At 34.9% G+C, this 71,523-nt stretch overlaps 6 protein-coding genes and 1 pseudogene across 6 annotated transcripts; 5 read left to right on the forward strand and 2 right to left on the reverse strand.

Moving 5' to 3' along the window:
* Positions 1-3,067: 3,067 nt before the first annotated feature.
* Positions 3,068-4,545, reverse strand: HAT22 (Homeobox-leucine zipper protein family). The gene is made up of 3 exons (XM_059582152.2): positions 3,974-4,545; positions 3,782-3,861; positions 3,068-3,662 (listed from the first exon to the last, which is right to left on the reverse strand). The coding sequence occupies exons 1-3, from the start codon at positions 4,418-4,420 to the stop codon at positions 3,380-3,382; spliced, it is 810 nt and encodes a 269-aa protein (XP_059438135.2). The 5' UTR covers positions 4,421-4,545; the 3' UTR covers positions 3,068-3,379.
* Positions 4,546-21,727: 17,182 nt separating this feature from the next.
* Positions 21,728-26,104, forward strand: LOC132171315 (Serine carboxypeptidase S28 family protein). Its single transcript, XM_059582601.2, has 10 exons — positions 21,728-22,392; positions 22,468-22,654; positions 22,755-22,888; positions 22,981-23,093; positions 23,232-23,355; positions 23,597-23,746; positions 23,872-24,027; positions 24,412-24,491; positions 24,581-24,630; positions 25,744-26,104. The coding sequence occupies exons 1-10, from the start codon at positions 21,949-21,951 to the stop codon at positions 25,881-25,883; spliced, it is 1,578 nt and encodes a 525-aa protein (XP_059438584.1). The 5' UTR covers positions 21,728-21,948; the 3' UTR covers positions 25,884-26,104.
* Positions 26,105-27,406: 1,302 nt separating this feature from the next.
* On the reverse strand, positions 27,407-29,964 carry LOC132168502 (GDSL esterase/lipase 7-like). Its single transcript, XM_088512320.1, has 6 exons — positions 29,719-29,964; positions 28,875-29,118; positions 28,521-28,648; positions 28,157-28,399; positions 27,798-28,050; positions 27,407-27,444 (listed from the first exon to the last, which is right to left on the reverse strand). The coding sequence occupies exons 1-6, from the start codon at positions 29,962-29,964 to the stop codon at positions 27,407-27,409; spliced, it is 1,152 nt and encodes a 383-aa protein (XP_088368446.1).
* An 866-nt stretch (positions 29,965-30,830) lies between these two features.
* LOC132172891 (pathogenesis-related protein PRB1-3 pseudogene) lies at positions 30,831-31,356 on the forward strand (annotated as a pseudogene).
* Positions 31,357-32,616: 1,260 nt separating this feature from the next.
* On the forward strand, positions 32,617-40,391 carry LINC4 (crowded nuclei-like protein). Its single transcript, XM_059581346.2, has 8 exons — positions 32,617-32,956; positions 35,147-35,356; positions 35,469-35,722; positions 36,311-36,581; positions 36,680-36,763; positions 36,983-38,820; positions 38,974-39,325; positions 39,860-40,391. The coding sequence occupies exons 1-8, from the start codon at positions 32,750-32,752 to the stop codon at positions 39,866-39,868; spliced, it is 3,225 nt and encodes a 1,074-aa protein (XP_059437329.2). The 5' UTR covers positions 32,617-32,749; the 3' UTR covers positions 39,869-40,391.
* Positions 40,392-41,893: 1,502 nt separating this feature from the next.
* Positions 41,894-49,656, forward strand: LOC132171091 (branched-chain amino acid aminotransferase 2, chloroplastic). The gene is made up of 10 exons (XM_059582315.2): positions 41,894-42,084; positions 42,203-42,282; positions 42,755-42,929; positions 45,272-45,448; positions 45,540-45,671; positions 46,258-46,356; positions 46,989-47,105; positions 47,451-47,546; positions 48,465-48,577; positions 49,366-49,656. The coding sequence occupies exons 1-10, from the start codon at positions 41,953-41,955 to the stop codon at positions 49,481-49,483; spliced, it is 1,239 nt and encodes a 412-aa protein (XP_059438298.2). The 5' UTR covers positions 41,894-41,952; the 3' UTR covers positions 49,484-49,656.
* Positions 49,657-55,681: 6,025 nt separating this feature from the next.
* LOC132172282 (uncharacterized) lies at positions 55,682-56,962 on the forward strand. The gene is made up of 3 exons (XM_059583755.1): positions 55,682-55,871; positions 55,971-56,100; positions 56,176-56,962. The coding sequence occupies exons 1-3, from the start codon at positions 55,736-55,738 to the stop codon at positions 56,864-56,866; spliced, it is 957 nt and encodes a 318-aa protein (XP_059439738.1). The 5' UTR covers positions 55,682-55,735; the 3' UTR covers positions 56,867-56,962.
* The last annotated feature ends 14,561 nt before the right edge of the window (positions 56,963-71,523 follow it).

A 71,523-nucleotide genomic window follows, 5' to 3' on the forward strand; every position in this document is an offset into this window, starting at 1 on the left:
AAGGCTACAAATCAGGTGCTTGATTTTTGGTTTTGACCTCAAAGCATCAATAAAAGCGAAGTTGACCTTTTGAGTCGTTGTTTCTGACTTTTTGGGCTATGCTGTACGTGTATACTGTCTATGTTGGGCTGTGTATCGCTTTGCCCTCAATTATTTGAGCAATTTGGTAGTAGCCTAGCCTAGTAGCCTTAGGTCGGCTTCCCCGTCCAAAATAGCCCAATTTTGAATAGTCATCCATAAATGAAGCCGAACTTTATTAACTTAATTAGGATATTCTTGATCGGTGCAATCCCACGTGCAATAATTATTCTGAATTATTTGTTGGAGAAGGGGAGAAGGATGAGTTATCTTGCATCCAAACGATAGGAATGGCGATTAGAAGTGGCTGAATCATTATGCAATTAAGAAGAGTGGTTCGATCAGTCTTTAAAGAGTAGCTTAATCGGTTAAAAATCATGTATTATAAAGTAGAAATTACTAATTTGAATTCTTCCTCATCTTTTTGTGTGGACATGTCAAAAAGAAAAAAAAAAAAAAAAGGTTCAGTTACTCTCAATTAAAGCTTTCAGTCACATGGGTGATTCAGTCACCATCAATAATCGGATTGAGATGGTTAAATCTTTTTGGTTAAGAGAGTGGTCCAGCAACCTAATAATTAAGTCAGAGGTGATTAAGCCATTAAAAACCAAAATGAACCGTTAAATTACCCTTAAAGGTCCGATTAAAGTCGTTGAATTAACCATAATAATGATTAAAACGATGGATGAACAACTCTCAATGGTCCTCTTACTAGCTTTACCACCACCTATGTGTTCTAAAAGTCACATTTTCTTTATGCATATAGTTAAAACGGCCATAAAAGAGTTATTGCACCTCCATAAATTATACCACGTGAATTTTGGTCCTAAAGCTATTAATAAGACCTATACAGGTTTGACATTTGAGAAACGTTATAAACATTCTCGTTTGTACACTTCTAAGTATATATTTTTTGATGTGATATTTTTAATATTATTAAATTTTGAATGAATCACTTTTAAGTATTAGATATAATAATATTTTATTATAATGTTTACAAATATATATTTACAAGTTTTAGAGTGAAAACGTGTGTAGAATTTCGTATTTATATTTCTCAAATAAATCATCTTAAAAGCATGCCATCGTAGGCTATAGTGCATACCCGTATCGGTCCTGTACAAATCGGGCTACCTATAATTAGCACAAGTGCAGACATTTCTATCAATATATATTATCTCTTTTCTCCTTTAAAAAATAAAAGATTAAAATTATATTTGGATGGTTAAAAAATATATTATAATGTTTTTTTTTTTTAAATGATACCTAAGCTAAATCTAACCGTTTATACAACGATAAATGGCTAAAGTCTTGATCAACTAGGTCCTATTATGTGGCCTCGAAAACCAGCTGGGTTGCTTTCAAGCATGAGAGACATAAACAATATATATTAAACTAAATGATGAATAATCAATTGGAAATAATCATATATATCCAAATGTGTATGAAAGATCGACAGGCCGACAAAGTAGCCAACGTAAGACATGTGTCTTTTGTTTTCTTTTTTAAAACATAATTACGTGTGCGCCCACGTAAAGCGAATCTATAGTCATGAAAAGAGGAGATTAAAACAATCAAATCTTTTTTCTAAAGCAACTTTGATACTTCTTCTACACGTTCTTTAAAGGAAAAGGGTTGGCCAAAGACAAGAAACATTTTCTCTTTTATTAGCAAAAGAAGTAGGAAGAGAATTGGAAAACCACATAGCTTTCGCACTTTCTAGGGTTAAAAAAAATAAAATTATATATATATATATATATATATATATATATATATATTCCGGATTGGAATTCAAAAGAGTTGAAGAGTTCATATCATAATGATGGCGATGGAAAAATGATGATGAAAGTGATGATGAGCAAGGGTTTTCCAGGAAAGTGCCCTCTTTTCCAGGAAAGTCCCTCTCATTATTTCTTGGTCCACACCAGTATGAGTAATGTGTGGACTATTATAGCAGTTCCTCATCATTCATGCATAGGATATAGCCCGCACTAATCATGATGGCGTGCCTCCAACGAATACATGCCACTTTCCAAGCCCCCTTCATCTCGACCGTCCATTTGACTCATTTCATTTCTGCCATTATTATCTGATGGAATATCTAGCTTTTAGGATGGATATTACGAATTTTAATCAAAAGCCAGGGTGGGCCTTTGGGCCCCCATTATAGCATGGTCTGACCTTCATGAAAAATCCCATACTAAGATATTGTTGAGGAAATTTTTTTTTTTTTAAAAAAATAATAATAATATATATATATTTTTTTTAAAAAAAAGGAAAAGGTAAAGGGCCTAAGTGCCTAAGGGAGGGCCATTGGGACATCACGTGGGGTGTGACCCACCAGTCCCCTTAAAGGGAGAGCATCTCACGAGACCATAACACAAATCTTTTTTTTTTTCTTTTCTTTTAATCTAATTTTTATACCTCTCCCCAAGTGAATCAAATCATCCATTCCTTTCTTTCTCTACACGCCTCTGACCACTCATTTCATAGACCATGACTCTTTCTCTTTCTCTCTCTCTCTCTCTCTCTACACGTGAGCTAACCTCCCTCCCCACAACTATAACCTGCCCTTTAACTTAATCATAACCTCCGACTGATTTATCACACTATCATTTCTTTCATTTCATGACACTAAAAAAGCATCATGCATGGAAGTGGTGTGACTAATTAGCAATTACCATTAAAAAAAAAAAGAAGCTTAATTTATTAATAGATTTGGGGCATATGATGAGTTAAGACTTTTCAAATAATATTTAATTGGATTTGGGGCCAGATCAATTTAGGTTAAATATTGATTTCTTCAACATTAAGAAAAAGAAATTAGAGTAGTACTGCTCCATGTGCTAAACATTCATGCAAAATCCTTCATTTAAATCATCCTTATCTTTCCAAGGTTTAATTATATGCAAAATTATCCTTTTGAGTCCCAGAAGCAGAATAAGGATATCCCAAAAATAGAATTGAATAACGCAGGAAGTTGCACCTCATGTTCACCATATATCCATCGTATACAACAATCAAACTGACCAAAAACGTCAAGGAAAAAGAACAGAGCCATAAATAATAGCTATCCCTTCATAGACGTAAAAGTTTAACGATTTACAAGCATACATATATATAGAGAGAGAGATATGAAGTAAAAAAAAAAGAAAAAAAAAAAGGAAAAAAAGAAAGGTAAATTGATTAGTAATACTATTTTTTTTTTCTACAGCTTAATTACACTAATCTTTCACTGCAAGCCCTTGACCAAAAAAAATATAGGGGTTACGGAGATGTATATTTCTCTAATCCTAACACCCTAACAAGCTGCAGAAGGATGATTGGTGAAGGGGTTGTAGAAGTGAGGCTTGGGAGCCATCGAAAAGGGGCTCTTGGAAGCGCTTTCGCCGACACCGCCAATCCTTTCACACGACGGGCACATCGTGAGAGTCGCCGCCGGCATGTGCATGTACAAAGGTTGTGCTAGTTTCAGCGCCTTCAGCTCCTGTAGCTCTTTCTGTAGCCGCCGATTTTCATCTGTCAGTGTTTCGCAGCACTTCTTCAGGAACTCACAATCCACCTCGGTTTGCTTAAGCTTTGTCCTGCAAATTAAACAAACAAACAACATCTCATTAATTCATTGAACCTTAATTTTCTATCAAAAAACATATAATCATCTGGGTTTTTGTTTTTGACTAGAATTAAGGATGATGATATATACCTTGCTCTTCTGTTCTGGAACCAAACTTCAACCTGTCGAGGCCGTAGATTTAGCTGCCTTGCCAAAGCTTGCTTTTGCTTCTGTAAACAAAAAACAATTTCAGTTAGAAACAACACATCCATCAAACAATAATAATCCTCAAGAAAAAGTTATTATCAGAGAGAGAGAGAGAGAGAGAGCGAGATTAATTACAGGGTTGAGAGTGCTATGTTGTTTGAAGCTTTCCTCCAAAAGAGCAGACTGGTCCTTGGTGAGCCGGAGCTTCTTTCTTGCATTAGGACCATCTTCATCTTCATCGCTGACTCTTGAAGAGACTCTCTCAACCTCAACCTCAACCTCATCGCTGCTAAGGTCTCTCTCCCTCTTAACACGACCGCTGGAGAAGGATGAAACAGCGCTGTGAGGGGAAGCCTGCCGATAAAAGTCAACCGAATCCTCACACCCTTTGTTCACATCGATCTTTCTGCCGGGCGGGGCTTGTTGGTGGAAACTATCGCCGGCGGCAAGACCTAACGTTAGAGACGGCTCAAAATTGGAGCACGGCTTCTTTGCTGCCTTGGATGCTGCTGTACTTTCTTGCGCTGTCGTGAGACCTAAACCTAGAACAAGACCGGTGTTACAAACATCATCAAAACCCATTTGGGAGAGAAGACAATAATCCTGTGTGTTATGCGAAATGGGGAGGAGATAATATGGTTGAAAGTTATGGGAGCAAAAGGGTTATAAGAAGGGGAAAGAGAATGAAGGGGACTCTTTGTGGGGGCGTTGGGTGGGTGGGTGGGTGGCTATGATTATTAATCAAAGGTGAGAATGAGTATAGAAACGAATCTCGTCACTGCGAAATTATGAAAGTCCCCCCATCTCTCTTACATAGGTTGACCATTTGAACCCCACTACTGTTATCACCACTATAATAACAAATAACAAAAAGAAAATATAAAATTTCATCGACTCATATAATTTGTTTTATCATTCTAAAATAAATAATTAATTTCAACTTTCCTTAAAGACTTAACATCTATTAATGTTTTTTTTTTTTATAAATTACTTACTCTCTCTCTCTCTCTCTCTCTCTATATATATATATATATATGCACAAATAATTAGGATTTCTTACAATTTCTTATTTGAAATTTTAAAATTAATTATGTGAATTTTTATACTGTTTCTTACATCGAACGGCTTGAAAAATATTATCTATTAAAAAAGTAGCATGTTTTCAAGGCACTTAAAAAGAATTTTCCTATTGAAAGACAACCTTTGACTCACAATTTTTTTTACAACATAACACGATAAAAATATATTTAATTCTTATCGGTAACATATCACATTTTTTATTGGTAGCATTTTTCAAGTTATTTGAGGTAAGAAACGACATGAATTCACATAATTTAAGAATTTATAATATTTTTAAAATTAAAAAGAATCTATATATATATATATATGTGTGTGTGTGTGTGTGAGTGTGAGAGATACAAATCTTTCCAATATAATCATGTTACTTCCTCTTTTCTCTCCTCTCTCTCTCATAGGTAGAATCCAACAGTCCACAAATGGCAGTGGGAGACACATCAAGAGGATGATTCGCCCTTTCCTTCGCCACCCATTAGCGTACCACATTTAACTATTACTACCACTTTCTTTTCCTATGCTTCCTTGAGTATAAAGTTTCACTTTACATGTATCAATTATTAGCCCACTTTTGCCATGTTTTACTTACCTCCAAGCAGCAGCCTTGATGATCTTTTTTCTTTTTCTCTTTTTCTTTCGTTTCCAGCTCTTTCTTGAAAAATATACATATAACTGCGTGCACAAGTTTGTGGCCTCATCAAAAGATTACTTAAGAAAATACCAAAAAAGAAAAAGAGAAGATGTAGGCAGAAGCCATGATTGGATATTAATGACTTTCTTTTTATAACAGACCACATGAACTGTCTCCCACTCAATCCCTAATCCAACTAGCTAGAGATATGGGTACCATGTCACCTTGCTTACCAATATTGCATTCTTATATTAAAGAGGATGGGGGTGAGGGTGGGGGTGGGCCGTTTTTTCTTTGCTTATTATGAATGCTGAGATTAGACAGAAATGTGCACTATCCCAGAGTTTGTGTAATAGGATTGGTGGATTTTCTTGCTTCCTGTGTGTGGTGTGTGAAAAGCAAAGAAAGCTCAAAAAAGGCTGATAAAAAAGGAAAGTAGGTAGATAACACCATTGGAGTTTCAAAGAGCTATAATGGTGCCAGAATATGATTCATCAACAAGAATTCGGATCTTTGCTTAACTAGAAAGTTGATGTGGAGTGTTTGGGACCTACTCCTCTATCAATGAACAATAGGCACTTTCAATAATGCTTTGTCGGCGATGCTGATGAGAAGTTAGGTCACCCATAAAACATGATAAACTTTTAAATAATGCAAGGCAAAATAACACCACCTCCCATATGTCTTAATACCTTTAACTGCTAATTAAGCATTTGTAGTTGTAGGAAGATTTATTAATATGCAAGGAATTATACCTCACACGGCATATATTGTTGATACCTCCAGACCACTCGTCAATTTGAAAGGTGCTGTGTTGGTTTCTATCGGGTATAATTAATGGCCATATTTATAGCATTTTCTTTTATCTATCCAATTTGGAAATTTGATCATAATAAGAGTAATGCTATTATTTACACTTATTTATCACATTAATTTTACATTGGTTTTCGAATCAATCATTTAAATTATATTATGTAAACTGATGTGAAATGAATATGGTAAATTAGTGTAAATAATAGTAGAATTACTTCCAACTGCACATTTTCAAATGCGCACTCTCTGACATGGTATTGAAAATTACTATTAGATCTAACTTTCAATTTTTCGACGTCAAACCCTAGAAAAAGAGTAGCATAAAGAGACCATAGCAGAGTGGGAGGAGGGAGTTACGACTTCCTCCTCCCTGCCTCCTTTCTCTAATTCCCTACCGCACCTCCAATTTCCCGCATCCACCATACATCGATCAGGGTGCGTGTGTCAATGGTTCTTAGGGTGCTTTTTAGCAGCGCATGGCTAGCCAGTGGTGGAGCGTGGAACACTTGAGTGTGTTGGGTTTTTGTTATTTTATTTTCGTTGTTTTTAAATAAGAATGTGTTTATCTTTAGATTTGCTTTTAGTAGCGATCTATGGGATCGAAGTTTTATTTGTTTTCTTAGGTTTTGTTTTTACAAACCCTTACGAATAACAAAATTAGTTTTGAATCGGTCTTTTATTTTCTTATGGTTCATTTTTTGGAAGCAAACCATAAATCGATAACGGAAAAGATATCAAGCATAAAGAAGAATTGTCACTATGGTGAAGACAGCGAATGTGATTGCGATTAATTAAAAAAAAAAAAAAGGGTCAGGGAATCAAGGTCTGGCAACGGATCAGAATTTGTTGTAAATCTGAAACTGATTGAAATGGTAACTTTTTATACATATTGTCTTATAATAACCCGAGTGGCTATTGTATATATCATAGATAATATTTAAGTTGTGAAGATTTCAAATTATATCTTTAACATTGTACGGAGCATTTTGCCAAATTTGATTGTTATATCAATGAAGAGATAATTTGTTCCAAAAAAAAAAAAACAATCACTATTAGATCTGAAATTTAATGGTGGTCAGTCCAAAATTTAATAGTAACTTTCACTACCATGTCAAAAAGTGTGCACTTAAAATAAGAACTCATTCTATTCGAATGTAGTTTACCGTCTTCAATAAAAATTTGACACATTAGGTAAAACTACTAAATACAATGGTGATGAAAATACCGTAAATTTAATAGAAACCAATCCCATCGAATTTTCCGTTCGTTCTAATCCATTGACCACCACCCACCTTCCTCTGAGCCCTCAATATCAAAGTTTCCAAAACCAACCAAGACGGTGGCTCTAATGGTTTTTTCAATGGGTTTTTTGTTTATTAGATATTTTGTCAAAATAAGGAAAATTATTTGGTATAAATGGTTATATATTTTTTTTTTTGTATTTCAAGCTGAAATGTATGCTTCTTATTGGACAGTGCACAAAACCTTGTTTACATTACAACCAAATTGGAGTTTTTTTTTTTTTTTTTTTTTTTTTTTTTGGAGATATTCGTACAAGGGAGAATAGAGAGATTCAAGCTAGTAACCTCTACTTCATGAGGCGTAATTCTCAGCCGATTGAGCTACCCTTTAAATATCTTATTGTAATTATTCTCATAATTAAAGTAAATACAATAAATGAGTGTGAATAATAATGTTACTCAACATGTATAAATTAATGATGCTGAATTTCATGTTTAATATATTTTTTCTTAATCTAATTATTTTGACATGGACAAAAAAGACACAGGATAAGAGGCTATACATATTTGTTTGTAGCCTCTAGGTAGGGATGATGTTCCCGTAATCTTTAACAAATGAGCTCCATTTGTTTGAGTGCGGAAAAAGATTCATTAATAATTTTATTTTTTGGCCGATCGAGGATTCTAATTTCGGAAACTATACATGCCATTTTTCCTCCCGAGAATCATTGCATAATAAATTAGTATTTTTCCAATTAATACTCAATCACATCAACGGCACCGTTGCATTTCACGTTTTTGATTCTTTCTTTAAAGAATTTAAATAAGATTAATTATATATATACAATGAGGTCCCTCACTGCTTTGCCAATAAGTTAATTATTTTGTGTTTATTATTATAGAGCCATGGGAGACAAGCAATCCAAAAAGCAAGTAGATTGCTATTTGCTAACAGATATAAATGTATATATTTTTGGACTCAAGTAGATAGACATTGACTTTGACACAGTTGAGAATATGAAAATACTTTTGTGTGTATATATATATATATATATATATCATCACCATTCACCAAACTTTCAGTTTAAGGGATGATTGGATTTGGGCATAATCACGGAATTCATTAAACAAATCTCCTTTTATTTAAAAATAAAAAAATAAGTAAACTCCAAAATCTGATCCACAACCACACAGCAGAGTGGTGACATAAAACCAACTAAGTTAGTGGTGGTTCTCATGTCATCCCCTCCCCCTCACCCCTCACCCCCAGCCCCAGGTCCCCCAGCCTTATCTCCCTCAATTTCCTGCATAAAATTTGGCAGATATACGTGTCGGGCTCAGATGGGTGACACGTGGATGGGTAAGAGAGTGTGATAGACATCCGGCCCCCACCAATGATTTGGCATGATGGGCATTTGATTCCGTGGGGATCTGATGATTGTGGAGCGTAGAAGTTGGCAATGATGGAGGAGGAGAATATGGGATAAGGTTTTGTGATGTTTCTTTTTTCTTCTTGCCTTTTAACCCATGCCCAGCCGACCACGTTGCTTTATTTGTGTGTTTTGTTACAAAACTAATATTATTAGCCTGTTTTTTTTCTTTAGTCCCCCTCTATACCAACCGTCATAATCAAGGAAACCAATTGCTGTGTCACAATATATATCCCATGCTACCTTTGCAATTCACATCATGTCATTACACATAATCATGTGATTGGAGGCTAATGCATGCTCGATCAGAAAACTCAAATTACTTTCCTTAAACTAATTAAATTTTTTTAAAAAAATTAATTATTTAAATTAATATTTTAACATTTGAATGGTCAACTATGCCCACTGAGTTGAGCGATCTAAATGAAATTATTCCTTGTTCCTTTAGTGTGTCATTGATTCCAATAATTAGTTTGATTTGTGGTTGTGAATGTCAAAAGGTTTAAAGTTTGGATACGAGCCAGTAAATAAATTATAGCCAGACAATAAACTTTACAGAGGAAATTATAGTCTTTTTTCATTGTTTGAGGTAATATATATTCACCTTGCGATATTAATTTTGTACCTAATATGTCTATTCATGTATAGATTTTAATTAAGTATCGAAAAACACTTTATCCTTTTTTTTTAACTTACAAATCCTATATCAATAATAAAGCCCTTAGTCCCAATTTTTCTGGCTTTGTCACATTTTAATTAGTTTAATTTGTGTTAGTGGTCTAGATATGCTAAAGTTTGATATGTATTAGCGACTAATTAAGTTGTAGTGGAATGGGGTTATTGAAAATAATGATTAGCATGATATAGGAAATTTGAACTTCGGCCTTCGGGTCGTATTTCGCATCTAAAGCAGATAGAATTTGCCCATATATAACTGCACACGGGCTGGCAGCTGTGACATCTGCTTTGCATTTTAAGCTTTCTTTGGGCTTTTTTAATTAGTTTTTATTGTTTTAACTATGGACTTAAATCCCGAAATGACGTTTTTATTTCTTTTTATGAGCCTTTTTTGATGGGATTAAATCCCAAAATGACGTTTTATAAGACAATTTATATACTATACATTTTTAGCTTATAACTATTTTTTAATGTTGATGTGATGGTACCAATTAATAATTAATTTTTTTTTTGTTTTTTTAACAGACTTATTAAAGGATTAGTTAAGACCATAATGTTAATATTGTAAAATAGTTATAAAATAAAAATGTAATTTTTAACATTACTCTTCTCAATTTATTAGTAACCAAGTAGGTGATGTGAGCAATAAGATATTATCATGTAATTAAAAGGATAAACTGATAATTATTTTTTGAAATTTTCCCCCAGCAGTTTGACTATGATCAAAATTTCAATTCAGCCCCGTGGTGGAGTGTATTATATATATACACTGTGCCTGGTTTTGGTACAGAGATTCTCCTGAATGTTTATCACTTTACACCAGTAAGACACATACAAAACATAAAAATGAACTCATAAAGTAGAAAGTACCCCTTGTCAAGTAGAGTTTCTTTTAGCGTCTGAAAGGGGGGGCAATGCTGTCTTTTTGTGTCTGGGGACGTGTTACGTGTACGCCCTCGTTCTCCCAAGAGGGAGTGACAGTGTCTAGCTACCAAGAATTATACCTTAAGAAAAAGAAAAAGGAAATACAAATGGCCCCCCTACTTGAAAGAATAACCCTTAAAGATGAAGAGATTTGAATATAGAGAAGACAGAATGATTAGGGCATTGGATAACACGATCCTAGTCAGAGTTAAAACGCAAAATCTGGCTTTGATTTTCCATGGAGAGGCATCAACAAACGCACCGACTTTTGCATAAAGGAAAAGGCTTTATTATTAGGTTGCCCCCACTTGAACTCTCTTTTCCAAGACACTCGTTAAAGGAAGCTTTTTCATACACACCCATCATGCTTGCGTTTAAAAGTTGAGAAAGCAGAGACCCATGTCACCCCCACTATCGTGACTGCATGCCCTCCCAACACAGTGAGAGAGAGAGAGAGAGAGGAGACACTTGCGGTGGGGTTGTGATATTTGCCCAAAAATTGACCCGGTAGTTGGGGGGTAATCAGCAAACACAGTCAAGGCTTTGCCGGCTAAAATGTGGCACAAAGTTAAGGCATCGGGGCCCATGGTGAGCATCAAATATATAATAAAGGGTTCCTGTTTTAATGGCTTACTCTCATTGGTACGTACGTATAGGTTGTTGTTGTTGGTAGATTAACATTGTTGCCCACGTCCCGCGCGTTAGGGCTGATCATTTTTTACACGAATTCGACACGAAATTAATAAATTAGAGTTAAGTTTTTAAAACGGTACTTAACCTATATTGTGTTATATATAATCTAAACTCGACACGAAATTGATAAAGTAGAGTTAAAAAATTTGACTCGTTTAAAATAAATTATGTTGGAGTTAACTGATATAATTCTATATAAATATTTTGACAGAATTTAAATTTATCACGCAAACGCGAATGATTACTCCTACGTTCAATGGACGTAGTCATGGGCTTGACTTTACTATTCTAGATGAAACCTTCCACGAATACGAATACGAATTGAACTTATGCTTCGTGAAAGTTATCATTATTGTATACTTTAGAGCATGGTGGGGTCCGGATATCCGGAGTGATATTTGAGCAAAATCTTTATCATTTAATTTGAGTAGACGGCTTTATGATAAGTCAATACTTATATGATTTATTTAAATAAAAATATCTGAAGAGAAGAATTTTACTATAGATAAAGTGTCATCTTTGTTTTTTTGGACAAAGTATATGGATGGAGTCCTTAAGCTTTGTTAATATATATGTGGGTTTGAAATGATTAAATGTAAGGTATTATTTTAAATTTATAAGACAACTACTTTTGTTGTATCAAAAACTTCAAAACCCAAATATATAATTTGTTGTTAATATTCATATCAAATTATTCATACTAACTAGTAATATATTGTTCTTCAAATTTCTTGATTTACAAATCTAAATGCAACTGTATAGGGGGCAGAAAAATTCTTGCTGATATATATCCTTGATTTTTTTATTTTTTTTTTCAAGTTATATCTCTAGTATGAAATTGAGCAATTTTAACACCATTGGTTGGATTTTTCCTTTCTTTTTCACTTGAGTGATAATTGATAAAGGGAGACTTATGCGTTTTTAAAAAATTGTGATTTAAAAACATATAAAATCTGCGTTTTTCAAATTATACGTAATAAATTTTTTTTTTTTTTTTTTTTTTTGTGTAATACGCAAAGTTTTAAAAGCTAAACTGTAATTTTAAGGTCGAACTATAGTTTAATCAAACACTTAACTACATTTTTAAAAATCACATACTTTTTGAAATTGTAAATTTAAACAGATTCTTAATATAACAAAATTATAACTAATTGGGAGAAAGGTGTTATTGAATTAGGTTAAGTGATAACACAAGTACTATCTTTTAATTTCTTTTTTCTTTCCCTTTAATTTTGGTGTAATATTCATTTTACATTAGGTGAGATCTCACTCACGAGATTTGACTTGAGCAAAAGTTGAAAAGTCACAACAATGAAGTGGCGATAATAATAATAATAGAGAGAATAATATATATGCCCTAGCTAGTATGGGCTAGATTCCTCCCTCTCGCGGGAGATAGCTAGGGATATGGAATATGGCTTCCATCCATCATCTCCGCAAGCTGATCAGTTGCCACTTGGTACTTGCATGATAAAGCGGCTCATGAGTCATGGCTACTCTACAATGAGGAAATTGACGAATCTATATTACCTCTACGATTTAGAAACTAAACGACCATATAGGCTGGTGGTTGCCTTCACATATGGCAATTTTTATGTGCTTTAGTAAATAGAAAATATGGGTGCTGACTTTTATGATGTAAATTTTCTATGAATTTGAATTAATGGAACGCTTGTGATTTTTACTGTTTAAATTATTTTTGTTATTGATTCTCGGTAGACAGATGTTATTATAGGCAGGTTAAAGTAAAATAGTAAGTTTAGTCGCTCCTTCCTGTCTTTTATGAATTAAAAAAAAAAAAAAAAAACCCACTAAATGATAGTTTTCTTTATGAAAGCTTTTCCATATTTGAAAAATATATTTAGTTAAAACTATACTTCTAGCTTTGTGGAAAATAAGTACTGCAATAATTAAAACGATGTGACAGTAAAATTAATTTTTGGTTTTTTCATACAGCTAAAAAATAATAATTTAACAAATTACTTATATATATAAATATTAAATCTTCTTATGGTCAAAGAGAGGGATCGTTACATATATTGCTCGCATGCCACGTGCTCTTTATCCAACATCCCATACTTGCCGTGTGTCTGTAAAAGAACAAATAATTGCTTCGTAATTTTCATGTGCATGTCGCGTATTCCAAACTCAATGGCTACACTTCTTATCCTCAAGAACATGCAAGCATGCATGTAGATTAATCAGGAGGGGCCCCAAGGCCACCGTGCAAGCCATGCAAATATTTAACCTTGGCCTTTGCACCTTGCTGACATGAACTGATCTACCCCTAGTACTGTCGATGACATTTTCTGTCTTCTGTCTCCATACTCAAACTATTGCCACCAACACTTATTGGACTTTTACGTCCAAAATCTTCATATGTGAGGACAATTTGATCATTATTTTTATTCTCATTATCAACCCAAAAACAAAAACGTAAATATATAATTGCTTCTGATTCATTTCTAGTATTTGGGCATGCATTAGGGAGCCACCGTGCATTTCTTTAATTTTTTCTGAAGTTCAAGTTGTCGAATTTGGATTCCAATAAGACCCGTTGATTTAAAATGAATGACCAAGAGATAGTTCAGCCATCATCAAAAAAATTGAGGAAGTTGTCGCACCACTCCGAACAACTGTTTTGAAGTGGCTCGGATATCTCAACGGCCACTTAGAAACGTTACTTTTATTTTATTTTTAAAAAAATATATTGATGTAGAAAGTTACTGTCTTGATCTAGATAATTTCATTTTAAAATATATTGGATACATGCACCAAGTTGTCGGCAGTTGAAACAAAAATAAACCAGTTGGAGTTGTCGGCATATCTCATCCCCCACCTACCCTCATTGGTAAAATAATAGTTGTGTCGGGAAGGAAATTTGTATAATTAACAAATAACACGTTTCGTTTACTTAACGCCAATCTCATTCCCAAGGCCGTAATAAATGGGTTGAACACTAGCCACCACGCCCGACCACCTACTGTTTCCGTTATTAATTAGCACTAGTACTGCCACTATTATTATCATCTTTTGCCAAAACGTGTGGGGGTAGGGAATAAGTATCCTCTCTAGGAAGAAATTTAATCTTGAATTATTAAACAGTATATAATAAAAGTTTATTCTACAATTTATGTTTAATTAAATATTTTTTGGAAGCAGAATAATAGTATGATTAGTGTGATAATTACTAATTAATGCTGTGGCTACCTCTGCCTCCCTGCCGTTTTATAGCTAACAGTTATAAAGGCGACCATACAGTTGATAATTGACAAATTGCAAAGTGCATAAGAGAGATTCCATCAATTAGTATAGCCTTTCATCATTGGCTTCACAGAAAAAGAATCATAGATTAATTGGTTTAGGTTCTAACTGGCCAACCAATAAAAATGAAGAGTAGCTAGACAGTAGACCAAATCGTGTGGTGGTGCAGTTGAGTATCTCATGAATGATTGTGTTTGTAGATCTTGATCAATCACAATTCCCACTAGACCATCAGATTTTCAATTGATTGGCAAGAAAAAGAATGATTGTTGGTCAAACTCAATCATAACGATTTTGTTAGTTGGAAAGTGGCATTGCCCAAAACTAAAAGTCCTCCGCTCCTCCTTTTTTTTGTTGACTCTCTTTCCCGTAATTGGTTAGGGTCTTTAATTAGGTTGTTGAATTTCAAATGAACAAAGCTTTCGGGTTTGGTTTATATATATATATATATATATATATATATATTATAACAAGTATGTAAGTGATACACGTCTTAATTTTTTTTTTTTTTTAAAGTTAGTTTTCAAATATTGTGTCATAATTTCATAAAATTTATTATTTTTGAAAGTATATAATCAACTAATGGGATGGTGATACATCATTTGAAAATCAACTTTTTGAACAAAAATTTAGAATGTTCAATATTTATCATTTAGGTGTGCATTTGATGGGTCTAAAAGTACGGTTAACATTCAAAAAGTTCGTTTTAAAGACAAAAGTACCAATTTGGTAAAACAAATTGAAAGCACTTATAAGGGTCCAAAAAGGCCCTAAAATAGCCAAAACAGAATTTAATTTGGCAAAAGTTTAAAAATGAACTTTTTGCCAAAAAAATGTTTTTTTGCTTAAAAACTCTATTTTTCAAACATAATTCCAAACATACTCTAAGTGATATGATATTATTTACTTTGAGCCTGAGTCGGCATTGTTTTATTATTGGTTTGCCCTAAAAAGCCTCATATCATTAATTTAGAGAAAGCATGCTCTATATATGAGCATCCCCTTTATCACACCTAGACAATATGACATGTCACAATCACCCTCTCTTTAGAGGGGGCCTCATGGGCTTGTACACATTTCCCCATTTCAAGCTCCAAGTGGTATGATATTATTTACTTTGAGTCTCATTTCGCACAGTTTTATTGTTAGGTTTACCTCTAAATGACCTCATACCATTTAAAGAAAGCATACAGTATATAAACACATCTCATTTCTGATCACACCCAAACAATATGATATTAGATCCTATTGGAATCCCTAACAATTAGCTATTAAATATCAATCAACAATTAAAAATACAAATACTCACAAAACAATCAAAATTACTTCCATTTGTATGTTACATCAATTTTATTTTTTTAAAAAAACCCCTATAAAACCTTAAGATAAAGCCTTCAAATGAATGGATCAACGTCAAAACTCAAGTGTGTGAATTTGTGCTTGCTTTTGGATTGAGAATTTGGCTTTGATCATTATACAGAAAGGCTGTTTGGAGGTGGCCGGGGTTCTATGAATGATGACCATAAAAAAGGCAATGGGCGGCACGCAAGATGGGGAGAAGACAACTATGTCCGCGTGGGTTTGGACCCACCTTCAATCTCAGGCTTGCTTTATTATCCCTCTTGATTCGGTGGAATTTGTTACCATTTTTCCGAAATAAGACTTGAAATTCTTTTAAACTGTCTTCTCGGATTAATTACACCAATCCATTTCATTTGTCTTCTAGGGTTTGCCATTACCATCTGCTTTATGTTATTATCTCATGCTTACGTATGGGCTGATCTAATGATACTTATTATAGTCAAAAAGTAAATGTTCAAAAAGAAAAATGTGTTAAATCACTGTCTAACCTAAAAATTTATGTTTAAAAAAGTTGTGAAATTTATTCATTTAACTCATCTTCAACAAATACTTAATTTAAACGAGAGTAATTTGTAGAATCATAGTTCAACTTATGAGACCAAATACCATTATAAATTACTACTTATTTCTTCACTTGTGGGACTAAATAAAACGTTAACTACTTTTGTTCGAATATATTGTGAGATATTTGATATTATGAGAATGTATTAACATTGATTGTAATTGATAAAATCAAATCAGAAACATTCAAATCTAATTTGATTTGATATGTTCTACTATTAATTCTCTTAACCTCCTTATTTATGAAAACCAACTAAATAATGTTCGGCCAATAGAAGGCCAAAAGATAATTAAATTGTGGAAATAATAATGAAAGATACAAGACTTTTTATGTGGTTCCGTTTACATCAACAGATAAAGTCATAAAGGTTACAATATGCTTTTTATTCAATGGATAATTTAATAATACAAATGGTATCTATTTATAGGGATGTGGAGAGAATACAAAATGAAATGGTTGATAAAATCAAATTAATATTGAATGTTTCTTATTTGATTGTATTAATTACAATCAATGCTAATATATTCCCATAATATCAAATCTCACACAGTATATTATAACATACATTCAAAAATTCAAAATATAATAATAATTTTCACTGTCACGTCAAAAAATATACACTTAAAAGTGTAAAAATGAAGGTGTGTCTAGCATTTCCTGCCAGCAAAGAAGTAAGCGTGTGTAATGGCTCCTGTGTAAGTGTGGCAGTCTCACACCGACACTAAGAAAATGATAAATTGCGATTTCAAGCTTGTGTATAGGCAGTGTTGTTAAGGGTTTGGTTAGTAGCTTTGGTCCAATTAGAGGCTTAGGCCCAAGTAGCTAGGGTTTCGGCCTAAGCAGGTTCTCTTGTATTTTTTTATTTTATTTTTTTTGTTCAATAAAGGGAAAAGGGTACTTGTGCATGTTTGTGTTAATCGAAAGTTTGTTTATTACAACGTGCAAGCAACATTAGATGTATCATAATTTTGGGATTATGAGAGTTTCAAGTCTGTGAGCTGAGATCGATCGAGAGTTTAGGTTGAATATACCAAAAGATCTGGTTTGGGTTGTGAGAGTTTTATGAGTGTAGTTTTTAGAACCATTCATAATTCATTAATAATTATTAAGAGAGAAAATGTTGGGTCTAATGATATAATGTCACAAACAAAAGAACTAGCTTCCCTTTTCATATGGTTAATCTACTCACCTGTCTTGCAACATGTTCAAAACACCTTTTGTATTATTCACAAGCTTTCTTAATCTACTCAAATTTTCCGTCCTTTGTCTTTGTAGCATTTAGTATATATGCAGTGCATTTCTTCATAGTATGACTTTCTGTAGTCTCAAGTTACGACTGAATTCTGCCATGCATACAATACAACTAATGCTTTTCCGTCGCTATTGACTCAATTATTGCATGTTTGGTTGTACTTTTTGCTGCAAGTACATATCCGTCATGATCCTGCACAATGATACTAATGCCTATGCGTCCGCATCCATTTGGTTCATCAAGTGCAACATCCCTGTTAAGAATATTACTTGTTATTTACTTCTTTAGGTATTATTATTCTACTAGGTTTACCTTTCCTTAATTTTTTAGATTACTTGCCTCTCTCTAAATAGAGGTCTCTGTATTCATTATTATTATTAGAGTCAATACAATGTAGTCCATTGTGTGCTTTCGCTCTCTCTCTCTCTCTCTTCTCTTTTTTTCTTCCGCTTCTAATATATTATCCAATATATTTAACAATCCCAATTGAATTTTAGTGCTCCTGGTGGAGGACTCTTAAGCACCATTTGCACTATATTTTGAATGTCTTCAATTTTCTCATGTTTCATTGAATTTACTCTCCTAAATTCATCGAGAGAATTCACGGTCTCTCAGATAATTTGGTCGATGAGGATGAATAAAATATCCCCATATACTTACGTTTTCAAATTTTAAAATATATTTGTGTTCCATGAATGCAAGCATGGAGTTTGTTGAACTACGTCGAATATTGTTATATTTTGTGCTTTGATATTTATTTTTTATTATTTGAATGAATGTGCTTAGGCTAATCTCAAAATACAATATTTCCACTATCATAACTATTTGAATCTTAATTAAATAATAATTATTTTTAATTAACTTAAACCCTTATAATAATTGGTGATTTAACAATAACAACGTCGGTTGTTGCATATATATGTGAATTCTCACATTAACACATAATAGAACCCACGAAAATGCGAAGATGCAAACAAGTGTAAGCATCATATAATTTCTTAATTATCACAAATTGACGATCGGATAATCCACGAATCAGCATTGTCGAACCAATTCTATTTCCTTTTTGTCAAACCTCCATTGTCTTTATCATGAATTCAGAATGTTTGAAGCAGATGTACGGTCAAACCACAACCATGGTCTAACTTTCCTGGTCCAAGATTGGGTGGGAACGGAAAACTACTCATGTTATGTAAGTTCCAGTGGATTAATACTCATTCGAGAGAAGGTACATCCAAAGAGAACACAGAATATATATATATATATATATATATATATATGTGTGTGTGTGTGTGTGTGTGAAGATGCAAACAAATGTAAGCATCATATAATTTCTTAATTATCACAAATTGAGGATCGGATCGGATAATTCACGAATCAGCATTGTCGGACCAATTCTATTTCCTTTTTGTTAAACCTCCATTGTCTTTATCAGGAATTCATAATGTTTGAAGCAGATGTGTGGTCAAACCACAACGTTGGTCTGACTTTCCTGGTCCAAGATTGGGTGGGAAGGGAAAATTGCTCATGTTATGTAAGTTTCAGTGGATTTATATATATGCGAAGATGCAAACAAGTGTAAGCATCATATAATTTCTTAATTATCACAAATTGACGATCGGATAATCCACGAATCAGCATTGTCGAACCAATCCTATTTTGTTTTGTCAAACCTCCATTGTCTTTATCAGGAATTCAGAATGTTTAAAGCAGATGTACGGTCAAACCACAACCATGGTCTGACGTTCCTGGTCCAAGATTGGGTGGGAATGAAAAACTGCTCATGTTATGTAAGTTTCAGTGGATTAATACTCATTCGAGGGAAGGTACGTCTAAAGAGAATACAAAATATATATATATATTCTTCAAAATCTGGTGCGATGAATATCCTCACTCAAGTTGCCTCTTGGGCTGAGCACACTATTCCTCAATGATTTTACAAATGATCTCCATAGCCGCCAATACACTTGTTATATATTCTTTATTTTTTTAGTTTTTTTTAAAAAACACAGAATTAGTTCGTATATTTTACAATTGACCGCACCATGTATACGGACATACATGGTGAGCAGGCTAACGCTAACATATATAAATGCTCCACCTGTCCGATGAGCAGGCTAACCCATAAAAAAAGAATAGAAATATCACTCATCCACAAGGGCCCGCTAAGGCTTATTTGTCGTCGGGCCCTTGTTGATGAGTGATATTTCTTGTCACCTGTTTCATGCTTTAAATTTTGGAGAAATTTCATTAAGGATGTCTAAATTTTTACCCGTTTTAAAATACCTTTCATGAATTTCAAAATCTCTCAATTTAGTCTCCTAAACTTTCAATTGCTCTTAATTTGGACCATTCCGTTAATTTTAGCCGTTCAAAATTTAAAAAAAGACCAAAATATCCCTGATTTTTATTTTTTTTAAAATAAAAAAACATTTTAGAAGTTGAAATTTTATATAAAAGCCAGGGGTATAAATGTCATATGACATTTAAAATCTGACAAAGGAATCCAAATTGAAAGTTCAGGGGACTAAATTGAGAGATTTTGAAGTTCATAGAGGGTATTTCAAAACGGGTGGAAGTTTGAGGGTCCTTAGTGAAGTTTCTCCTTAAATTTTTGTACAATAGATTTTTATGATTTGCTTTTCAACTTTTGTAAAGAGGCATGCTATACATTATTTTTTTAACTATTTTTTATTTTATTTTTTTAAATTGAATGGATTCATCATTAAATTTGTGAAATCATGAGGATCTTACTAATTTTCAATGGTAGATTCATTAATTCATTATACAGAAAATGAATGAAAGATGAGATAAAGAATGATGTGTGTTGAGATAGTTGTCAACCTAGGTAGCGACTCGGATCTAAAGCATGCTAAAAATAAGAGAATGATAGGTGATGGAAGGTTGCAAAGGGGGGGGGGGGGGGGGGGGGGTGTGACAGCTGTTTCACCTTCCTTGCCTAAGCTAGAATTATGGAGATATTTAGAAAGAATAATAGAATAGAAAATAATACCAAGATAAGAGTAGAGAGAGTTCATTGTTTCTTTAGTGAGGTGGTGGGCGGTTCCTTTTATAAAATATCTGGGTGTGTGAGTAGTGGATGGACTCTCACTTGACTCCCAAAAATATGGAGTTTGTTGCTAGGTTGATTTATTCTATAACAACCTTGGAGGGGTTACATGGCGGTTTTGACTGTATTTAAACTTTGTTTGACAGGATTGAGTTTGTTAGACAGATTTTGCCTTTCTTTATTGTTGCACATGTATAGTTTGTTTGAACTGAATGATCTTAGTGGATTTGAGCTGCGTTAGCGCCCCCTTTTGATTCGTGGGCTTCTCGCTCCAAGGTGGGGTGTTTAGGCCGTCTAATGTCTGTATAGGTGGTGGGCTTTCTTTGGGCCTGTAAGGTGAAGCCCATTGTCACACCAATGTGTAACATGCCTCTTACTCTTAAAGAATGTTTGAGATTATGTGTGAGAAATATAATTTTTAATTTTTTGTCAAAAGTGCATTTTAGTTATTTTTAGAGTAAAAAAAGTAAAAAAAAACAAAAAATGCTTTTGAAATTTTTTACATTACAAGTTAGCTTTTGTTTGACAAAACATTTTAGATACTAAGAATTCCCTTCTCTCAAAACATAATCTCAAACAAGATCTTGGTAATGTTAACAGAAATTTACAAGATCAGTTCAACACCAAACAATATATCGACACGTATATATCTGTCCGTATCTAATTTTTGACCATTTTTTCTTTGGTAGACATTTGAACTGTATGGTAGATTTTTCTATTGCATTTGGTACACGATCCTTTGGACGTATGTGTAATAATTGGTCCATTTTTCTATTGCATTGATTGCGACCGACCCGATTCATGCTTCCTTTACTCTAATCCTGCTTTAGACTCTCCCCTCCCCTCCCCATCGACGCAGAGTAGAGTCGTACACCGTAGAGTAATCCCCACTTGCCAAACTACCCAAGTCGTCATACGCTGATGTCAACAATCACACCGCATCTAAAGGGAAAGTATTCAACCATTCCTTGCGTATCCCATTACTCGAGACCACGCTACCTATGATGCTCCCTCAACCACCGAGTCCCACCCCCCACCTTCCGGCCTCAACAGAACCGCCTCAACCGCGATTCAAAGCTCAAACACAGAATCCCTAAGGATAACAATCGCACCAAAATGGCAACAAAAACCAAACCATCAATTCTCGTCTTATCTCTTCTCATCATCATCATCAATATCTTTTCATCTCGGCCGTCGCTCGCATCAGAGCCGTCCAATTCTCCCTCCTCCTCCTCCTCTTCTTCCTCCAGATGGGCCCCACGCTTCTTGGGCAGATTCTCACAGCCACCGAATCACAGTCATCGTCATCAACAACAACAACAAAAATACCGGTACGAAACCCGATACTTTTCGCAGCGGCTCGACCACTTCAGCTTCTCGGAGCTCCCGAATTTCCCGCAGCGGTACCTCATCAGCACCGAGCACTGGGCGGGCCCTCAACGCCGTGGCCCCATCTTCTTCTATTGCGGCAATGAGGGCGACATCGCGTGGTTCGCCGCTAATACCGGCTTCGTCTGGGAAATCGCTCCTCGCTTCGGCGCCATGGTCGTTTTTCCTGAAGTAAGTCTTTCTTTTTTCTTTTGCTCCTGTTATTGGAAAACACGTGTAGCTTGAAACTATTTGATCGATGGGCAGCACCGATACTATGGCGAGTCTATGCCGTATGGAAGTAGAGACGAGGCGTACAAGAACGCCACTACGTTATCCTATCTCACGGCCGAACAAGCCCTCGCCGATTTCGCCGTGTTGATTAGGGAATTGAAGCGAAATTTGTCCGCCGAGGCTTGTCCTGTCGTGTTATTCGGTGGATCCTACGGTGGAAGTAAGTGTTCTCGCACATTGTAAGAAATGATGTTTGCATTTCTTTTTCTGTTAGCATTGGTTAATTGACTAATTATTGGCATTATATATATTCGAATTAGTGTTAGCGGCATGGATGAGACTCAAGTATCCTCACGTTGCCGTTGGTGCGCTTGCTTCTTCGGCACCGATTCTTCAGTTTGAAGATATTGTGCCTCCCGAAACATTTTATGACATTGTTTCCAATACTTTCAAGGTGTGCTTCTGTTTGTCGTTTGCTTTCATCTCCGTTATAGTATTCATTATATGTATATGGGCTGCATTATAACATGATCACTTTCTTCATAGCGTGAAAGTACCAGCTGTTTTAACACTATAAAGGAGTCATGGGATGTAATAACATCCGAGGGTCAGAAAAATGATGGCCTTCTGCAACTGACCAAAACGTTCCGCTTATGCGGGTAAGGAAAAAGAATGAAAGAAATGTATGCCCTGTTTCTGTATGAGCTAATGATGACTGAATACAAATAGTCTTGTTTATACTGAGTATTTTTCTAGTTTGGGTTATTGAGTCTTAACTAATCAGAGGAAGTTGACAGGACATTAAAAAGCACAGAAGATCTGAGAAATTGGTTGGATTCTGCTTATAGTTATTTGGCAATGGTGAACTACCCTTATAGTTCTGAGTTTATGATGCCGTTGCCTGGACATCCAATAAGAGAGGTTAGTTGAGTTTATGATACAATTTGAAAAATCTCTCACGGTTTGCACACATATGAAGAATCTCATAGTCTAAATTAAAGTCCTTTGATACCTGTTATTTGCCACCTATTTGTTCCATAACCAAAAGTATCTTATACCAACTGTTTAGCTCGCAGGACATCAATTTTGAGCAATATTGTTTAAATTTCTGGAGCACTTTCAATTTTGTTACAAATTAGATATAATTTGAATCTTCTTGTAGGTTTGCAGAAAGATGGATGGCTCTCCTACTGGTTCTAGCATTCTGGAGCGCATATTTGAAGGAGTAAGCATCTATTACAACTATTCTGGAAGCGTTGACTGCTTTCAATTGGATGATGATCCTCATGGCTTGGATGGTTGGAACTGGCAGGTCTAGAGCTCCTTAGTACTTTTTTATGTTATTGTATTTTTCTAAATGATGGTTGGTGATAAATAACTTATCAATTTTGTTGTTGTTTATTTACGTGCTTCCACTTTTTATTTTTCATAATATAGGCATGCACCGAGATGGTTATGCCAATGTCTAGTAGCCGGGATGTGAGCATGTTTCCAACATATGACTATAATTTCTCTTCCTTTCAAGATGAATGCTGGAAAGATTTCAGGGTGATTCCCAGGCCTAGATGGATAACAACGGTGTTTGGTGGACATGTAAGTGTCACGCATTTCAAATTTATTGATAACATCCATTTAAATCAGATTGCATAAGAATATTTTCTCTAAAGAGTGACAGCTTGCATTTTTTAGTTGCTGATTCTGTTCATAGTGGTCTTATTATCTCTTCCGTTCTACCTTTTTTTTTTGGTTGGTAGTAATTGGTTGTTGAGTTACATAACATATTTATCTTAGTGGATTGTATGGGCAATTTCAAGTGTTCAAATCAAACGCAGAAATTTTGGAAACCGGTAACTTTTTGCAACAGCATGGTCCATTCCGTGGATGATGCCTTTTAGCTCTCACATACATAATATCCAGAAGGGTTTTACTTCTCAAATGCTATATTATAAATCTGATCTTTTGTATTTCGTTGTGAAGGATATCAAGACCGCCCTGAAAAAGTTTGGAAGTAACATCATTTTCTCAAATGGCCTGTTGGATCCCTGGAGTGGTGGCGGGTACTTCTTCATTCTGCATATATTATTGCCTAGTGTTGTTAAAAATTTAAAATCTGAATTCTGATCATTGTACATGACATCTGTTGCAGTGTCCTGCAGAATGTATCTGAAACTATTGTTGCTCTTGTTACTAAAGAAGGTAATGTTTCTTGTGAGTACATCTTCTGTTCTTAGATCAACTATAATGTGCTTCACTTTTATTTGTGAGAAGGACTATTTGGTGGGTCAAAATTGATTTTTTATCAAATCGGTCATGATAACAGGACATGAGGGCTAAAGGCAGGCACCCATCTTATTTACTTGAAATCTACAATCTTGAATGGATACGAACTGATCTAATCCCTACTTGGCTTTTTCTTTTTCTTTTTTCCCCAAAAATATCGTGGTTGGTTGATCCTATTCAAGTAGTGGGTGTCAAAAGATATAATATTATAGATAATTTATGAGAATAAGAATCTACTGGCCTAGCCATCCCAATGTTATCGAGTTCCAACATGTGGCTCAATAGAAGCTGGTAGTTGGCCCAACCAACTCAAAGGGTCGTTTTGTCACTTCTAATGATATTGTGGTAAATCAATCAACAAAGCCAGATCCCTCGCTGATTGTATTTGACCACATTGATCCTTTTAGCTTGTGTAGGACTACTTCATGTCTTTTTAATTAACTCAAAATCTTCTTTTTCAAATTGCCTCCTCAATACAAGTGACATTAGTGTGAGTCGAGAGTCCCAAGTCTTTGTCTTGTGAAATTCATTCAAGACTTGTCTCATTTTGTCCTCATACACTGCTTCCTTGTGTATTTGTTTGTTGTTGGAAAATGATATTTCAAGACCAGTTTTTGTTTCTTCCACACAACCCTATCTCGTAGTGTGGAAACTAAAGTTGTAAGAGGGGTTGTGGAAGAAACAACAACTGGTGTAGAAATAGGGCTACCCTTTCTAATTTTACCTTGATTTTTATATTTCCATCTTAATATTCTCATTTTAAGGAAATTCAAATGAAGCAATCCAGAACAGCCTACACCATATCTTGACTTACTTTGGTCTTTAATCTTGTTTTTCCCTGATCTTTGGCTGGCTGCATGAGTGTGTGTATGTGTGTGTTTATGTGAGTGTGGATTATGCAATCCTGCAATATGATGCTATTGTCAGCTAAAGGTCTTTTTATCAGACGGAGCAAGTAAAGCAGCTAAACCATAGAAACAATATTATTTTGCTAAAAGTAATGCGTTCCTTTTATTATTTATTTTTCAGGAGCACATCATATAGATTTACGTGCATCAACCTCAGAAGATCCTGATTGGTTGCTAGAGCAGAGGGCAATTGAAATCAAGTTGATTGAAGGGTGGATAAGTAACTACTATCAGGAAGAGAAAGCTATTTTCAACATGTAGAGGAATGATTGGTGGATGAAGATCTTTCTTGTAAATACCTCTTTCGTCTTGTTGTATGTGTTTTCCCTGCTGGCATCACCAGATGAACAGTGTGACTTCACTTCCCTCTTGTCGGGGCCTCAAGTTAATCAGTTGAAGTTTAAGTGTAACTGGATTTTTCGGTGCATCTAACCCGAAAGTGATATGCTTATTATTACGTAGTCCCTAATTTTCCTTGTCCATTAGCTGCCTTTTCCTCCTCTTAGTGCAAGTTCGGACGATCAGATGACTGGAGATGGTAATGGATTCTGGTTTCTTGAAAATATAAATGGTTGTTGATTGTGTTGGAGAGCTTACAAAGACTCCCGGTTTCCCGCCGAGCATTGTCACAGATGAACTATGCTGTTGTTGATGGCTCAAGTGTTGGCCTCAATGACTATGGCTAGATTGTTCTTTCAAAGGCAAAACTAGGGTTTCTCACGTGTATCTGACTTGGTTTGCCTTGGGTGTGGCCATTTTCTGCTATGACTTTGCCAGGAATGATCCCTTACCACTCAAATGATCATGATTTGCTTGTGCTTATTTAGCAAATTAAACACCCCAATTAAATGATCATATGTTTTTACGGTGTTTGGACAATTCGAACATCTGCTCAGACAAGTGGACAACTATAACTATTGTAATAAACCTAATATGTAGCTAATAAACACGTATAAACGTACAAAGTCCAGAGACTCAAAAATTGCCTATCCAAACTCACTATGGCCTATGGATGGGTAACAAATGTATGGGTGTTTTCTTTTTTTTTTTCTTTTTTTTTTAAAAAAAGCTTAGAATCCTAAAATTTTGTGAAAACAAAAATTTCCAGCTATTATTACTACGAATAGAAAGTAGGAGAAACCCGGCCTATGAGTCTGTCCTGAGAAAATAACTCCACGGATGCCTTTTGGGCTGCAGAAATTGGAATCCTTAAAGCATTTGTCGGCAATAATCACATTTGCTGCCTCAGTGAGATGATGATCATCCCAAAATAGATTTGTTCGTCTATTTGGGCATACATCTACTCCCGGCATGCATAAGCCTATTCCATCTCTTCCCACTTCACAACAAGTGTTCCTAATATCTGTAAATCCTGTAGATAGACCCACCAAAAATGTGTTAAGAGTAGTCAATCAATTAACTAAGAGAGAATAACACAATTTCATTATATTAATTAAATGATTCGATTTATAATTTTTTTATCGGTTTAAGTTTTCAGGACAATTGATGATGAAAAATGTTATACACACTCCCTTGATGTGTCATCAAAAGTCATAATTGATCCAAGTGATCAATCTAAAATCTAATAGTGATTTTTAGTGTTACGTTAAGTAGTATGTACTTGGAAGTGTGAGAGTAAGAGTATGTGTAGCATTTTTCATTAGGGATTTAACATCTTATCATAGTAGAATCTAGAGTTCGGACCTTAATTTCATAATTTATCCTTATTTTAGATAAAGATTTCACGTGTTAAGTCTCACTTGTTAAGAAAGAGACCTAACAACTTATGTCCCGTCTGTTTCAGCGTAAAATATTGGTCTACCTGAAAATATTTGCAATAGACCAAGGAAAAAATATAACATTCACAGGACGTAAAATGATTTACGCTTCTCATATGCGTAAATCATTTTCCACCGCTTTCAACATGCGTCAACCCCTTAATTCAAGGTTGCAAACAAATAACAAAAAATAATAACTTTTTCCCAACGTAAAATAATTTGCGCCAAAACAAAGAGGGCCGTAGTTAAATAATTTAAACTATATATTAACTGCAAGCCTTTGACACAAATTGTAACGTACACAAAAAGAGGAAGAAAAATTATTCTAGTTGAATTACCAAGTGGTATAATTAATAATAATATGTTGGTGAGACAAAGTAAATGCAATATATATTACCATATGATGATGGCATATCTATCATGTCTCTGATAAGCCCGTACATCTCCGCAATAAGTATTGTTGCGTCTTTAAGTTTCGACCTCAATGCTTCAATCTTTATGTGGAGATTCCTGTTGAAAATCATTACCATTTCGTTTATGTCTTCTGCACATTTTGTCTGTGGTTCGAAAACTTTCAGTGATGCCGGATAACAGCCGATAGGGCCTATTTCAAACACTACAATCCTCCTGGCTCCCAGTTTATACAAATCCTGCATGCAATATTAATTGCACCAAAAGTAGAACAACAACGTTAAATTAATTAGTTTTTTCCTCTCTTTTTTATTTATTTATAAAATATTAATGATGATGACGTACCTTCGATTGATACGCTAATTTCATCGCAAGGAGAGTGCCAAATTCTTCATTTGTATATTTTTTACTAGTGTTGTAATAAACTTGAAGAAAATTGATTTCATAGTCACTGGCGCCGATGAAAACTAGGAAGATACACTCCGACAAGTATTTTGGGAGCTCTGTGCTGTTGATGTGTCTTCTCAAGTTTTCGTGAACTGTCTTGTTAAACATGACAATTTGTTTCTCCATGCTCCAATTTTCTCCCTTTAAAAACAGAGTCAATGTTGGATCTTAGATCTTAGGATTTTGGCTCTAAAATCAAATTAAATTACCAATTATCTCACAAGCTTAAATTAATTATTTAATCATTACTTTTAACACTTACTAGTCCATGCCCAGTTTCATGAAGAATGCCGGCGGAAGCAGATGCATAGCTGAAACCAGATGTGACTACTTCATCTAGGGACTTGTAAGCCCCATAAGTAAGCGTAGTTGGTAGCTGAAGATCATGCCCTGCACAAATGAAAACATGTTTCTTCAACTTCAAGCAATAGCCAAAGAACACAACAAAAAATTGTCTTTTTCTTTTATTCATGGCAAAATGGGTTCATTCGAATCGTTATTTAAGGCCCTTAACAAGTGGTATCAGAGTCATATTATAAGTCATTGAATAAATGAGTAGAGCTATCATCGAATCATGTCAGAGTGGCTAGGAATTTGGATTCAAGGGTTAGCTTACCAATGAAATCTGTAATGACGGCGCCATTACTGAACCTGCCGGTGGCACCAATGGTGAAATCTATGCCATAAGGCTTATACGTTGCGGTCATTAACGTATCTAGATTTGTATTGAGGCCAGTATCAACTTGGGAGTCTCCGAAGACGTATAAACCCGGCACCAACGGCGCCGGGAGAACTATATTCTCCGTAGCGATCTGATGATCATGATGATGATCAGCATCGGGTTTAACAGAGCCGAAAATCTCAATGAAGAGAAAAGAAACGAATAACAAGGACATGATGCCTCTCTTCTCTCTTCTTTTTCGGCTCTTTTGTTGTTCGGAAACTGGAATTGGTCAAATGGTGGCATGGCGTGGGCCTGAAGCTTTTGTATCAATGGCAGCTTTTGAATTTTGTTTATGTAACAATGATATGGTTGAGCAGATTAAAAATAGAAACCAGACAGCTTTTGCCTTTTCACCTTTTACTGACTAATTACTTGTTTGTTCGTATCTTCCTTGTATTTATTTATTTATTTATTTTTGAATTGGTTTCTTTGGAATTAGGATGAATATTTAGTTAATTATAGTGAATGGGTATTTTTGTTCCCTCAAAAAGTAAAAATACAAAAATACTCTTCCACTATAACTAATTGGATTTTTTCCAGTTCAAAGATCATGTTCGGTTTCTTTTAATTTATTGGTGATTTTAAATGCTACATCATATTTAAGATACTCTATTTTTTTTTTTTTGAGCAAAAAGCATATGCCGTCTATTTATTCTATAGCTTGCAAAGGAGAGATGTCTCCTTGCAAAAATTCTCTAATACATTCCGGTGGATTATATAACCACCCCATGTTTACAGTGTCCTTAATTGCTATCCTAGCTAAAGCATGAGCCACCTTGTTCCCATCTCGACGAACATATCTCATCTCCCACGCCAGAATTGGACGTAAATAAGAGCGTATGTCCACTGTCAACTGTCCCCTGCTACTATCATCAGGATTTTTGGAAGTTACTGCCTCAATCACATTTTTGGCATCACCTTCTAGCTGAAAACGTTGCAATCCCAGTTCCTGGCATAGCTGCACCGCCAATATTGCTCCCATGGCTTCTGCCGCTAAGGGATTCAGGAGTCCCTGTTTCATTGCAATCGCATACTCTAGATTGACTCTAATCCTTCCTATATCATTACTTTTTCTTTAAATGTAAATTTGGTATTTGAGAACATAATTAGGTGTAAAAGTTAAATATATATTGGTCAGAGAATTATAATTAGATAACACAGTCTACACTAATTACCCCGGATTAAAAATTACATACCGCATTGTTGGAAACATATATGTAATCACATCCAAAGCAGTCAAAATTTTCCAAGGCTCGTTGGTGCTCCATGATGAACATAGTAGCACCAATTTTGTTTTATTTTTTTTAGAATAGAAAGACAACATATATATTCTGATTTATGTCAAACCTTAAAGATAATTACAGCTTCCGTAGGCCTTGGACATTTGTCATCTTAAGACTTATTCTATGTTAATTTGATCAATATGTGAAATGTCCATGAAATTGAAGTAACAAGTAAATTTATTGTCACTTTATTTTATTATTTCTTAATCTATGTCCCTTATTTAATCTATTGATTATTCTCATACTCTTGAAATCATAATTCATTGAATACATTTAATTTTTAGTAACTCCTTATATGTGATCACTTATGCATGTACGAGATTTAGAAATCTATCACGATTATATATTTCATATATTTTTTTATTTCAATAAATTCCCTCCCATAATGGGACTACCTAACACCGTACAAACCGCTGAAAATGTGTGTATAGAAAGTAGCCTCTCTCACCAAACCCCAACCAGTCATTAAATCCATTAATTACCCAAAATAGCTCAAGATTTGTATATATATATATACCTGCAAGAGAATGAGCAACATGATCCTATATTTACAACAAAACAAAAAAAACGACCATATATATATATATATATGTCAAATACCATAGTAGTTTTGGTTTGTGTTCTGAGTCTATCCCTGGCTCTTGTTTCCCATGCCGGATCCATGGCTCAAGTCTTCGTTAAGCTCCACAACAAAGTCCGTAAAGAGGTTGGGCATGGAATTGGTCCCTTAGAGTGGAACTCAACCCTACAATCGTACGCCGGTGCCTACGCTCGATACCAGGAATCCAGAGGTTGCAAGCATGCCCACTCCAATGGGCCCTACGGTGAGAACATTTTCTGGGGCTTCGGTGAGGGGTGGACGGATCCGAAGGCTGCGATGATAACTTGGGTTGATGAGGAGAAGGACTATTACGATTACAAGACCAATACTTGCTTGGAGAACAAGGACTGCTGGCATTACACCCAAGTGATATGGAAGAATACCAATCAGCTTGGTTGTGCTCTTGCTAATTGCCCGGATTCTTCAGTCTTCATCACCTGTAACTATTATCCTCCAGGGAATTATATAGGAGAAAGACCATACTGATCAATGTAGAAATTGTTAGAATATCAATTCAATAATAATAATAATATATATATATATATATATATATATATATAACATTAAATCAATATAAGTTAATCGGAAAAGATTGGGCCTTTCTGAATTTCTACTTTTTTTTTTCTTTTTTTTTAATGGGGCATTTTGAGTATTTTAACCCCACCCACCCCCCCCAAAAAAAAAAGTGAAAATTTTAAACTTCTATCCCTTATACTTCGAGAGATGTAAGCAATCATGTTAATTGCGTTGGGAAATAATACACCTTTTTGTTTGAAAACCAAAAAGGTGAGCAAAAAAGCAGAGAAAGGTCTGGAGGCGAGAGATTGTTGGAATTCTGTGTGTTTGAGTGAGAAAGAAAGGACATAAATTTACTACGAACTGGCATGTGAAAAAGATTTTTTTTTTTTTTTTTTTATAAAAAAAACTTTGGGTGAGAAAACATCACAACATTAGTAAAAGAAAAAAAAATGCAAAATTAGTCCTTATAGTTTACCTGATTTATCATTAGTTCCATGTGGTATTAAAATGAATTCAAAAGTCCGTGAAGTATGTAAAAAAAAAAACAATTAAATCATCACAGTCAAATTTCGTCTACTAATTTAATAGGTTCCATTAATGTGACACTGACTTAAATATGATAAGTATCACAATTTTATTGGCTCTAACGTTATTAGAATCTGTTAAGTCAATAAACGTAATCTGACTGTAAGGACTAAACTATTTTTTTAGCATATTTCAGAGACCTTTACATTTATTCTGATAGTACATGAAGTTAATTACAAATCAAACAAATTACATAGACTAATTTTAAATTTTTTTCCTTAGTGGAAAGATAAGTAATTGGTGTTGAGCATGTTAAAAAAAAAAAAAAAAAAATGTACTACCCACATTAAAAGACAACAAGTAATTAAATTGTATTTAGAAAGAAATTTCTACCTACCTAATTTAAAAGAAATTTCTATCCTTATCCTTGTTGGCCTCAGTAAAACTTTAAGTCAAGCTGACGTGGAGAGTTGACTTTCCTTCTAAAGGGCGCGCAGGTTAAACTATTTAAATTTTAAACCCCCAAAACTTCATTCAGCAAACCCTTAAAGAGTCTAAACGACGTCGTTCCGTCCAGTACTTATCACACAAGTTCGGGCTTAAACTCTTTCTAAGTTTATATTAGTAAAAACACTTTCAACGCCAGAAATTACTTAATTAATAAAAGCGTAGTCGGTGACTTTTACTCGCGCAGAGTTCACAGAGAGTGAGAGAAAGCAAGTGCGTGAAAAAGCAAGAAGACCAGCGTGGAGTGCGAGTGACAGGTCAAGAGTGGCCAAGGAACCCGAAACGCAAAAGGGAAAGGAAAGAGAGGGAATCTTAGGGTTTCGGAGGCCGAGATGGCGAGTCCGCAATCGGAACGGCTCGCGATCACTCCGAGTTCCGCTCGGCCTTTGTCGATAACACCTGGCTCTAGGGTTTTGAAAACCCCTCTCAGCGACGACGCGATCTGGAAGCGCCTCAAACAGGCCGGGTTCGATGAGGAGTCAATCAAACGGAGGGACAAGGCTGCGCTCATAGCCTATATTGCAAAGCTTGAAGCTGAGGTTTGTTAATTTTGCCAAAATCTCCTTCTTTCTTCTTCGTTTTTAATTTTCATTTCTTTCTTGTTTTTTTGATCGATCAAATTTTATTGTTGTGGTTTTTTTTGAATTTCTTTCGGAACAGTACAATTTTTGGTTCTGTGTTTCTTTTAGCAATTTTATTTGATCTATGTAGCTTGTAGGTTTTCTTAGTGAGTGAGATAACGTCGCAATAGTGTAAAGGCTTCAAAATTTTTTGAAATTCGAACTCGTTGCTTAGTGCTTCAGAATCATCGAATTCTTTTTTTCCAGTGTGCGCGTACTATTTGGACTAGTTGAGCTGAATTTCGATTTCCTTGATACTTTGTTGTCCTAAAAATAGAGGGTTAAAGGAGAATCACTTGAAAAACCGGGCGAAGATTGTGGCTGAGTTGTTGAACCAGAGTGTTAGGAAGGACTTTGGCTTAATCGAACTGAATATTCACTATCTTGATTTGTGGTGCACTTCTTTTAGTATGTACGATCAAATTCGAACTCTTTTTTCTTTTACCATAATTATCTGTTTTCATCATTCCTACAAAAGAAATGGTTTGAGTGTATGGTTTCTACGTTTAATAATAATGAGGATAAGGAAAGTAACTATCAGTGATTTTAGCATGTCATATGTAGAAGTTATTATAATAGTTCTCGGTGACCGTAGTTTTGGGAGGAAATTAAATTTTGTAGGCTAGAGTGGTTGCTTATATACATGGGCTTTTGTTTGACAGAGAATCTCAAGTAATATGGGTTTCCATTTTTATTTCTTTTAGAGTTATTGTAATTCTATTTGTAAGGATAAGAGTAACTTATGATGGTTTCTCGTTGATTCCATATGAATGCTGATAGAAATGTTGGTAGTTTATGAGCATGTTTGAGATTGTGTTAATAAATTTAAAAAGTGCTTTTAGTACGTAAAAAGCTGCAGCAAGCAAAAATGGATCTGTTTTGTAAAAAAATTAAAAAGCTTTTTTTTTTTTGGACTTTTTTGCTCTAGAAAAAGCCCTAACTGTGTTTCGAGGGAAGCTTGAAAATGATGATGTTTCTAAAAAGCTCTTTTAGTCTTTTTCTTTAGACATAGGTTTTGTTTGTTTGTTTGTTTGTTTTTTTTTTTTTTTGGTTATGATGAGGAATCAATTCAAGGCAGGGCCACTTTGTGTACCCATTCCTATTAGATAAACCTTGCGCCCATGCAAAGCGCTCTATCCACACATATCAGGTAATACTCCAGTTTTGTTGGAGGTCTAGCCCCAACGAATTGTTTGCACCCAAGATGATTTGAACCTTAGACCCAATGAGAATGCCACCAAGGCTAAGGCCTTTAGGCTTAAGTTCTATTTCCCAACCCAATCCTAAATAGGCTCTATGTACATTTTTTAATCTATAAATTTGTAAGTGGTTGACTTTTTGGATTTGAAGAAGATGAATTTGGATATCTGGCCTCTTGATGGTTTCATTTATATAAGATATGGGAGAGATGTATATATTTAATTCTGACGTATAAGAAGTGTTTCCTTCTGCTGGAGGATTTTGCTATGTGTGCATGGTGAAGAGTTTGTTTTGCAATATTTTTTTTTTCTTTAAAAATTTGATAATGTTGTATTTTGAAGATATGGTATCAGAGAATATTTTCATACTGGTAGTATGTGCATGTATTGGGCTTAGCTTGTAATAGCTAGTTGATGTTGCAGAATATGAACTCCACCAAAGATTCATTGGGGGGGGGGGGGGGGGGGGGGGGGGGGGTTGCTGGTGCAGCAAGAGCTATTAGGAGCATTTAAATTATGCACATTGTTCTTTGCAGACAGTTTTTCTAACATGTTTCATTGATTTTATGATTTCATTTTATGCTGTATTGTTATTGTTTGTTTTTAATTATATTATTAATTTTTTCCATACTTGTTTGTGATCTGGGGGCCATGAGTGTGAAAGAGCTTATGCTCATATTACTAGTCCTATAAGATTGTTTGTTATTGAGTAAGAAAATTGTGTTTAATCTTAGGTACAATTTGACCCTGTTTGCAAATTCATTGGGTGGTAAAGTTTTAATGGCTTTGGCACTTAATTCACCACTGTATGTAGGCTCTATTATTATAGTATGTACTACCATGAGGTGCGTGCTAGCTATACCAGTTTATCGATCTTTTCAGTCTATATCTGACTAGTAACATTATGTAGATGTTTGACCACCAACACCACATGGGCCTTCTTATATTGGACAAAAAGGAGTTAACTTCCAAGTATGAGCAGATAAAAGCTTCTGCAGAAACAGCTGAAATAATGCACAAGCGCGATCAAGCTGTGCGTCTATCTGCTTTAACCGAGGCAAGGAGACGAGAAGAGAGTCTGAAGAAGACTGTAGGAGTCAAGGATGAGTGTATAGCAAGCGTAAGCTTTGTCAATTGTGCTCATCTTTAAATTAAAGAAATTGTGTCTTTCACATATGACCCTATCATTGTTCTTTATCTTATCTTGGGGTTTGTTTGGTAAATTACTGTAGCTCGAGAAGGCCTTGCATGAGATGCGTGCAGAATCTGCTGAAATAAAGGTTGCAGCTGAGAGTAAATTGGATGAAGGGCGCAATATGGTAGAGGATGCACACAAGAAATTTACTGAGGCTGAGGCAAAGCTGCATGCAGCAGAAACTTTAGAAGCAGAAGCTAGTCGGTATCACCGTGCTGCTGAAAGAAAACTGCAGGAAGTTGAAGCACGTGAAGATGATCTCAGGAGGCGTATTGTATCATTCAAGTCTGAGTATGTGTCCTACTCATTTATATCATATATTTTCCACAAGCATTTTTCCAAACAGCATGTGTTCAAGTAGGAATATGTACATAAGAAAAATGCTAGAAGAGCACCTCTTGCCATGAGATCGATTAGCTCTTCTTTTATCTGTAATCAAAAACAAAGTTGCAGTAAAAATCACAAAAGATTGGAAAGCAGACTGCATAATAGTGTTTCTTTTTGAATTTCGTGCTAAATTCACTGGATTGTCTAAGACATGCTAGTAAAGTTTCTAGTAGCCAAACCTTGTATTAATATGTGGATTTGTGTGCTTGCTCTCCATACTAGTTTATAAAGAAGTTTAAGAGAGAGCTGCATGCAAGAGCATGAGGTTGCTCTTCTTGTGAACTTACTTTTTGCCTGGACTAACCGGTGAAACAGTCCAGGAGTTGTCAGCTTGTGTTCACACACAAAAGTTCTGTATTTTGTCTTTCATATAACGCCATAGTCACACAATGGTCATCAATTTGTTCAGGAGCTGCTCCTGTGATGTATAAATCTGTGACAAGAAACCTGGCTAGGTAGCTTTATAATCTTTTTGTTGTCTTTATGTTGTAGTTGTGATGAAAAAGAGAAGGAGATCATTCTTGAGAGGCAATCTTTAGGTGAAAGGCAGAAAACGTTGCAGCTTGAACATGAAAGGTTACTTGATGCACAAGCTTTGCTAAACCAAAGGGAGGATTACATTTTTAGTAGATCTCAGGACCTAAACCGACTTGAAAAAGAGATAGAGGATTCAAATGTGAATATTGAGAAGGAACGCAGAGCTCTAAATGAAGAGAGATCCAATCTGGTGCTGACTGAGGCTTCCTTGTCAAAAAGAGAGCAGGTTTATATTTTTAATTCCTAATTTGATTTGGATGTAAATAAGATTTTTACTTTGTCCGCGGGAAACTCCAATATTTAGTTTCTCTTGTGTATATTCAGGATGTCATTAGAAGGGAAACTTTGCTGAACAAGGAACAGCAAGACCTACTTATTTTACAGGAAAAACTTGCAAGCAAGGAATCTGTGAGTTGTTTTGTCTTATCTGGAAATTTTTCTCTTAAAAAATTCATAAACCAAAAGATGGTATCGAGTAGACCTTAGGTTTTATCTCCGTTATGAGTATGGATGATTTCTTTGTATCTTTTCAGCCAATACTTACAGATATTTTTACTGCTGGGGAGCCTAAACTCCTTCATAGTTATTACTCTATTTTTCTTATTTCTTTTTTGACGGACAACACAGGACAAAGTTCAAAAAGTCATTGCCATCCAGGAAAATGCTTTGAGAACAAGGAAGTCAGAATTTGATGCTGAGCTGGAGATGAAGCGAAAATTGATTGAAGATGAAATTGAAACTAAGACACGGGCTTGGGAGTTGAAGGAGATGGATCTTAGGCAACGGGAGGACCAAATGTTGGAGAAGGAACATGACTTGGAGGTTCAGTCAAGGGCATTGGAAGATAGGGAGAAAGAAGTGGCAGAGACATTGCATCAGCTTGATGAGAAAGAAAAACGCCTAGGGGCTGCTGAGGAGGAGTTTGAGCGGAACAAAGCCTGTTTGCAAGAAGAAAAAGAAGTGATTAACAAAATGAAAGTAGAGCTTCAGGAGTCGCTGGATTCATTGGATGACAAAAAGAAGCTGGTTGATTGTGCAAAGGAAAATTTAGAGGCCATGAAAACCGAAACAAGTGAGTTATCAGTTTTAGAGATGAACCTTAAAGAAGAAATAGATATGGTTAGGGCTCAAAAAACAGAGCTTATCGCTGATTCAGATAAGTTGAAAATAGAGAAGGCAAAGTTTGAAGCTGAATGGGAGTTAATTGATGAAAAAAGAGAAGAGCTACGGAAGGAAGCGGAATGTGTTGCTGAAGAGAGACTGGCCTTTTCCAAGTTTATTAAGGATGAGCGTGATAGCCTTAGACTGGAAAAACTTGAAATGCAAGATCAGTATAAACGTGATGTTGAGGCACTTAGCCGTGAGCGGGAAGACTTTATGAATAAGATGGTGCATGACCGTACTGAGTGGTTCAGCAAGATGCAGCAAGAACGCTCAGATTTCTTACTGGATATTGAGATGCATAAGAGGGAACTGGAGAACTGTTTTGAGAAAAGACGTGAAGAGTTAGAGAGTGATTTGAGGGAGAGGGAGAAAGCCTTTGAGCAAGAAAGGAAAAATGAACTTCATTATATAAGCTCCCTCAAGGTAAAAGCAGAGAAAGAGTTGGAACAGGTCGCTTTAGAAATGAATAGGCTTGAAACTGAGAGAATAGAGATAAATTTGGAACGTGAGCAAAGAAACAAGGAGTGGGCAGAGCTAAATAATTGCATTGAGGATCTTAAGGTCCAAAGAGAGAAATTGAAAAAACAAAGGGAGCTATTGCATGCTGATAGAGAAGAGATTCTTGCCCAGATTGAAGACCTTAAGAAATTGCAGGATTTAAAAGTTGCCTCAGATATTGTTGCTGATGCTGAATTGCAAAATTCTGAACCAAGGAGGAAAATTTCTGCAAAAAGAATTTTGAAGCAGCAAACTCTTATACAAAATGCTGAGGATTCGCAGAAAGAGATTGTTGCTGACATTGACAATGGGTTCAATTCTCCATCTAAGAACAATCTGGATGGTGCTTCTACTCATAGCTCTACTCCTTTCTCATGGATTAAACGATGTACAGAATTAATATTCAAACATTCTCCAGATAAGGCTTCGATGAAGTATGAAGAAAGGTCTTTGGTAGCTGACCTTGAAAATGCGAGTAAGAGGCAAAAGTTTGTGGGAGAGAATTCAAGCGAGAGACAGCAGGAAAGATATGCTCTTGGTGAACCAAAAGTGATAGTTGAAGTGCCCCCTGTAGGTGCCGATATAAAAGCAACACATTATTTTGAATCTGAAATCAAGGAATATGCCAGTGAAAAGTGTGCCCCTTCAGTTTCTGAGCAAGGGCTTCTGGCTGGAAGGAAAAGAAGAGTTAAACAGTCTATATCCAATGATGGTGTGCATTTACAACCAGAGCAAAGGCAAAACAATAAGAAAAGGAGGCAACAAGAAGATGGCACTTCAGCTCAATGGACCAATACTGAGAGGTACAACTTTTAAATTATATTTTTTACATTAAGCTTTTGCTTGTATTGGTTTCTCAAATTTCTGAATGCATAATTTGGAACACACTACCAGTTCTTAACGGTAAAAATAAATCATTTGTTTCTTTCTGGTAAATATTCTTTATTTGGTTTCAGTGTTATTTCCTCCCAACCAAATGTTCCAGAGGATCAGCATGTATTGTTGTCATCCTCTCGAAGTCAAGAAGGTGCTGAAGAGGCTAATGTAGTTGTTATAGATAAAATCATACAAATCTCAGAAGTGACTCATGAGAAAACTGATACTGACAACTTTACAAATGAAGACAAATTAGACTCTTTGTTGAATCCCGTAGCGGAATCGGAGCAGGATATTCTTTCAGGTGAAGGAATAAATGGTCATGCAGATTCTTCACATGTACAGAACGGTGTCTTACCCTGTGGTGGCCCTAAGGCACCAGAAAAGCCACAAGAAGTGCAGAATTCTGGACAAGTTACTGAGCATTGTCAGGTGACTGCTTTTTTCACAAATCTTACCTGTATTGATGTTCTTGCTTGTGGGTATTTATCAGATTTTTTTTAAGCTTTTATTAACATTGTTTCATTTTTGTTGGGTTGCTCGGAAATTTCTGTTTCATGTTCATTATTTTCTTTTCCAAGTGTTATTGCAAGTATATGTTCTTAGTTGTAACACTACACTGTTTAATCTATGAGTCTTTTTCTTCCATGGCTAGCTGGTTGTGATATTTTGCCTGCTTTTGTCATTTGTGATTTGTTTCTGCTCCTTTATGTTCATGCTGATGTCTTGATCTTACTGCTCCTATATGATGCGCTTTCTTTGATTGATGGCTTGTGTAACTAGGAGAGTACTGTGAAACTTTCTTAGGGCGTTCAACACAGTTGTCCTTAATTTATGTCAAATAAGCCAACGCTTGATAGGCTTAAAAAACCAAAGCTCACCTTTGATGTGGTTATTGCATGGCTGAGTAATTATCCATTTATACTGATGTTTTCTATTCTTTTCTTATGCATGTCTGGTTTGCAGCATGATTGAAGTGATACATCCAAAAGAGTGAACAGGAAGTTGAAGATCATGGCCCTGCCAAATCATAAAGAAAAGGTTGATGACAAAATTCAACAGTGAACAAGGTCGAAACATAAGTAAAAGATTTCTGGCTTTTTGTTGGATGCACCTGTTGTTCACTTATTAATGCACATACTGTCTTCTTCACTCCTTTTAAAGTCGTTTTGGCTGGTGACATCTCTTTGAGTGGGCTGAATATGTAAATGAATCTGCGCATGGTGATCTTATGAGAAATTTGTAAATGTTTGTGCATCTATTATCGGGTTTGTTTGTGTAGTTTTCATTTAGGTTAGGTGATTGTTGCCAATATTTGTATTGCCAAGGGGTGGTAATTTAGCATTTTGTGTGATGGTCTCCGTTTATGGCTTTCGGGTTTTCTGCTTTGCTCTTTTTGGTGAATTGTAGTGTAGTTCTTGTTGGGGGGCAATTTTTAAGTCCTCGAATTGTTGAAACCGGTACCATTACCAATGTGAAGGCATCATACATTTTTTTATCTTTTGCCTTTCTTTCTTTTCAAGCGTGCAGAGAATAGGTGAAAAAGGTGAAGTTATCCTTGACGAATTCGGTTCACATATATATATATAGCTGGACAAGGATCCTCTCCTGATAAAAATTTAGAAGTAAAAAAAGATTGGAGAGGCCGGCATGCCTTAGTGTCATAGGATCTTTGTCTTTTATTTATATTGTTAGATACACCAGTATTAAATTTTTATTAAGTGAAATGAGGAGGATACATTGTGAAAGTAGTAAGCAAGTGAGGTTTGTATTTGTTTTTAGGGAATGTGTGCATTTTCTTTTTATGGGTAATTTGGTGTGCATTTCCACTTCTAGTGACGTATTTGTTCTCATCCTTAAAACATTAACTAATAATTATATTTAGTAGATACAATTGCCATATAATGACCATCTGATGATGTTGTAGAAAAAATCAATCATTGAATTAGCATTAGATTCTCTTTAAAAATGCTGTTCTAGAGGTTTATTTTTAGTATCAAATTATTCAATTGAATAAGAGTATTAAATAGCATTATTTTTCACAAACAATTGGTGTAGATGTTTGTCCAAAGAAGGACAAGGACACTTCACTGTAGTGGGACGACAGTAAATGTATATTATAATGGTAGCCTACCTGTCCTGCTCTATTATTTTTTCTCTTTTTAGTTTGAAGTCTTTATTATTCTTAAATACATTAATAAATAATTTAAAATACAATATATATATTGTTTTATTTATAAAACATGTCACACTTTTTGTAAGAATATTTTGACAAAGTAGATATATTAACTTTTATAAGGGCAGAAGTTAATTCATTATTTTAATAAAAATTAGAGTGGCTGCCCATCCTCACTAAAAGGAGCAACTGTAGGACCATCCAAATCTGATAAGAGGTGAATTTCAAAAAAAAAAAAAAAAAAAAAATCTGATAGAGGTGGGCGTGCAAAGCTTATTCAAGCAAGTTAACGAACATAACAGCCTATGGTTCTCATAATGGTTCGGAGGGATTAAACTGTTTATTGATAAGGATTAAGGATTTCCATGAGAGCGTTAACTCGGTCAGAGTCTTGATCCACCCAGGGATGGCATTATCCTTTTGTCCTGTACGGCAATCTTTCAATTGGGCTTCCCAGCATGGAGTAGAGATTTTTTAATACGTTTTATATTGTAGCCGACTTCTTACGTCGCTGCAATAGCTTTCAGTCAAACCTTTTGTTAGAGGGATTAATTTAATTTAACCATCTAATTAAAATGTCGTACATCAATCAAATTTTTCAGTTTTGGTAGTCTAGTTTGTATCCACGTTAGACTCTATTAAAATCGATTAACCGTCATATTCACAAAATTGAAATAAAATAAAATAAAAAGATACAAACAGTTATATTTTTGGAAACAGATCAAGGATTATTCACGCGCGTAGATTCCGGTCTAGGTTATTAAGTAAGACTCTGAATGGGAGAGCATTAGTCAGTGTTGCGTGCGTGGAGTTCCACACACAGAGAGAGAGAGAGAGAGAGAGAGAGAGACGCGCACACAGAGAGAGGGAGAGAGATAGCAGAATGGAGAGAAGCGCCGTCTTGGCAGGGCTTCAGCCAAATCAACTACTAAGCGCCTCCCGGCGCAACCCCTCCACTCCTCTCCCTTCCTTCCCCTTCGCCGTCAAACCACGTTCCTCGCCGTCATCTCTCAAGGTATTATTGTTGCATATTTCATTTCCTCTTCATTTTCACTCTCAATTTCGAATCATTCGCTGCTTGATTTTATCTTAAATGATTTTGATTTTCGGTTCACTGTGAAAATTGTTTTCAGCTGCAGAAGCAGTTTCCTCTTGGTGCTCTTCGAGCGGCTTCTCCCTCTAGGCTTGATGCCGTTTTGTCTGAAACTTACAGGTTTGTATATTGTTTTTGTTGATTCATTATTTACTTTTGATTTGGACATCATGATTATTTAATTTCAAAACTGAATCACGATTCTCGGGTTGTATTGTTCTGAAAACAAAGTTAATCTCTGGATTAATTTGGCCATTTAAGTTTTCATGTGATGTTCTAGTTTCTGAGTTTTCGGCCTTTTTAAATATAATTTAACAAATAGATGCACTCTTGCATAGTAACGGTGGTTTAGTGTGTAATGGGCTTAATCTTTTCATCTTGACAGGACGTGATAGGCCATCCTGTGAGCACACACACACACACACACGAGTTATCTTGCAACCCATAAGGTAGATTCACATTAGCTACATCGCCTATCTCTCTGGATCTCGCTCTTTGTCTATGAGGAAGAACATAATGGTTAAACATGTATACTGCATTCCGGATAGACTTGTTTTTGGTCATTGACATGCTTTTTGTTGAACAATGGCAGTGAAACAACCGAATTAGCTGACATTGACTGGGACAGCCTTGGCTTTTCATTTCTTCCTACTGATTATATGTACACCATGAAATGTGCTCGAGGTGGTGAATTCTCTAAAGGTGAATTACAGCGTTTTGGGAACATTGAAATGAACCCATCAGCAGGAGTCTTGAATTATGGGCAGGTTAGATTTTAAACCTTCATATGCTGTTCCAATCCCTCTACACATGGGCATCAGCGTTCCATAATCAGTTATTTTCTAATTTTTGTGTTTTTGGATTTTTGTTTTTTCTTTTCCATATAAAGGGGTTTTCTCATATACTTCATGTGTACTAGAATTGTGCCCTCTGCACTTTTAATGAGATTGAATTACTTATAAAAAATATTGTATTAGTTCCAGAATTTAGTGTAACTAGTAATGCAAACATTGACTGGAATTTTGAAATTTGTGTTAATTTTTGTTTGACTTGCTCTAAGTTTGTATGAGGTACACAATCATTTAAATGTAATTTGGTTTTTGTTGTTTGATAGTCTGGTATTTGGGGCCATTTTCTTTGGTCCTTTGAATGTTGATTGTAGAACTTTAATGTCACTGGTATTTGGGGTGCATTTCTCTTCAATTTACATGCATGTATGTAACGATGCATACTTGCTCTTTATCCACATTTAAAAATTTAGTTAGGGAATTTTACCAATGGTTTCTTAAAATATTAAGTGGCGTTTGATTTGACGAATCCAATATGTTCTTTGATATTCAGATTCTTGGGAATGTGATGCTTGAGAATTTGAATATTGGGGATGTAGTGATACACTGATACCCCACATTTGATTTGAAAAGAAATCAATAAGATTTTTGAGATTATGAATCTCTAATGCTTGTGTTATTACTAGAAATTCTGAAAGAATTACTTTTTCCCCAAAAATGTCCCTGTTCGAGATGTGTTGCTTTTCTTTTTGGGCTTATCCAAAATATATGGGAATTTCCAAACATATTACCTTTAAATTTGAACCCACATTTTTTAATTCACCAAAGGCCATTTTAGGAAGATGGTTATGTTTATTTTGTTTCATTAAAATGCTCGTTATTTGCTCACTTCTATCTATTTTTGGATGGAGTAGTATTTATTTTTGCTTAAAAATATTAATAATATTATTTTCAATAAACTTAAAATCAAACTAGGACAAAGAAAAAGATAATAATAGCATTACATAAACTCAAACACAAAAGGCTAAAACATAGCGTAAACACCTAGCGTTGTTCAACCTTTCAATATTATAACAATACCATTTAAAAAAACACACATAGTTCATAAACTAGAGATCTTAGCCAAATATTACATATACATTGGTTCTCCCAACATCTCGAGGACCTGCATCCAATGGATTGAATGCAACCTAAATCCTCATGCATTTTTTTAGTGGAATTCACATGCATATTCTTATCCCTAAATCCTCCCTTCAGATGGGTGAATGCCTTCATTATTTCATTTAGCCTTATAACTAGGTACGGATATAACATAGTAATAATGAGTTGACAAATAGCTTAATAGAAATTAAGATTTGTTTACATAGCATAAAAGAAAAAAAGAGAAAAAAAGAAATTGAAATTTAACAAATAATATAGTAAGTCTTTCATTAGAAAAACACATGTATATATGCATGCTCCCACCATCAATCCTACTCCACAGATAGTACTGTCTTTACTATTTTTATGCTTGCATTCTCCATACCCCAAAAAGAAACAATCATCAATTCTTCTCTCTTTCTCTGCCACTCAACCAGTGCAAAAACCAGAAATTGAAAATATAAAAAAAACCCAAAGGTAAATCTATAGAAAGAAGCAACAAAATGTAGAAGAGAGCTTGTAATCACACTGATAGAGAAAATAGGATGCGTTACTATGGATTGAGTCCAAAACCCGGAAGCGAATCCACTTCTTCGACTCCCTATCACACAACTCATATAATAGATTCACCAAAAGTTAAAAGGGGCCAGAGTTTGATTTTCTGATGAGCTAACTGAAATCCAGCAATCGAAGTCGTTAAAGGGATTGCCAGGTTGAGGTTTCAGGTGGGGGTTGCTAGTGGCAGTGCTTGTCTTTGATGGGTGTGAGGGAGAGAGAGGAGTGGTCAGATTTTGGGGAGAGAGAAGTGGCCTGGTGAGGAAGAGAGTGAGGAGGAGAGATTGTCTGGGAATCCTAGAGGGGTTCTAGAACTTGTAAATATGATCCATATGGGACACCACCTTATGGGAATCCTAGAGAGTGAGATTGATTCCAGAATTCAAAGGAAGTCAAACTTGAACTGAAAGAATTGAAAGAAGAGGGGATTACAGGAGTTTGAATTATACTACTGAATGAAGATTTTGATAATTCCAATCTTGGACTAGCTAGATAGACATCAAATTCATGGACACTTTGTGTGTGTGTGTGTGTGTATGCATATCAATGGAGGCTTTATCATGGTTTGTCCTTAGGATCGTACTTATTTTCCTTTTATATGGCTTTTTATTTTATTGTGTCTCTAGGGATTATTTGAAGGCTTGAAAGCCTACAGGAAAGAAGATGGTAATATTCTACTGTTTCGTCCCGAGGAAAATGCACTGCGGATGAGGTCGGGTGCAGAGCGGATGTGCATGCCATCACCAACAGTTGAACAGTTTGTGGAAGCTGTAAAGGCTACTGTTTTAGCAAACAGACGTTGGGTAGCATACCTGAATAATCTTGCAGTATAGCCTTTTTGTTAGTGATTGGCAGTACATGTCAGATTGGTAAATCTTTTTTGTCTCGTTTCAGGTTCCACCTCCAGGTAAAGGTTCCTTATACATCAGGCCATTGCTAATGGGGAGTGGAGCTGTTCTTGGTCTTGCACCTGCTCCAGAGTATACCTTTCTGATTTATGTCTCACCTGTTGGAAACTATTTTAAGGTTTTTAATCTTCCCTTGCATATTGATATCCATTCTATATTGTTGCCACTTTAAATATGATGTCTTAACCCCTTTTTTTAAGTATCTTTGCAATTATCTGCTTTTGGGATGCATAATGCTGTAAAGATGTACCATGACTTAAATGTTCTTTATTTTTTTTCCTCATGAACTATTGGCTTATTTCTGCTCTGAAATATTCTCAAATGGTGCTAGCATCAAATGTTAGCCAGGCTGTTCCATTTCTCTGTTTTTGTTAAAACAGAACTATGGAGTTGAAGAGGCTTCTCATTTTAGCTTTGGATTTGAAATATGGTGATTATTATTTTTAGCACTTTTTGGAAACTAGGGGCCTGCTTCATTTGAAATATTGTAGTAGTACTTTGCTTTATTTTTTGTGCATGGTTTTCTTTCTTTATTTATCTTGGGCTTCATATTCAATCTTTTCTTTTTGTTTAGAAATGTTATCATTTGTTTCTTGATTACTCCATCCTGGTATCTCTTTTGTATTTTGTTTTGTGTCGATGGTTTTGGTGCATTCCTGTACTGCAGTTATTGAGTGTAATATGTTTTATATGTTTGATGCCAGGAAGGTGTGGCACCAATACATCTGGTTGTTGAACATGAACTGCACCGTGCAACTCCTGGTGGTACTGGAGGTGTAAAGACCATTGGAAACTATGCTGCAGTAAGTTGACCATGCAAGTGCTTGTTTAGTTCGTATATGCTTGTATCTGTGCTGAGACTTTTTGTTTTGTTTTTATTTTATTTTATTTTAATTTTTAATTTTTATCTCACCAAAGTTTATATGGTTGCATGCTTTCAGCACTATTTTCTGTAATTTCATAATTTGTCAAGGCCATTGAATTCTACCTCAATTGGTACCTTCCCCTTACAAGAACAAGATGAAAAGGGAGGTCGTTGATTCATGACCCATGGGGTGCATGTGTAACTTTCCAAAAAGAAAAAGGAAATTATGATACATCTAGGATCCAAAAGCAGTATTTGTAAATTTAGTTCTTATATGATTTTTTATTTTTTTATTTATTTTTTATTTTATGTGCGATAATTCTGGTTGAAAGCTATAATTTGTCTAAGAGGGCTTCATTGTGCTTAGGAATGGGCCAATGAAAATTGCAGGTTCTTTTTTCCTTTCAATTTGAGAATTTTGACCTGACTAAACACTGTACAAGCCATCTCCCAATGTTTTGGTTGAATTAATTAATTACCCTTTACGAGCCATTACTTATCTGATTTGTGAAGCTCAGGCAATTTGGAGCAAGTGAATTATCTCTTTTATCAATAAAAAAATATTTGTAGGTTCTGAAGGCGCAATCTGCTGCAAAAGCCAAAGGCTACTCGGATGTGCTGTACCTTGATTGTGTCAACAAAAGATATCTGGAGGAGGTTTCCTCTTGCAACATTTTTGTTGTAAAGGTATGATGATTAATGACTACGCTGGGCTTTAGTGTAGCTATTACCTTTTGTAATTATGATCTGTGTCATTGCTGATTGATGAGGAAAAGAAAGAGGAATCATTGAATATCATTTCAAAGATCAATGCTGATTGATGGGGAAAAGTAAGAAGAATCATTGAATATCACTTCTTATTTGCAGAAATTTGCATCTATCTTATCTGATTTTCGTGAAACATGCACCCTAATGGATAGAAAAGCAACTGCAAGGCTAATCATAATGCTTCAAGGCATCTGAACTGTGTAGAAGAAGCATGTCATTTGAGGTGGCCACAGCTGAAATATTCTCATTTTTATGTTCTTGTAGGATAATGTTATCTTCACACCTGCGATAAAAGGGACTATTCTACCTGGCATTACTCGAAAGAGTATAATTGATGTTGCTCGTAGCCAAGGGTTTCAGGTACTTATTTAATATCTTGGACACCGTTGATGAGCGTTTGATACTAGAGATATAACTTACTCATTTTTCGTTTGTTATTGAGCCTGTCTACATTCTTTACTAACTGGATCTGCCAATATGAAAAAAAAAAAAAAAAAAACAACCTACAATTGATTTTTTTTATTCCAAAGATTGTGGCTCTCAAATATGTGTTCATGCAGACAATATTTACTTGGGCCAGAAAGTCATCTTTATGAATGACGTATTCTATAGTGTTTCCAATCTAATCATGTCTTTTCCTTTCCCTGCTCATCTCCTTGGTATATCACTTTAGGTGGAGTGTTATGCTCTCTCTTAGTAATCGAGGCTTGCTGAGGTGAAAAGTATCTAGGGTGACAAATCCACTTTTTTCAATATCCAAGTTGAGCTGGGATAACTTTGATTATAGTGCCTCTTTCTGATCCAATAAGCATGTTTACATGCTTCCATATAGAGAGGAAGCCCTGATAATAGACCTTATTTCACACACTGACATTATGACATTTGCTCCACCTGTCTGCACTGTGATTTTTTTTCTGGTTTCCCCTGAAATCTTGTTTTCATTTTACGAGATAATTATTTTCTTCCCAACCCATCTTTATCAGATTCCAGTGCCTAGTACAAGGTAGTCATCTGGTTTGTCGTAGAGAGGAAAACCTCCAATTTGTGAATTATTGTCCCTTGTCTATCCATACTGGTGGAATAATATAATGCGAACTTCACTTGGACCTCTAGGAGGGATATCTTAATTAGTTTTTAGTTGTCATTGCTGGTTACATAACTTACAAATCATTGATATTTCTTTAAATCCTGAATGTGTTGCACTTGCATCAGTCTTTTAGTTCCACAGTATGTAGCTTTTCTCCACCTACCCGATTACTACTGTAAAATAACTTGCAGGTTGAGGAACGTCATGTGGCAGTAGATGAATTGCTTGATGCTGATGAAGTTTTTTGTACGGGAACAGCTGTGGTTGTATCACCTGTGGGCAGCATCACTTATATGGGTAAAAGGTACTAATATATAAAATAAACGATTGACCCCCATATTTCACAAATTATAGTCCTAATCATAGTTTGGTCTCACTAATAATTAAAATGAACAATGATTTCATTCTCATATGAGCTTGTGCTAATAACAACATATGGTGGAACTAACAAACTTATTGATGAAGTATGTCATACAGATGTAAATTCCAAAAAACATGATGCTTATTGTAACATGATCAAATCAATGGTTGAGAAATGGTGAATATTATTCTACAGCCTAACTTTTTGGAGTCATTTGTCAATGTATGCTTTAAACTTGTCAAGCTGGAAATTTAGATTAGTGGCTGTAGAGGCTAATGCAAATGGAATTCTTTTTGACTAGTCATAACACAACTTAAATATGGATCTACAGTGACACATATCAGTAGGCATTTGCTCTAGCGACATCAGATAATCAATTCGTGCTGTTTGTTTTTGGGAAGTCACTGAATTTTTCAAATTTTTATGCAACATGGGTTGAACCTCTGGTGAACTCTGCAGCCTTAAGTTTTGGCTACTTGGCGCTCACTACATGAATCCCTTGGCTGTTTTGCTCTCTGGCTCATGTCATTTGCCGCTATGCCTTTTCTTACTGCATTAAGTTTGTTTGGCATTTTTTTGTACTTATAGTTACTTGCCTTAAACTTGAATCAAATTACTCTGTTTCATATTGTTGCTCAAGTAGGAGCATCCATTTTACTTTTAAGAACTATGAATTAAATGGCTGTAAAGTGAAACAAATGGCACTTAATTGTAGTCTTTTCTTTTTGCAGGGTGTCTTATAGAGATGGTGGTGTTGGTGTTGTGTCACAACAACTCTACTCTGTGCTTACCAGACTGCAGATGGGACTTATAGAAGACAAGATGGATTGGACTGTTGAACTAAGGTAGGTATTTTCAAATAAACATATCTAGTTTGTAACGTCTTTAGAGGCAAGAAATTGTCAAGTTTGCTTTGGTATCTAGTGATCTTTAAAAGTTTTGCACGATGGAGTTATTTCTAAGTTAATGTGTGTTCGTGACTACTGAAAGAGACAGAAAATTGTATTCATCCGATTCGCTTACATGCAGTGTTTTTTTTCCTCTCCCTATTCTGCCCTGAAGCATATGAAACAAATGAAAAATAAGTTAAAAGACACTTTTTGAGCCTTATAAAATATTGGACTAACGCTGACTCATTTGGGGTGTTTCTCGTTTGTAAGATAAGATGTTCATAATCCTTAGTAAAGTAAAAAGCATCTTGTTATTCGATGTCATGAGAGCAAAGGCTATAATTTGCAATTTTCTTATTTTTGAAGCTAGCTTAGCTTCTTAAAAAGATGCGCTGTGTTAGTCTTGCGACTTCTAGTGTCAACAGACTCTTGAACCATTCACATCCCGCTCTTTAGCTAAAATTTAGTTAAAATAAAACCTTTTTTTTTAAAATAAAATAAAATAAAATAATTTTAGTCACCCACTTTTTAAAAGCACTTTTATCGATTCAATATTTTAGCTATTTACTTTAACTATTTTATTTAAAATATATTTTTTTATTATCACTATTTCCAAAAAGGAGAAATAATTGGGTTGTTTTGTTTTGTTAAATAGTTGTTTAAAAAAAATGCATTTAGGCTAACCCATGTGAATGCTTACGAACCTTTTGCAACCCTCGGGCATCTGGAGAGCATGCTCCATTATTTTATTTTTGTTGTGGCTGACGTTAAAGAAAAATACCAATTACAGCGATGTATGTTAATAGGTTTATTTTATTTATTTATTTTTTTAAATGTTGATCATAGCGTGGGCCTTAAGTATCACACCAGCCCAACGCCTTCTCTCCATCACCACAACACGCATTTGATCGATTTTTCTTGGCTATACTGATGAAGATCGTCGTGATAATGCATCCCTTTATTGGAAAACATGGGATAAGAAAAGTTCTTCATGTGCCCACTGGACCAAGCTTGCGCCTAACAAGGAGATCTGGAGGTCGTGGCTTGCCTCTTTTATCAAAAGCCAAGGGCTTACCCAAGAACAGTTAAGAAGAGAAGATCAGAAAGTTAGAAGTATTCTAGGGACTACTCTTTCTTATTCTCTGGACCATAACTACGAGATTACTAGGTTAGTACCCAAAACGGTTTGCAAAAAATAGCTTAAGAGTGAGAAACTAAGAGAAATTAATCTGTATTTTCGTGGGTAGGTGCTCAGGAATATGTTCATCATGTCAAGCAGAGCCATAACCAAAATGGCAAAAGCAAGAAAGTTGTAGATTTAAACCATAACTACAAAGTTTTGTTTGCGGAGGGGGAGGCAAACAATACATAACAAGGTTAGTAGTCAAAAGTGTTTGCCAAAAACTGCCCATTCACCGTACGCATGAAATTATGTCATTTAATTACGGACGTGGTGGAGAAGCTAGGACAGACGTGGTCGTGATGCCATGATGTATATATAACAATATGATACCACTCTTTACACTGTTAAATATAAAAATAAAATAAAATTTTAACTATAAAATGGAACATCAATCCCACTTGTAACCCCACGTTTGGGTATATATATTATCTCTGGCAAACGAGAGGTTTTATGGTGCTTTTTGAGAAATAGTTCATTTCCCGTTGTAATTTTGTTATAGGACCCATTTTGGTTACTAAGCCCACTTTTAATTGGGCCAGGCTTATTTGAAATGAATGTAGTGGGAAAGTTGTATGTCCTTTGAATGCTTTACTAAGAACCTATTTGAGATTGCGTTTGAAAAATAGAGCTTTTAAGTCAAAAAGAGCTTCTGGGCAAAAAACTTCATTTTTAAACTTTTGCCAAAAGTGTTTTTTTGGCAATTTTTAGGTCTTTTGAATCCTTAAACAGGCTTTTTGAGTGTTAAAAGCACTTTTAAGCCTCTCAAACGCAATCCCAAACAGGCCTTAAATATCCGCTCGAAGTTGGTTCGAGTATGTACGTCTAATGCAAAATAATTTGAACAATCTTCTAATTTTGGCAACAAACTAATTCCATTCCTTCCGAGTTCTTTATAAGCTCGTATAATTGTTATAAGAAGGTTATAATCGTGTGAAGATAGCAATTTTTGAGTTCAATAACAATTGAATTTTCATTATCAACCTGTGTGTTGTTTAACAAATTGAAAAACATTACTTTTCGATCAATCATTTTTATCGCTTTCCGTCCTATTACGGTATTACCTTAATGTATCAATATAATTTTAAAACAGAATCGTCAAAATCTTTATCTCCTTTTGGCTTGTCTTTGTTCTTTGACCTTTCACCTTGTTTCACACATTTCTAGAATCAGCGAAAGGAAGAAGAAACCGCGTGGCTGACTTAACTTTAGAGAATAATAAACGCATATATATATTAAGATGATAATAAAGGCTCAATCACTTTCTTCTTAGAAACGATTTGGTTTCGGTCAATTATGGGAATGCTTTTTTCTTTCGGTCACAAAGCATGAGAGCATACTCATGCTTAGGGTACACAACTACTTTTCCCACATAATTGAGTGTACAAACTCATTTTTCATACATCATTTCAATTCCCCCACCCCAAACAATATTCTTAAACATACATCTTTTTTTTTTTGTTGGTATTTTTCTACGTGATTTGTTAAGGATGCCCACATAAACCTTCTCTTTTTAACTATCAAGATAGCTGTAAAATGTGACAATTATGTGCAAACAACATGACCAATAACGAGCATTATTTATTCTTTCTTCCTTATCTGAGAAGCAGATTGAGCATTATTTCAGTTTTAAGTATTTTTATCCTGGTCCAACTCCCTTAGCAACAAGAAAGGACGTAGTCTCTGACGTTAATTCTTTGGTGATCTTATTAAAATATATATATATGTTTCTAGATGTTCTGAAATTTTCAACACGATTATGTCTTTTCACCCCTGCAGTGTCGCGCATGTTTTCAGCACAAGAAGGTTTTCTGCTCCGATTGAGTTGATAGTTTGATGAAGCCCATGGTTTGACATCACAGATTTAATTCTTGATTACCGTACAATAAAAACAAATAATAATAATAATAGAAGGATCGATATGGTGGTTGGGGTTGTGAGAAGGCGAGAGAGATGGAGTGACGGAGAGGCAACAAGCAGAAAGGCAAAGAAAGGTAACTGCAGGGCAAGGAGAGGCAAAAACCTGTCTTGCGACAGATTAGTCAACCACGTCGGTCCTTATATGTACTGTGAGGAGTAGAATACTTGGTGAATGAAAAATATTGTCGAACTTTGTTTTCTTTTGTGAAACAGTACTAGCATGCTTCATATATATGTTGCCGACAGTTCTTGAACGAACGTCCATTTTCCACACATGATTTAAAATGCATTTCCTTCAATCTTTTAAATGTCTTTGCTCCCTTGTACTGATTAATGTAAAGCCCATGGCCCGTTAGGCTTAGGTTATTGGACAGAAGGACGAGCTGCTTATCTACAAGTACCATGATGTGCGATACTTTTAAAAATCGAAGGGTCTGTTTGATTTCGCGTTAAACCATATCTGCCTGTAAAAGATTTAACCCAAACTTTTAATTTGCTTGCCAGTCTAACAAATCCTTTTCCATAGTGGGGTGTTTGACTAGTACTCTCAATCACCCTTAATTATTTGATTTCTCTTCCAATAATAATTTTTTATTAGGTTCAAGATAGGGGATTTATGGGTAAGTTGTAGCATATTTTTCCATATGGGCGGCTAGGGTAATTAGGCTAGGGTTTAATTTAAATTTCTTTCCTTTTAAAGAGCAAAATCTAGAGTAAAATAAAGTTTGAGAAATTCTATTTAATATTCATTCAAAAGCTGACGTGACATGCTTAGAATCTGTTTGAGATTTCGTTTGAGAAATAGAGTTTTTAAGTCAAAAAGAGCTTTTGGGTAAAAGCTTCATTTTTAAGCTTTTGCCAAAAGTGTCTTTTGACAATTCTTTGACTTTTTAGATTCTTAAAAGCGTTTTTAATTTTTTTTTATCAAACAAGTACTTTTTTCTTTAAACGGACTTTTTGAGTGTTAAAAATACTTTTATCTCAACGCAATCCCAAGCAAGCCATTCATTAACTCTTGGATTAATCATTGTTAAAAGAAAAAAAATCCAATAATTAATTTGGACATTTTTAAAATTCAAGGCAACCTAAAAATCCTGAAGGCTAAGGGTAGTTCCGCCCTTAACTAGGCCTACAAATTACCAAGCTTAGGATTAGGTAAGTTACACTCAAAAAAGTGAAAGCAGCTTGAGAAAAAAAGTGGGCATGAGCTGTAATTAGGACACCCTTCCAAAGACTTTCAAAGTGAGAAGCAAATAAGCAAAAGGAAGGAAAAAACACACAATTCTTGGAGAAGAGAGAGACAGAGAGAGCATGGCCTACCAAGAAGACCATTTCCTTCCATCCGTGTTTGAAAAGTTGTGTACTGCTTTCTCCCGCTTACTTTGTCTACTTTTATAACCAAATATAAAAAACGCAGTGAAAAATATGTGGAAGACAAATCTAAGCACTGAAAAAAAAAATCAACAACCATTAATATAGAATGCCAGCTTTGACTTTTACACATATATTCACCCAAGATTCAAGTCAGCCTCTGCATTTTTCTTTGAACGTTCATACCACTTTAGTTATATATATATATATTTTTTTATTATTATTATCTTTTCCCAATAAGTAATTTGTGATTATTATGAAATCTCAACAAACAGACAAAAAAGGTCTAATTTTGTGACGTGATTGACGTGACACTGGGTTTCTCGTTCTTGATTGCTACTGGCAAACTCATACGTTGCATATATCTTCGATCATGTCTTTTATTTATTTATATGATTTTGGGTCCCAAATGACATGTGTGATTAGCATAATTGGTTACACCCATAAGCCTTTTGCCTTGAAGGAGCAATCTATAGTTGAAACTTCAACTAGGCCATGCCTTGCTTATATATATACTATTTGTTAATTATCTAAAAGCCCTCTATTATTGTTGCTGTAATTTGAAACTTTCTGCAATAATTCATTTTTAATTTGGCGATACATTCAAGCCATCCAGCGCTACACTCCCTTTAATATCACGGTGCCCATTTGGTAACCTACCATAACGAAAAAATCTCTCATCATTCCCCACGATTGCAATACGTACTAATTGACCCAGCCAGCAGCCTCTTAATTATGATCAGAAGGTTCACCTTCGTTGTTACAACTTTGAAGTGGCATCTCGAGACTACTCATGGATCATAATGGTTCATGATTGATAAGACTAAGACATGCGACAACTTAACATATATATATATATATATAAAAGGAATAATATTAAGTATCATCTTTTTATTTTTTTTAAATTTTTTTAAAGTTGATGTGACTTTCAAAATCACCATTTGATTAAAATTTAAATATGATTCATCTAAAATTTAATGGTGATTTTAAAAGTCACATCATCTTTAGGAGGATAAAAAAATGATACTTAGCATTACTCTTAGACAATATTGTTATATATATTTTAATTATCACAAACTATATCTGGCAAAAATATAGTACTAAATATATTTCTTTGCTAATTAATCAATTTTCTCTCTACTTGTGGGTTTAATTTGAGAGCCGTTTCTTAGTAGGACACTGATGATGATATCATAATATTCTCTACAGAAATGCTAGAGGCATGTCTGAGGAACCATTCAACTAGAGGTGATGTATGATATCTAGCTTAACGTTGTAGCCGGGTCCACTTATAGAACTATCATGATCGTCAGAGAAGAAATTAGGCTGTAGCAGATCACCTTGATAAGGGAGGAGAGAGAGTCAGTCAAGGAGGATGGCGGACATATGTTATAGCTAGCTAGATTCTGGATGATTATGAAAGACAAATGAGAAAAACCCTGGTCTCCTATTCTGGCATTTCCAATTTTTATTTTTTATTTTTATTATCATTATTATTTTATTCATAAAGGTTCATCTTTTCCATTACCCTTTTTGAAATCCTGTGACCACTTCCATGTCTGCCCTCCTCCAGCCATTATAGTCTCCCTCTTCTCTCTCTCTCTCTCTCTATTATATATATATATATATATATATTACATTATCATCATTATCATTATCATTATCACTATCATCTAGGGGCTAATAATAAAGGGATTTGAAGATTACTTTAGAACCTCTCATTTACAAAGAAAAACAAACATGGGGAGAGCTCCTTGCTGTGACAAAGCAAACGTCAAGAAAGGACCATGGTCGCCCGAGGAAGATGCCACACTCAAGTCTTACATCGAGCAGCATGGCACTGGCGGCAACTGGATTGCCTTGCCCCAGAAGATAGGTATATATATTATTTTTTCACCCCTCTCTTTTTGTAAATTCAAATTCAAATTTGCATATTTATCATCATGCCTTGTCTTTTCTTGTTGATGATGATCAGGCCTTAAGAGATGCGGGAAGAGCTGCCGCCTTAGATGGCTGAATTATCTCCGCCCAAACATTAAGCACGGGGGGTTTTCAGAGGAAGAAGATAACATTATTTGTAGCCTCTATATAAGTATTGGAAGCAGGTAATTATTAATTACTCTTATAACCCTTTTCTCTGCAAGAAATTCATCTACATACTCACGAGTATATATATATAGGTGGTCCATCATCGCAGGGCAATTACCAGGGAGAACTGATAACGATATAAAAAACTACTGGAACACAAGGCTGAAGAAGAAGCTCCTTGGGAAGCAGCGGAAAGAGCAACAGGCTCAGGCGGCGACTCGGCGAGGCAACAGCCTAATTAAGCAAGAGATGAAGAGAGAGAGCTGTGAGGCGTTTATGGCTCCAGCTGTCATGAACCAGATCAGCCCGTACTGGCCTACAGATCCGGAAGAAGCAAATCTTAGGGGTTTGCTGATGAAACTTGCACAGCAGCCAAACACTAACTTTCAATACCCCATTAATATTATTTCCTCGCCACAAGATCAACTATATGTGAACTCGATGAGTAGTAGTATGCTTACTAATTCTTCGGCAGCCATGAATTCTATTCAATTGCCAAACATGTTTCCGGGGCTTGAAAATCTCCCAAGCGAGCTTTGTGAATTGGGATATGATCACAACCCACAACAAATTGATGGGTTGGAAGAGTTTTATGGAATGGCCGACATCGTCAATGCTAGCACCGGCACGACTAGCTCCGGCGAAAGCACCGGCTGGGGAGATATAAGTTCTTTAGTTTATCCTCCTTTGGTTTCTGACTATGAAGGTTGCCAACAAGGATTGCCGCAGCCGCCACAGGATTCTGCTTTTCAAGATTTGAGCTACTTTGTGCCGCCGCAATAGTAGAACTTTCACATGGGTGGTGTAAATTTGTACCGGTAGAAAATTTTCTGTCAGATTTTCAGAAGAAAAAAGGAAACCCAAATGAATTCACTCAGAGAATTGTTTGTTCTGCACTTGCACTTTCTCATATATGGTTAATTGGTTATATATATATATATATATATATATAATTCTTCTCTCCTGCGATCTCTTTGAGTGCAGTACTCATGTTTAGATTTGTCTGGGCGTTGACTGGTCTCCTCTCTCGATGAGTAGTGTTTGATGAACTTTATCGTTTATTTCTTAATTACGAACTTAAAAAGCTACTTTTTTTTTTTTTTTTCTTCCAACACATTGGTTGAATTGTGTCTTTCACAAAGCGCCCCTGAATCCTCCATGAAAAGGAAGTAAAGTTGGAAAGGTGCTTTGACGTTTTGGCCATCACTTGCTCGGATTTAGCAAGTAGGGCATCAAAATGTGGCTGCTTTCTTTTATTTCTTTCTTCATGTCTGCTCTAACAATCACAGCAGTGAAAGCACATCTTATCTGTCCATTTCATGTAGTTCCAACTAGAAAGAAGAAAACTGTAAGTTGCCTGCAACTTTCTATATTATATGGGTCTTTGCGGTGGATAGATCATGGAAACGTATTTCGTTAAATATGCAAAAGAAGAGCAGAGGGGGAGAGAGAAATAGAACATAGGAGAAAATCTACTTTACCCTCATGAAGTTTTAGGAGTTTTTTAATTTGAACCACAAAGTTTAAAAATTGGCTATGTACCCCTTAATGTTTCAAAGTCTTTCAATTTAAACATTTCGTTACTAATTTTCGTTAAATTGGACTGAAATTTTTTTTTTTTTAAAAAAAAAGCCTAAGGGTAATTATGTAATTTCATAGATTTCCGTCCAATTTGACGGAAATTAGTAACAGAATGTTTAAATTGAAAATTTTTTAAACATTAGGAGGTACATTGCCAATTTTTAAATTTTAGGGTTCAAATTGAAAAACTCCTGAAATTTCATGGGGTAAAGTAGATTTTTCCCTAAAACATAACAATTTTGGAGTTGTTCAGTCTTAGAAGTCTATGTACACTATTAGCTAGCTAGGCTCCATATATAGGGCATAGGCTACATTTTGATTTTATTGATGACTTTTTTTTTTTTTTAATACAATTGTGTTATATAGTCTATTTACAGAAAAATGTGGTAGGTAATTAAGGTAGCCTAGAAAAAGTATATAACAAAATCCTAGAAATTTGATTATATATATATATATATATATAGAGAGAGAGAGAGAGAGAGAGAGAGCTTAACATAAAAAATATCCTAAAGATTCTAAGACAAAATTCAATCATTCAAATCAATATGTTTATCTTATTTTGCCTTTAATCAGGGTTATCTATTTGTCACTTGTTTACCAGAAGTATATGTCACTGCCAATATAATCATAGAATCTTAACATCGTGGATCAAATAGCATCATATTAATGTTCAAAATCACATATTTAAGTGGTAATTTAACATGATATCAGCATCAAAGTCCTAAATTCAAACATTAATCTACTGTATGTTAAGAATAATCCTCTATTAACCAATGATCAACAACAACAATCATCTCTATCCAAGGAAATACAAGATAAAATGATAAATCTTTCACAACAAATTCAAACACAAATAAAAAGATATGTTGACCGGATTAGATATAGAAGATAAAACCAAATATGTTTCAAGTTGTATTGATTGATTTTGATGTAACAAACACTTGGCCTCTCACTCGATTGAGTAAGGCAGCACACAAACTTTACTATTTCAAAAAATTACATGGTATCAAAGCCCTAGTGACTCACGTCAATTTCATCGTTCCAAGTGGCCTCCTCCTCTTCTACTTCCTCTACCACAAAATGTTTTACTCCGGCTCATTTGCTTAATTAGTTTCATGAGTATCAATTTGCTGGTGCGCAACCTCGTGTAGTTTTGATAAAAGTATCACTTTTTCCTTGTCAAAATTACCAAACTCATCCATGAAGCCATGTGTAATCAGGACTGCATCATCCTCCTTGCATTTGAAAGAATTAGTCTTTGAATTCGAATCGTCTTTGCCTCGATCTTTTAAATGCTCAATCAATCACTTTCATTATGTCCTTTGCCATAACAGAAGATGAACCAGCATGCTACTCATTAACCTCGTTTCGCTCATAATAAGCATGGTGGAGCAAACTCGGATGCACAATTTATTTGGCACGGATTGATACCAAAAGCGAAACTCGGATGTATTTATTAAAATAATCAAACGAAGAAACAAACAACAGTCTCTCGTTCGTTATCTGAAAAAGAATATGAGTACTATAGCTTCAAACTACTGTAAAGTTTATTAGTTGGCTAAAACAACTATTGGCGGACCTCCATATCTCGGATCTACAATCAACAAAGTTGTATTATGATACAAAGTAGCCATTCACATCACTTTGACGAAAGCCCTCTTTCATAAAAGAACAAAACATATAGAAATTAATTGCCACATCATTCAAGAAATATATATATTACACTGTTCAGACTTGCCACATACCTACATACCAATCAACAACCTACTGATCTATTTACTCAGACACTTAGTTCGACATAATTTCATCACTTGCTTAGCAACTTAAGTGTCATTAATCGCCACTCCAACTTGAAGGAGATTATTAAGGAAGAAAATTTGAGCAAAAAAGGAAATCAAGGGCGTCATGCACTCACCTACCACAAATTAATCCACTGCTAGGAAATCTGTCCATCACCTACCAAGCTTGTGGGGAAAGTGTAATCTCTTTCATTTACAATGATAAACTTCCACGTTTAACTAGAATAATTATGTCTCCCAATTTTCTTATATAAATACGTCATGTAATCAATCAATCATTAATAAGTAAATATATATATACAGTTTCCATAATTAGAGTTTTTTTTTTATCCCTTTCGTTTTCTATCTATGATTTCTAACAATAATTAACCAAAGGTACTAATACGCAGTGGCATGCCGGGTTAGCAAAGGTGTCAATGGAAGACAAGGAAAACGAGCAAAGCATGTCAATCACATGCAGGGACACAATTTTGTGTGGGGAGGGAGAGAGGTAGATGGAGCACATGTTCATGCTCACAAGTCAAAAGATAAAGTTGCCAGAGAAGCACCAAGTGAAACAAAATAGACTGGGTCTTCCTTTTCTTTTTCAGAATTCAAGTCCGAAGTACTAATTAGCCTTTTCAAGAATTTGTTTGAGTCTTAAGGAAACCTAATACACGAGATACGCTTCTAATTGATTCAACTTTGGCTGCTAATTAAATTAGAAGTTAACTCCATCGCTAATTTTTCTTTTCTTTTTTCGATTTTCTGGTGCATGCTTTTTTTTTTTTTCTTCTGGTGCATGCTTGATGCAGACCTATATATACGTACCTAATTGTTTTAGGAGGGAGGCAGCTTAATTAATTGCATTTAATTTATAAATTATAATTTATACAGTCAACAAATACACCCATTTTGTTGTCCTGATTATGTCGATGGCAACTTCGATTGGAGTTCACACAACATTTTCTGATACGGTTTTCGTCACCATTGATTTCATGGTCCGTGCTACTGAAACATGACATCGTGAAATTTCCCTTCTCGTTACCCATTTCGTTGTTGCTTCAAATCAGTGTTTCAAAGTGGTTGGCATGCTAGATATGTCACTATACAATTATTTAATTAATATTATACAAAGATATAATTTCTGCCATGTTCATACCTTCTCATCTTCCAATCCAATGCCAAAAAGAACAACAAAAAACAAAAAAACAAAAAAAAAAAAAAAAGAAAGAAAAATTCCAAGTAATTGAAGGTTGTGTTGCATATTATTGAGGAAGATGATAAAAAAATAACGAAGTGCTTACTTTCTTTTGAAGTCAAAACACAACCGACCCAATCAATCCGAAATCAATGCCAGACGTATATAGTTGTTACAAGTTGGGATCAGATTAGTAATTTTCATCTTGACTTTGTTTCCAGCTTTTGTTTGGTAGGCCAACTTTTAATATTAGAGCCAATTGAAAATGATTGGGAAGTTTGATTAGATTTTGTCAATACATGTAGCTAGCTATAGCCACTTCAAACTTTCAAAGTCTATTGCCTGCCAAAGTCATGAGTTCTTAGATAATATTGGGTTCAACAACTAAACCTCATAATAAGGCCTAGCTATCATTCATGTGCTCAAGGAAAAAGAATATTATTCCCCCAAGTATTTAATAGCTTTTACTTTACAAAAGGAACAAAACCTTTCTCTTTGTGTATCAACTAAGTTCATTATCTTCTCTACCGACCTGTGGAGTTGTTTCCATCTCAAGCTATGGGGAAGCAGAAAGATTGTTTGCAATAATAGATTGTGAAATTCGCCCAACGATCCCAAATAACACTTAGAAGGGAGCGAACTAGTGTTTTCCAATTCTCACAACCACAATCAATCACACACACAATATCACAAAAATTAAGTGACTCAATAAAAAAATTAAACAACAATTTTGGTGACAAAGTAGAAACATTTTGAAAAATCCTTCAGGATTAAAACCACACTAATGCAGTGATCAAACTTAAGAAATTCATCTATTATAGAAGAATCAAATTACAATTAGTCATCTTTACAAAATCTTTGAAGTAACTTCAAATATTGTACCACTCTACTAGCTAATCATTCTATCAAGAGTCGTTATAACCTGAAATTAATTCACAATTTTGTTTTTTTAATTTTATTTTGAGTGTGGTTGACAGCATGTGGATGCAAAAATTAAAGTATCTCTTGCACACTAAATAATGGCCTCAAGGTATATGGGAAATCGTGCATATGGATGATAATATAGGCCCTAAGAAAACAAAAACTTTTGTTTCAAGTACTTGCGTAGCTTATGAAAAATATAGTTTTAGGCGATGGTCCGACAGATAAGTTATCTCGTTTGGATGTGGCTAGCTAGCTAGGATTTTCAAGTTTTCTGGTTGACCGGATGTAATCTGACCGAGTCTCCAGCTGAACATCTCGACTTAATTGCGACCTTTAACCCGTTTGGAAGTAGTCCGATCAACACTTCCAACCGAGCACTTTGTGAATTTTCCTATTTTTGAATTGAACATCAAATGGATCACTAAAGTACTTAATTTGTTTAGACCCTTTAATTTGTGACCGCCAATTCCAACTTATTGTTTCAGGAAACCTTCCTGTGGTGCTTAGACTTGTGCCAAACTTAATTTTGTTACTGAATTAATTAGCTAACATAAAACTGAGCAAATTAAAATGAGATTGAAATAAAGTTCAATTAATTCTGAAGATCATACAAGAGTGAAATCATGCATACGCTGTAAACGTCGTGAACATACTCAACAAACAGCAAGAAAACAAATTCAACAAAAGTTGATAGCGATAGATCAATATAAAAATGGTACGAAAGGAACAACAGAAACTGTTCAGGTACATAAAATTTCAACGAATTCAAACAATGGGTGCCTTGAATTCGACATTCATCAAGGTAATTTATTACAAGTGTCGCGTCAGGAATGGGTGACAAAGATATATGTTCCAAGCCAAGGTTTCTTGTGTCTAGAAATATCATGCCAAGAAAAGTTTGGTATCTAATGACTAATTAATCAGCAGCTTTAATATTATTAATGCCTCTGAGGAAGCTTCAAAGAAGCCCTAGCCTGGAGGCAAAGGTGCATGTTTCCAGAATTCAACAGCCTTTTTATTAATCAAATGATTAATTTGTCTAAGCACTGACATCAGTGAGAAGAGAAAAGCAGTATGGACTCAATGCATGCGCTAGCTAGCTACTATGTGAATGCATAATGTCAAATTTAGGGCACACTACCAAATTTTCTATCTTTTCCTTTTTTTTTTTCTTTTTTTTTTTTGTTGAATAAATGTAAAATTGGTCCATGTAGACTTGTGGTTAGCCTAATTTATAAATCACTCCCTGTGGTTTAAAAAATAATTTATAGGTCCTTAGGATAGGCCAAAATAACATTTTACTCACTGAACTCATTTTCGGTTAAATGACTTAACGGAAACCGTTACTTTGCCACATCACACCCAATAAAAATAAGACACGTGTTTATTTTTATTTATGCTTTTAAAAAATGACAAATAAGCTTTTTCACGTTATTTTGAGGCTCCAACACACACTCCACGTCAAATTAAATAAATATAATCCATTTATATCCCTTGTGCCCCCGTCGTCTTCATCTTCCCCAACGATTCTTGCCGTCATCTTTATCTTTCCCACCGATTCTTGACGCCGTCGTCTTCATCTTCCCAAAAAAAAATGACACAGAGAGAGAGGAATAGATTGTTTCCGATGCCCGGAAACAATTTTTGAAGATGCTTCAATGCTAAAAAACAAATCTGAATTTCCATAGAAAGACTGCCCAAAAATGTACTAATCCAAAAGTGCAGATGTCCAAAAATCTCAGAGTAACTCACAGATCAAAGATCACACTACCAAATTTTCTATCTTTTCCATTATTATTAGTTTTTTGATGAACGTTGTTAGAGAAGTTTTTGGTTCAGCCTGACGGGCGATCGATAAGCTGTAAAGCGGGGAGGAATAATCCTGGACGACGAGAAGCAGATGTGACAGAAAAAGCCTGGAACATAGAACCAAAAAATAAAAGATACTAAAATCCCTAAATCCGCACATTCTGTCAATGCCATGACGATAATAAACACCAAATAAAACCTTGATTGATGGGTTCAGGTCATGGAGGCCAAGACAAAAGCCCCGCGACGACCTTCATGCAACCTTTTTTGTATTTAATTGGATTGCAATATAATTCGATTAACGACAGTTGTTTGTTTATTTGGTGACATTGACACTCACTAACATGAGAATCATTCTTTATTCCAATTTGTCGTGGTTTTGAAAGTTAGCAAATTACTTGTTTTTGTTTATTTTTTTAATCAGAATTAATAAACAATAGAGTATTTTCTAGCTTGTGGAAATACATACGTCTTGGATTATTCTGTTTCCACGAAGAAGAGGTCGATCGGAAATTTCTTGTTATAGATTTGGATGCATATTTCAAAGATGATAAAGATAAGGTGACAGTTCATAGGATCCCATGTTCGAGCGGAGCAATCTAATTATTTCATTATCTTAATGGATTAACTTTTTCTCTACCAATGTTTTTTTTATTATAGGCGTGAACAAATTTTTTTCCTTTTTCTAAGCCATAAAATCCGACCACATAGATTTCCTTGTGAGTTCGCAGAAACATGTTTTGTGTTAATTAAATAGGAACATACAGTCTTAGACACACAACAAATTAATCTTAAATCTTTCAGAGGATGGAAATGTGTACATATTAGTAGAGATGCCCATAGACTAACCCAAATGGCAAAACACTCTTCCATGGATAAAGTTTGGTTGGAGGATTGTCCAGATAGTATTCGTGATGTAATTATGATGAGCAATTTGCTCTATCTTTGATTTGATTTTATTAATGAGAATCTCAGTCTATTATTCAAAAATTAAATAGGAACAACTCTTGAAATATTTAATTGAAATGAAACGTGATAAATTATGAAGACTCTACCTAATTATTATTTATTTAAAAACTTAAGTCGGTAAGAAATAATGAATTTAATTTTTAATTGATATTTTCGTATTTTGAGAGTGAATGTACGGAATTTCAGCAGCCATGATATGTTGTATAGTGATGATTGCCACAGGCAAACGATCCCAATGGGCCATGGCCCATGGCGAAGACTTGGACTTGGAGACTCAAACTGGGCTTTTGTGTGTGAAATTAATAATAAGGCTGGAAGAATGAGTAGGGCCTAAGAACCTGAGCAGGCTTAGCCCAATCGTCCCTTTTTAGCAAACATGCAGGCTCGTGAATTTTCGCCTTTAGCTATTGGGCTTTACAAATGGGTCTAAAGATAATGGGCTTGCGAGCAACTGGCTCCAAGCCTGAAAAGAATGAGAGTTGTAGACTTTCACTATGAAACTCTACTATTTATAGATTTTATTAATATTATTTTTCGGTACTAAATAGTGGTGCGGCCATAGGCTGACACATGGCACTGGCTCGTATTGTTCTGTCATCCTATCTTACACATGGTGATGACGTGGATCATGCTCGACGTTGATTTGACATATGATAGATAACGTGGTGTACGGCACGATGTGGACTTTATGCTAATTGACACGTGGCAAAATATGGGGCTAACAAGTGGCACAATTTGAGGCTAACATGTGCCATAATATGGTGCTAACACGTGTCATTAATTGTGGTTGAAGTGTAACACTATCTTGTGCATGTAATACTAAGTGAAACATAACTTTTGCTACGAGTATCAGAATTACGCATAAGATCTGTCGCTCAAAATCCATCATTTTTATCTTCTAAAACCTTCTTTTATTTCTAAGAAATATTTGTCTTACACAAGAAAATAATCCTTTTGTATATTAACATTCATACTGACAATATAAGAAAATCAAGGAAAATGGGTCATGGAAATCACCCCATTTCCCAGAATATGGAGCCTATGGCGGTGGAAGATCTAAGCATGTCCACCCCAGGCAATCCGGTATGATCTGATGATGACTTTCCACCCAACACTATATAAATTTGTTTGAAGTAAAGCATAACAAGCTTCATCTTTTATGGAAGTAAAGGATCCTTTGGAGACCGTCGTACTGTAGGGATGCCCCACACCAACTCGTTAAAACAGAACATCGAAGGGGAAAATTTCTCGGAAGGCAGCAAATTTAGCCACTTCCTACTTTTTTGTCAGCTAAAGGGAAGGTAAGGAGATCTTTATCTTCATGAATTGATGCACCTAACCATTGAATTGTAGGGTACCCAAATCACTCGTCCCACGGCAACCAAACGGGATACCTGGGATATCTCAGCCACTTTGGAAACAATAAAGTAAATTAAGCCGAGTGTTGTAGAAAGGGATCAAAAAGATCACTCACCCACGAAATGTTTTCCCACTTTTCAAACACTTTTTTGTAAGTCATACTGATGAAGTTTCTTGGAAACAGTCGGATCCCCAATTTCTAGTTACAACCCAAGACTTAAATGCTTCAGGTAGCCAATATTTAATTTTGTTCTCCAGTGGAGATTTGATTGGTCACCAATCACCATGATCCTAAATGGTTCCCCTTTTAGTTCACAGAAAAGTGATGCTCGATCACTTGCAAAGAAAATCATGACCCTAAAAGTATCTACAAATGCACAACATCTTGATATTAACTTTTTCTTCTTTTTTTTTTTTTTTTTTTTTTTTTCCTTTGAGCAAATACAGGGAAAGGGGAAACCGAGAAAAGCAAACAAACAAACTAATCAGCCTAAAGAGATGAGAAAAAAAGAGAAAGACTTGAGAATGCTTCTGAACATTAAGTTTGAAGCGGTCTACCTGCCGACAATGAGGCGTGCACAAGAATAGGCACGCCTAAAAATATTAGATGCAGTTTATTTAGACATTCACTTGACAATGAGGTGTGCACGGGAATTGGCACGCCCAAAAATGTTAGAGGCAGTTTATTTAGACATTCACTTGACAATGAGATGTGCACAAAAATTGGCACGTCCTAAAAATATTAGATACAACCTATCTAAAAATAAACTGCAACAACAAAAGAAAAGTTTCACTCAATAAACCGTTTGACATTATTAATAGCCGAAAAAGAAGTAAGAGAATCTCCTTCCGGCCCAAAAGAAGAGAGGCCATGAATGTGATTCTTTTACTAGACACGTATTGTAATTATTATTTTATCCTCATAAAATTGATGTGATTAAATTACCATTAAATTTTACTAAAGACGCTTAAGAAATGCAAGTTTTAAGTTTAAGGGATAGTACTAGCTAGTAATCACATCCTATAAAACAAAGTTCGGTAATTACAAATATATCCCTTCCCTTCCCTTGAGCCAAATTCACTCATTCAAAAAAAAAAAAAAAAAAAAAAAAAAAAAAATTATGTTGCGTAAACATTTTAAAAACTCTTTTTATCTTTTAAAAAAAGAGGTACCTAATGAATTTTCAGATGTGGACCCACCACTGACAAACTTTTTAAAACAAATTATAAAATATTTAAAAAAGAGTAATATTATTTAGTAGGATATTATAGAACCGCCATATAGTTGGGATGACATAACAATAAAAATCGACTTTTGAATCAGCAAGGGTTAGTAAAAAAAAATCAAGAGGTAATTTTCATTGATACGTCACCATAGTCATAGAACAATCTACTAAATAACTTTCTCTTTAAAAAAATCAAAACATTTTTTTTAAAAAAATCACACCATCCTATAAGAATCTTTTCAAAACACAAAACCCAAACACTTTTCCATATGTAGGTACTTTACCAAATATACCATCTTAATTTACAACAATGTTTGAATTACAAGTCTCATACCCCGAAATTAAGAGTGTCCAACTGTCCATAACCTAATGCCAAAATTCTTCTGTAAGTAACAGCAGAAAGAGTCCTTTCCGAGTTAACTCACTGTTGCTACATTGAATCCGTGAACTGAAAAGTCCATAATGACGGTCAAGAAACAAATCCTGCGGTCTGAACATGAAATTCAACGTTACTGGAAGAAAAATATCCAGACATTCCGACCAAGTATGTATGTGTCAACGTCATGGATTTGAGATTCAAAAACCAAGCTATAGGTGGTTCATATGAACTATGAAGGTTTAATAGGATTGTTTCTCATAATAAATGTGTCTTTGTGTTTGCGCGTTTGTCATGTGTTGACGTTTCTCATGTATAAAACATGGTTCCTGCTAGGAGCTAATTATTATGGATCGATTAAGGGGTGCAAGAAGAGCAATATTTCAACTAAGAATCCTTTTATGATGATGTTAAAATCAGCACCGCTAATTTAACATCGAGAAATACCTCAATTACTTAAACAAAATAACTTAAAAGCCTGTTGAAGTGAGCTGACGAAAATATCTTGTACGAAATTGGGGCCATGTTGTCTTTCCATTAGGTTGCATGTGCTTTGTTATGAATCACAGCCCCCATCTCTAAATTAAAAGGGAGTGTCTTTTATAATTCTCGTTCTGTTATGAATCAATTGGCATTAAATACCAACTTTTCCTATAGAAAATAAGATAGAGAAATATTTCAACCAAGAATCTTTTTATGATGATGTTAAAATCTGCACCGCTAACTTAAGGTTGAGAAATACCTCAAATCACTTGAACAAAATAACTTAAAGGCCTGTTGGAGTGAGTTGACGAAAATATCTTGTATGAACTGGGGCCACGTTGTCTATCGACTAGGTTGCATGTGCTTTGTTATGAATCACGGTCACCGGCTCTAAAATTAAGTGTCCTTGATAATTCTCACTTTGTTTTCCTAAAAAAATAAAAAAAATAAAAAAAAAAAAAAGGAGGAGGAGGAGGAGGAAGCAAATTAGAAAACCACATAGACACAGGTAGAGAGAGCCCATGATTTTAGAATTAATAGAATTGAATGCAGGATAGCTAAAATATTATAGATACTAGAAGCTACCACATTGTTGTATTTAGACAAGGGGATGGCCCTTAAATGAAGACAAACCTCTTATTGCTCAATCATTCAAATAGAAATTCCAAGAAAACAACAATCTATATGTGGAACCCCAGGGGGCCCAGTTGGGCATACTCTACTGTTTTTTTTGGTAGGGGAAGTGGGTACGGTGGCATTACTGTGTGAGGCAATCAGCCATGTTCACTTGGCCCTCTTTGTCCCCATTAGAGTGAGCATCGCCCGAGGGAGCACATACCAGGTTGCTCCTTCAATTACCCACGAGAAGAAAACCCTAATACGTACCCAGCTACCCATTCTCACGCATTCCAAATTTTCTGCAGGTGTTCTATGTTCCCTAGCATGTGCCTACTCATGTGAAACCCACATGTCACCCATACCACGTAATCAAAATTGTCACGTCCTGCCTTCTTATAAATTCCACCAAGAGGGGGAAAAAAAAATACTGCTAATTAATTAATTACCTAATTTTGTTGATCGATGGGGTTTAATTAATTTACTGCTTATAAATAATAAGATTTGGATAATATATATATACTTAATTTGTCATAGCCTTTCTTGTCATTGTCCCTGCAAGGTTTGTAAAGTAGCTAGACATGTAGGGTGATTATGGTTTAATTGTGATGTTTGTGTTTTTGTTTGCCGACAAACAGCTTTATTAATCAAAGGTTTTCATGTCTTGTTTTTCTCCAATATTGTCTCCACTGAAAGACAATTAATTACATTAGTACTGCTTTTTAATTCTCATCTTTCTCGCTTTTTCTTGTTCTAATTTTTAGGCTAAAAGGTGATAATTAAAGTAATCCAATTGGGTACGTACTTCATAAGGTTATCAAAGGGAATTTTTCTTTTCTTTGAAACCATGAAATTTTTATTAAAAAGAAGGGGGGAAAGAAAAATGTCGGCCCTTTTTAGATATGGTTACCAGCACATGCATGCAACAAAAGAAACATTTCTTTTTCCTTAAGTGATTGACTGAACCACTTAATTTACGATTCTCCAAACTCTCGCAATTGATGCAATCCCTCTCCGCCGCCCAATATCTCAGTTGGGTTGAAGAATTAGTCGATCGAGTAATTAACCCCGTTGACATGTGATAATTAATTAAAATATAACTTAATTAATTAAAGATCATACATTAATTAATTAAACCAATATCTTGTATATCTAGCCCTGTCCCAGTTTTAATGTTTATGAAAACATTACATACTGATGATCATATATATATTTATTTATATATATATATATATATATATATATATATATATATATATATATAGTTTAGTGAACGTACGGGAATATGTGCAGCGAATAGCAATTAATAGTTTCTAGGCTAGGGCACATGCATATGGTCAACAAGAACATGGAGATGATGATCGACCAAAATTCCCAGTACTAATATATTTTATTTCACTTCAATTTTAGTTTCTCAACATCCTTCCCCACCACTAATCAGAGCAAATCAAAGTCCGATCCTCACATGCAAGCCCCTCAGCCGCATATCATGCGACGTTAGAGAAAATCCTCATAAATAAATTAACTTAAAGATCAGTATAATATATATATATATATATATACTTCACTAGAATTATTATGCTACCAAATTAATTAATTCAATATTTCTGTAAACAATTCTTATTATTTGAGCATTAATCCCCGTAAATAAACTTAAGATAAGATGCTCATGACAATTAATTAGAGTAAAACCCAAAATCCTAATAAGATATAGCACCACACTAAGCAAAATATTTATGAGTTTTCACTAGCTATTAATTTGATGACTGTCCATTTGCGTAGCAAGGAGGCAACCGCAGCGCGCGAGTAACGTTAGGAATCCAATGAACAACAATTTATTTATTTTTCGGTTGAAGGAATTAATCAGGCATGGAATTAGTTAATATGGTTGGTGGATATACGTCAAATAATGAACACATGACATCAATGTTAGCATAGTATTTAATTAACTAGCTAAGCTATATATTTTTTTGGATGAATATATACTAGCTAATTAGCTATCAAAATAACTTCTAATTAACTGAGCAATATAAAAATATACAAGCCCTACCCTACATTATCAATGAGTAACATGATGCGTTAACTCCTTATGAGATTGCGTTGGGAAATAAAATTTTTGTCTATAGAACTTTTTAAAAGAAAAACAAAAGCTTCTCATGAAATGCAATTTTCGACTTTTCTATAGCAAAAAAAAGAAAAAAAAAGAAAAGAAACTTATGAGTCATTTACCAAGCTAACATTTTTTTTTTCCTCAAATAGCTTTTTAAGTACTAAATGTTCTTGTTAAACTCTTTAATGCAATTACAAATACGCTCTTAGACCTTGTTTGAAATTGCCTTGGGAAATAAAGTTTTTAAAGCCATATATAAATAGTTTTTTTTTGTTTTTAAGAACACAAGTTAAAAGAAGTACTTTTTGAATTTTTTGCTAAACATACCAGTTTTTTGTTTGGTAAAACTTTTTATATATTAAATATACATTTTAAGTTCTTTAATACAATTACAAACATGCTATTAATCATTAAAATTAATATTTTAATAAAATTGATGCGTCAGTTCATAGTTGGTGGAGTGATTAAAAAAACAAAAAAATACTTGGCAATTATTATGTAGTTAATAATTGACATATCAATCATATATTCCTAATCATTAATTATAGATAGTATGGAAATTATTGTAAAGCTACGGTAGAGTATTTTTCTTTTATATAATACTATTTTAAAGGCATACAATATAATTATTTGACGTCAATAAGTGAAATACTTTGATATGATCAGTTAGAGAGATCAAATCAGAGTGCGTCTTGGTGTCAAAAGCAGGGGAGGATGCTTAATATGAGTTGGGACATACTTTGTTTCCTGAAAGGTAACTCAAAATTCAAGAACAGACTCGTGATGGGGACCAATTAGCCGGGAAAACGCGTCACTGTAAGACAAAAATGTTCTAAATTAAGCAGGAAATACACCCAGAAAATTCTTCGAAATCTGTGGGACTTTAAAGATATCTTGCAAGTGACTTTCTCAGCATGCGTAGTAGGTGAAGACTTTGACGATCGCTGAGGACCGAACAAAGATATTAATGTCAACTTTTCTTGTATATTATATTCTTTCTTCCACTGGA

The sequence above is a fragment of the Corylus avellana genome, chromosome 1 (genome assembly GCF_965113065.1).
Source record: "Corylus avellana chromosome 1, dhCorAvel1.hap1.2, whole genome shotgun sequence".
Lineage (NCBI taxonomy): Eukaryota > Viridiplantae > Streptophyta > Magnoliopsida > Fagales > Betulaceae > Corylus > Corylus avellana.

Coding starts and splice junctions, on each gene's coding strand:
- HAT22 (XM_059582152.2), bottom strand. CDS start 4,420: ATGGGTTTTGATGATGTTTGTAACACCGGTCTTGTTCTAGGTTTAGGT. Junction 3,862..3,973: donor AACATAGCACTCTCAACCCT/GTAATTAATCTC, acceptor TTTTGTTTACAG/AAGCAAAAGCAAGCTTTGGC. Junction 3,663..3,781: donor TTCCAGAACAGAAGAGCAAG/GTATATATCATC, acceptor TTTAATTTGCAG/GACAAAGCTTAAGCAAACCG.
- LOC132171315 (XM_059582601.2), top strand. CDS start 21,949: ATGGCAACAAAAACCAAACCATCAATTCTCGTCTTATCTCTTCTCATC. Junction 22,393..22,467: donor CCATGGTCGTTTTTCCTGAA/GTAAGTCTTTCT, acceptor ATCGATGGGCAG/CACCGATACTATGGCGAGTC. Junction 22,655..22,754: donor CGGTGGATCCTACGGTGGAA/GTAAGTGTTCTC, acceptor TATTCGAATTAG/TGTTAGCGGCATGGATGAGA.
- LOC132168502 (XM_088512320.1), bottom strand. CDS start 29,964: ATGGGAGCAATATTGGCGGTGCAGCTATGCCAGGAACTGGGATTGCAA. Junction 28,400..28,520: donor ATGAAACTGGGCATGGACTA/GTAAGTGTTAAA, acceptor CTGTTTTTAAAG/GGAGAAAATTGGAGCATGGA. Junction 27,445..27,797: donor AGATATGCCATCATCATATG/GTAATATATATT, acceptor AAATATTTTCAG/GTAGACCAATATTTTACGCT.
- LINC4 (XM_059581346.2), top strand. CDS start 32,750: ATGGCGAGTCCGCAATCGGAACGGCTCGCGATCACTCCGAGTTCCGCT. Junction 32,957..35,146: donor TTGCAAAGCTTGAAGCTGAG/GTTTGTTAATTT, acceptor AACATTATGTAG/ATGTTTGACCACCAACACCA. Junction 36,582..36,679: donor CCTTGTCAAAAAGAGAGCAG/GTTTATATTTTT, acceptor GTGTATATTCAG/GATGTCATTAGAAGGGAAAC.
- LOC132171091 (XM_059582315.2), top strand. CDS start 41,953: ATGGAGAGAAGCGCCGTCTTGGCAGGGCTTCAGCCAAATCAACTACTA. Junction 42,283..42,754: donor GTTTTGTCTGAAACTTACAG/GTTTGTATATTG, acceptor GAACAATGGCAG/TGAAACAACCGAATTAGCTG. Junction 47,106..47,450: donor GCAACATTTTTGTTGTAAAG/GTATGATGATTA, acceptor ATGTTCTTGTAG/GATAATGTTATCTTCACACC.
- LOC132172282 (XM_059583755.1), top strand. CDS start 55,736: ATGGGGAGAGCTCCTTGCTGTGACAAAGCAAACGTCAAGAAAGGACCA. Junction 55,872..55,970: donor TGCCTTGCCCCAGAAGATAG/GTATATATATTA, acceptor GATGATGATCAG/GCCTTAAGAGATGCGGGAAG. Junction 56,101..56,175: donor TATATAAGTATTGGAAGCAG/GTAATTATTAAT, acceptor ATATATATATAG/GTGGTCCATCATCGCAGGGC.